General features: G+C 39.1%; 1 long non-coding RNA gene across 2 annotated transcripts; it reads left to right on the forward strand.

The window, feature by feature from the left end:
* The first annotated feature begins 21,831 nt into the window (after window positions 1-21,831).
* Window positions 21,832-37,352, forward strand: LOC131202928 (uncharacterized). 2 transcript variants are annotated; one of them, XR_009156252.1, is made up of 4 exons: window positions 21,832-21,945; window positions 33,135-33,182; window positions 33,510-33,618; window positions 37,212-37,352. It is a non-coding gene; the product is annotated as an uncharacterized LOC131202928 (long non-coding RNA). The 2 variants fall into 2 exon arrangements; XR_009156253.1 differs by having other exon boundaries at window positions 33,552-33,618.
* The last annotated feature ends 34,737 nt before the right edge of the window (window positions 37,353-72,089 follow it).

Raw genomic sequence — 72,089 nt, forward strand, 5'->3', positions numbered from 1 at the left:
ATTTGAGCTGGTGAGCTGCATAACTGTTGTTTGGCTTTGTGGTCGTGCTACATCTTCATAGTGGGTGTCAGTCTGCTGCATGTATGGATTGGAGGGGTTTGAAGTGGCTAATGTTGCAGCTGCAGTCTGGCTTCTGGTCCTTGGTCGTGCTTCATGATCAGTGTGGGTTTGGGTCTGCTTTCTGGGTGGATGTGGTGGTGACATCCTGTGTGGACCTCGTGAGTGTGGGTCTGGTGTCATTCCTCGTGTTAGGGACACGTTTGTCAATAAGGGCAGGTTTCCAAATGGCTGGTAGGCGGAGGTATCATCTCGTTTGTTCATGCTGTGTGGGCGTTTTCTATCTCAATGGCTTCTCTGATTATTCTGTTGTTAAAGTGTTCAGTTTTGGCGATAGTTCTGGTCTTTTAAAGTCAATATCATGTCCTGTGACTTTAAAGTGTTGGACCAGGGAAGAAGTTGGTTCCTCTTTTGAATGAGTTCTTGTGTTCTTCAATGCGTGCACTTATTCTTCTGTTGGTTTGTCCAATGTATGTGGTGGGGCAGGCGGTGCATGGGATTTCATATACTCCTTGATTTTCTAACTCAATTTTGTCTTTGGGGTTTCTTAGGATGGTGGATATTTTTGGTTTGTGCAGAATGCTGTCTTGATGTTATGTTTGTGGAGGATCTTGCTGATTCTGTCTGTGGTGCCTTTTATATATGGGAGGAGGGCTGTGCCATTTTCTTGCTCTCTGTCTTGGGTTTTAGTGGGGGTTCTTTTGGATTAGTTTGGTAATCTTATTTCTCTGGAATCCATTGGATGTTAGTACGTTTGTGAGAGTGTGTAGTTCGGTTTTAGGTGTTGTTCATCAGCTAAGCATTTTGTTCTAGAGATGAGTGTCTTGGCTACGGAGTTGATCTGTGCTGGGTGGTGGTGTGAGTGCATGCAGATAGCGGTTTGTGTGTGTTTTCTTCTGGTAGATGGTGTGTCCTAGGAGCCATTGGGTTTCTTGTAGACTAAGACATCTAGGAAGGAAGTTGGTTGTTAACTTCTGTTTCCATGGTGAACTGTATTTTGGGGTGTAGGCTATTGAGGTGTGTGAGGAAGTTTTCAAGTTTTTCTTTCCCGTGTGGCCAGATTATGAAGGTGTCGTCTACGTATCTGAGCCAGAGTTTGGGTTGTGATCAGATTTTCTAGTGCTTGGGTTTCAAAGTGTTCCATGTAGAGGTTGGCAATGACAGGTGAGAGGGTGATCCCATGGGTGCCTTCTATTTGTTTGTATTTTGTCCGTTATAGATGAAGTATGTGTTGGATAGGCAGTGGTTGGTCAGATCTAGTATGTGCTTGGGGTTATATTTGTTTTGGATAGCTGTCAAGGCTTCTTTGATTGGCACTTGGGTGAAGAGGATATGACATCAAAGCTCACGAGTAGGTCGCTGGGCTGTAAGTTTTGTTTCTTTATGATCTCTATGAACTGGAATGAGTTTTTACGTGTGAGGTGATGGATTCTGCATAGGGCTGTAGTTGTTTGGCGAGAAATTTGGCTAGGTTTTGTAGAGGTGAGCCTATGGAGCTGACTATGGGTCTGAGTGGGGGTTCCTTCTTTGTGTATCTTGGAGGCCATAGAGCTTAGGGCATCTGGATGATTTCTCTCTGGGAATGATTCTTTGTTGGATTTCTTCGCTGATGGGGAGGCTTTTATTTTGGATCTAGTGGTTTTTCTAGGTAGGTGGTGGGGTCTGTGTTTAGGGCTTGTATGCAGGGTCTTGGAGTAGGTTGGTTAATTTGGTTTGGTAGTCAGATGTGTTCATAACCACCGTATGCTGCTTTGTCTGCTGGTAGGATTATTATGCTGGTATCTTTTTCAGGTTAAGTAGTGCTGTCTGTTCCTCTTTGGGTAAGTTGCTTTTGGGTGGCTTGCTGCTGCAGAGGATGTTGGTGATTTCGAGTCTGATTTTGTTAGCGCCATGGGTTGATTTTGGTCACGCTGGTTTCAACTCCGCATATAATGGTCTCAGTGGGGATGTATTTGGCACTGACTGCAAAGTTGAATCCTTTGGAAAGGACATCGGTTTCAGCTTTGGTGAGGATCCTATCTGAGATGTTATGCACTGTTTGTTTCATGTGTTGCTGTGAGGGTGGAGGGGTTTGTTCATGCTCTTGTAGTCTTCGGAGTTTGTTGGTGTGCGTGTCTGTCTTGAGGGTGGTCTGTGTTTCGCCTCCAGACGGCAAGTTGTTTGGATTTGTCCCAAAGTGCAGGGTGTATCTTGTTGCTGAGTTTGAGGTGAAGTGTGAGGAGATCTTTGTTGATTTGATCTAGGAGGAATCTTTTGTGTGAAGTTCATTTCTGATTAAGGCCAATTCTGTTCTTTTTAGGATGCGTTTGGTGGCTGCAGAGTTGGAGTGGAATTTCAATTGGAAGCATTTGGGGATTAAATTTTGATCATGGCAGTTTCAGGGAATGCGAGGTCACATAAAATGGAAGCTCTTGACTTCTAGTTTTCATAGGTCCTGGTCAGATGGTGGATTTCCTCCCGTAGAGGTGCAATATTTGTTTTTAACTGCTAGTGGGGTTTGAATGTGCTCTGATTGGCTCTGATTGGCTGGGGTGTGTCCTGTGTCTGTGTTGCAGGGGAATTTGAGGTGGTGAGCTGCATAGCTGTTGTTTGGCTTTGTGGTCGTGCTACATCTTCATAGTGGGTGTCAGTCTGCTGCATGTATGGATTGGAGGGGTTTGAAATGGCTAATGTTGCAGCTGCAGTCTGGCTTCTGGTCCTTGGTCGTGCTTCATGATCAGTGTGGGTTTGGGTCTGCTTTCTGGGTGGATGCGGTGACATCCTGTGTGGACCTCGTGAGTGTGGGTCTGGTGTCATTCCTCGGTTACGTTTGTCAATAAGGGCGGGTTTCCAAATGGCTGGTAGGCGGGAGGTATCATCTCGTTTGTTCATGCTGTGTGGGTGTTTTTCTATCTCAATGGCTTCTCTGATTATTCTATTGTTAAAGTGTTCAGTTTTGGCGATAGTTCTGGTCTTTTTAAAGTCAATATCATGTCCTGTGACTTTAAAGTGTTGGACCAGGGAAGAAGTTGGTTCCTCTTTTTTGACTGAGTTTTTGTGTTCTTCAATGCGTCAAAGAACCATTCCCAGAGAGAAATCATCCAGATGCCCTAAGCTCTATGGTCTCCCGAAGATACACAAAGAAGGAACCCCACTTAGACCCATAGTCAGCTCCATAGGCTCACCTCTACAAAACCTAGCCAAATTTCTCGCCAAACAACTACAGCCCTATGCAGAATCCATCGCCTCACATGTAAAATCTCATTCCAGTTCATAGAGATCATAAAGAAACAAAACTTACAGCCCAGCGCCCTACTCGTGAGCTTTGATGTCATATCCCTCTTCACCCAAGTGCCAATCAAAGAAGCCTTGACAGCTATCCAAAACAAATATAACCCCCCCAAGCACATCCTAGATCTGACCAACCACTGCCTATCCAACACATACTTCATCTATAATGGACAAAAATACAAACAAGTAGAAGGCGCACCCATGGGTCACCCCTCTCACCTGTCATTGCCAACCTCTACATGGAACACTTTGAAACCCAAGCACTAGAAAAATCTGATCACAAACCCAAACTCTGGCTCAGATACGTAGACGACACCTTCATAATCTGGCCACACGGAAAGAAAACTTGAAAACTTCCTCACACACCTCAATAGCCTACACCCCAAAATACAGTTCACCATGGAAACAGAAGTTAACAACCAACTTCCTTCCTAGATGTCTTAGTCTACAAGAAACCCAATGGCCCCTAGGACACACCATCTACCAGAAGAAAACACACACAAACCGCTATCTGCATGCACTCACACCACCACCCAGCACAGATCAACTCCGTAGCCAAGACACTCATCTCTAGAACAAAATGCTTAGCTGATGAACAACACCTAAAACCGAACTACACACTCTCACAAACGTACTAACATCCAATGGATTCCAGAGAAATAAGATTACCAAACTAATCCAAAAGAACCCCCACTAAAACCCAAGACAGAGAGCAAGAAAATGGCACAGCCCTCCTCCCATATATAAAAGGCACCACAGACAGAATCAGCAAGATCCTCCACAAACATAACATCAAGACAGCATTCTGCACAAACCAAAAATATCCACCATCCTAAGAAACCCCAAAGACAAAATTGAGTTAGAAAATCAAGGAGTATATGAAATCCCATGCACCGCCTGCCCCACCACATACATTGGACAAACCAACAGAAGAATAAGTGCACGATTGAAGAACACAAGAACTCATTCAAAAAGAGGAACTAACTTCTTCCCTGGTCCAACACTTTAAAGTCACAGGACACGATATTGACTTTAAAAAGACCAGAACTATCGCCAAAACTGAACACTTTAACAACAGAATAATCAGAGAAGCCATCGAGATAGAAAAACGCCCACACAGCATGAACAAACGAGATGGTACCTCCCGCCTACCAGCCATTTGGAAACCTGCCCTTATTGACAAACGTGTCCCTAACACGAGGAATGACACCAGACCCACACTCACGAGGTCCACACAGGATGTCACCACCACACATCCACCCAGAAAGCACACCCAAACCCACACTGATCAGGAAGCACGACCAAGGACCAGAAGCCAGACCGCAGCTGCAACATTAGCCATTTCAAACCCTCCAATCCATTCATGCAGCAGACTGACGCCCAATACGAAGATGTAGCACGACCACGAAGCCAAACAGCAGCAGTGAAGCAGACCAGCTCAAATCCCCCTGCAACACAGACTAAATTGAGCACAACCAAGCCCCCACCCAAACAGGACACACTCCCAGCCAATCAGAGCACAAAAAAAACCCCATCCAATCAGAGCACAGCCAAGCTCCCACCCAATCAGTTCAAACCCCCACTAGCAGTTAAAAGGAAGAAACAGCTGCGATCACGCATTGCTCCCAGAAGCACGAAGCTGAAGCCTGAAGATGACGAATGAGACTTCGTCGAAACGTCGCCAAGACACTTCCAATTTTACACGGGAGAAAACCCGAACAACCAAAGACCTACATATATATATATCACATTTTTATTAAATTTTCAACGTTAATAAAACAAAACACAAATTTTCACTTCTTAAAGCATTTCCATATCATTGTCAATATCCTCCATAACATTGAAATTTACATAAGTTCTATTTCTATGGTTCATTATCCTATATTATACAATCATTTGAATTGTAGTATGTAAATACAATGCAATCCTATTATCATCAATATTATTTAGCTCTTATACAATAGTTTTACTCCTGTTCTCTAACCATATATACCATCTACTCCAAACTTGGTAGTACTCCAAGTCTTTATTTTTAGATATTTTAACTATATGGGTATATACCAAGGTAAAAAAAAATATGATGAAATAATTTTTGAAATTTTCTTAAGCACTAGGTCCTTAGTAGATGTTGCCTCCATGGGCACCTTGATAGGCCTTTCCCACTCAGTCTGTCAGATCCCCTTGTGAGGAGAAGAGCTGGTGGCTTTTCGGCTCATGGACCCATCTGTCGGGGGCTCAGCAAGGGTCTTCTCCTGTTCATCATCCAGGACCCTCAAGACACATCACAACTGTGTTTGGCTTCCCATAAGAGTTTGCTGTTCTTAGAGAATGGACTGGCTTTTAGTGCAACAACCAGGAAACAATGTATTTGACTGTCAGGAATGCAAAATTGGCCCTCTGCAAGGCCTTAGACCCTCTCTCCCCCACTCACCCTCCACCCCACTCACCCCCCACTCGCTCTCCATTCTCCCACCCCACAGGAGTTTCCCTCTCTTTCCTCTCGAGTATGCTGACGGTGCTAATAGGCTTTGAAAGAAGGATGCATAGATTGAGCCCTGTCTATCCGTTTCATTATTGTATAGTTTGTTTCTGGAGCTGAGATTACTGCAATATATGTATCACCAGTGGTGAAATCTAAATTTCTTTCCTACCGGTTCTGTGGGTGTGGCTTGGTGGGCATGGCTTGGTGGGGGTCATGTGACTGAGTGGGCGTGGCTATGTGACTGGGGGATCAAAAGACAGAAAGTCACTAACAATGTCCTGCTGGAGCAGGGTTGGACTAGATGACCTCCAGGTCCCTTCCAGCCTTGGATTATCCTCTGAAGCTGCATCTAGTGCCAGGTTTGTGGTCCTTCCTTCCTGTCCTTTTTCCTCCCTCCCTCCCTCCCTCCCTCCCTCTTTCTTTCTTTCTTTCTTTCTTTCTTTCTTTCTTTCTTTCTTTCTTTCTTTCTTTCTTTCTCTCTCTCTCTCTCTCTCTCTCTCAAATGAAACCCCCCCCCCATTTTTTGACTACACGCCCCCATTTTTTGACTAGCAGGCTTCAGCTTTTTTACCTTTTAAAAAATGCTTTTAAAAGTTAAAAAAAAAAAGCCTCTGACGATCAGGCACCTCAGCTGGGATTGTCAGAGCCTTGTTTTAACCCTTTAAAAGCATCTGCTGAAGAGGTTGTTAAAAAAAATGCTTTTAAAAGTAAAAAAAAATGCTCTGACGATCGCGTGGCTCAGCTGGGCATGGGGGCGGGAAAGGGATTTTTGCTACTGGTTCTCTGAACCACCCACCACCATTGCTACCGGATCAGCCGATCTGGTCCTAACCCGGAGCATTTCACCCCTGCATATCACTATCCCAATTGATGGAGGTTACAGCTGACAACTTCCAAAACAGCTTCATTTATTCCTTATCATCTCCAGATAGTCCTCAACTTACAACTTATGAAAATAATTTATGACCATTTTTTCTCAGTTACGACCATTGCAGTATCCCCATGGTCATATGATCGACAATTGGACACTTGGCAACTGGCCCGTATTTATGACAGTTGCAGCGTCCCGGGGTCATGTGATCCCCTTTTGGGATCTTCTGACGAGCAAAGTCAATGGGGAAGCCAGAGTCACTTAGCAACCATGTCACTAATTTAACAACTGCAGCACTTCACTTAACAACTGTGGCAAGGAAGGTTGTAAAACGGGACCAAACTCACTAGAAAACTGTTTTGCTTAAGAAGAGAAATTTTGAACTCAGTTGTGGTCGTAAGTTGAGGACTACCCATAACTCTTTTGAGCTCAACACACTATTCACCTAATTCATCAAAAAATGGTAAGGATGTTTATTTTGGTAAGATTCTATGGCCAGCAAGTTTTTCTCTTCCTCAGGCAGATGTTTACATTTTTACCCATCATTACCCAAAGGTGCACTTTCAAGAAGCAACTGGACTTTCTGGTTTTTCTTTGAAAGTCCAAGCTTCTTGGATGAGAAGTTTCACTTCTCATCCAAGAAGCTTCTTCAGCTCCTTCCATTATCTACCATCCAGTCAGAGCTGAAGAAGCTTCTTGGATGAGAAGCGAAACATCTTCAAAGAAAAACCAGAAAGTCCAGTTGCCTCTTGAAAAAGCACATTTGGGACGACCATGGCCTGGATGACTGAGACTCTCCGTAGACATTTACCCATTTCTGCCTTCCAGTTCCTACCTGCCTCTTTATTATTATCCAGAATGAACCTTCTAGATTCATCTTGGGAGCTGTACTTTTACACAGGACAGCTTCTTCCCAGTGTCTTTTTCCCTAGATAATTGGTTGAACCAAACGGATGTTTTTAATTAGGAGCTTTTAACCATCAAAGAAGCTTTTCAACACTGGAGCCATTTCCTTTGAAGAGACAGAACACTCTCTCTAAATCTGAAATGGCTAAAAGAACATAAAACATTTGAGGATTTCTCACAGCCCATCATACAGTGCCAGGATTGCAGTTTCCATTTTCGTCTTTCATTTCTACACCACTAGTTCGCAAAATAACCGGGCAGATGATTTACCCTGTAAGTTGGAGTAATTCTTTGGTTACAAGCCCTCTCCCACTTCCCTCCTCTGCCCAAAAAACTTTGCATCCACCTCTAATATACAGCATATATTTATGCATATGCATATATTTTATTTAAAAAATCCAGATTGCCATCATCTTAATACGTAGCTCTGGGCAGCTAATACAGGTAGTCCTCGACTTACAACAGTTCATTTAGTGACCATTTGAAGTTACACCAGCACTGAAAACAGTGATTTATGACCATTTTTCACACTTATGACCGTCTTATGGTCACATGATTTCCATTCGGATGCTTGACAATGGACTCATATTTATGACAGTTGCAGTATCCTGCGGTCACGTGATCCACTTTTTGCAACCTTCGGATAAGCAAAGTCAGTGGGGAAATCAGATTCACTTAGCAACCATGTTACTGATTTGACAGCTGCAGTGATTCACAATGTGGCAAGAATTCATAATTCACAAATGTTGCAAGAAAAGTCGTAAAATGGGGCAAAACTCACTTAACAAATGTCTTACTTAGCAACAAAAATTTTGGGTTCAATTATGGTCACACATTGAGGACTACCGGTAACAGTTTATAAGAAACAATGTGAATCCCAGCACCATGAACATATAAATATATGAAAAATAATCCAAAATAAAAGAAAGTCGAAGCACCAAAAAACAATGCAAACCCATGTGCATTTTGCTCTAACATCAAGACAATATTGGAGGAAAACTCACTTTGTCAGGTTCTGGAAGCCAGAAACGAAACTCTTTTTCTATGAGATTTTTCCCATCTACATAACCATGTAACAATCTGGATGCATTGCCAACTCTATTGGGCCCTTGTGGATTTTCTTTGATTTGCCCCATTGGCTTCTGCCCCATCACTCTACCCCATCTCAGTAGAGGGAAGAAAGAATTCAAGGTGGGGTATATTTTGTGCTCCAAATGGGGAATCTGGATCATCTAATTCCTTGAATAGCAGAATTATATTCCTGTTTTATATCTCTTGATATCCCTAACCTGGCTTCACTTCAACACTCTCAGTGTTGATTTGTATTTCTGAGTCTGACAGGGAGGAGGGACTGTGTAGATAGAAGGAAACAGGTAATCATATGATTGGGAGTGCAGAAAATGCCCACCAGTGAACCTGATGGGAGGAGTTCTAGATAAGGAGGAACTGCTGATGAAGATACAGTACTGAAGATAACAGGAATTTCCCCTGTTGCCAGGAAAGGTTTTCCAACTGCCACCAGAGAAGTTATGGACGTTTCCATCCTCTTGGGATATCTAAGGAGAATGAAAGAGGAGTAGAGACACCCAAAGAGGGAAATAGCTCAAGTCGGCAAACAGATGGAAACAAAAAGAGGAATCGAAGCCTTTTTCCTTCCAATTTTCCCATGGCTAGGGGAAGGAACTGTTGGGTTCTTATGATCTAAGGAGGAGAAGGACAAAGTAGAGATGGAGTTGATATGAAGGTTGAAGCTGGCATGGTAGGAAACAGAGAGTTGAGACCAGGTTGTTCTCCAGCTACAGTGCATTCAAGACTGAGAAATGGGTGGCAAGGAGTCTGTTGCTATTTAAGAGCAGGTGGAAGATCTGCAAGATGTAAAGTCTGGAGCTCTTAGAAGTCTTGGTTGCTGGATTCTAACAGTTAATGTTCGTCATGGTGGCTTTGTGTATCTGCACTTAATTATCCAAGCTTTGTCTTCATTCTTCAAAAACTCCTGAGTGCTGGTTTCAATTCTTACAGAGATAAGTTTATGGTGGAGTCCTCTGACACCCATCTTTGATCTCAGAATTTCCACCTTAGCCAGCAGAAATACAGCACTGTAATACCTGACTGGATGTAGCCACAAATGCTAGCTCCTTTGCTTGAATCAAAAAACCTCCAAAGGACAATGCTGCTTAATGCCTAGAAGCATGGAAAATGCCTAGTAGAAATAGAAAGGGACAGGACTGGATCGGAAGTTGTGAATGTTCTGTTGAGGTGTGATTAATCATATATGCCGATGGGATATTTCTTGCAGGGTGTGTAACCTAGGTAGACTACAGGTCTCTCTACTGTCATTCATATATCTGTATTATGGTACTTGAGACAAGTATGGGTGCACTTTCTACAAAAAAGGTATTGAATGTTTCTGCTTTTGACTTGGCTGTCTAATCCTCAGGGACTCTATCAGATATCGCCTGTGACCCTCAAGCCACATGTCTTGTCTTTGCAACTTCTGCACGCATCGCGTGCGTCCATTAGCACATCGGAATGTTACCACTTCACTCATGCACAGCCCTCTGTCTAAAAAGCAATGGAGAGTTCTTTGTGTGCGCTGAATATTAATGCAGTTAATGTGGAGTGTCTTCAATCCAGTGCAAAGCATGTGCTGGTTTTTTTTTAAAAAAAAAACTTCATATATTCTCAGTATTAATATTATCATTTGGCAGTTTTCTTCATGCGTGTTTGAATGCATGAAACCTCACGCAAAGGGGGAGGGAGGGAACCCCACCTGTAATTTTGTGGAGGTGCTTGTGTGTCAGAAGCAGAGCAGAATGAGAGCTCTGCTCCCCAAAGTTTGAAATATAAGCCTTTTGGCTTAACAGTTTGCCAGCTTTCATATCCTGCAGTAGTTGCCGATTTTAATATATATGAAAATCAGTAGTCTTGTATCTGTGCATATGTGCCTTTTGTAATATAATTTTGACAGATGGCAAGCTGGATAAATCTAGCTCGTCACTATATAAAATCTTGGCTTGGCTCACACTTCACCAAAACTTGTTTAAAAGGGTCTTTTCTCTCCCCGCTCCCTCTCCCTATCTCTTTTTTGGAAGGCTGTTTTTGTTAGAGGGAGAGGGTTACATTCTTGTTTTGTTTTTTGGCTCAATATGTTTTGGTCCCCGGTGCATTCTGTTGAACAAAAAATAAAAAATTTTAAAAAAAGGGAAAGAGGACTCTTCCCTTTGCATAAAACCACGGACTATGCTATTCTACATCTCCTCTTATTAAAAATAAATACATTGAGATGGAGCCTGTTTGCTCCATCTAAAATTCTGAGAACAATATCTGGCTGGAAGGGGAGGGGAAGCCCAGGAAGCAGTTCCCTCTTTCTTCCCCGCTCCAGACAGGCTGCTCATTGAAAATGTAATACACTGCTGCCATGTCACAGGTCAGCTGGCAAATGGCAATCTGAATTTTAAAAGGAATATGAATAAAATTCTGTTTTATTTTGAAAATGAACTTTGTGCCCTCCATCATGAATCCAATATATGTCTTAATCTTCTATGCTCTTGAAGCCTGCGGCACCTGGCTGAGTCCTTTGACTCCTGAACCTAATAAGGAAATAGGTTGTTTTCTCATCCTAGTCTCATTTTTAGAAGGGCTGAAACAAACAGTCCCTATTTCAAATGTAATTGACAAAGCATAAAAACATGTGTGTTATATAATTTTGGGGTTCACAACGGAGCTCAGGGCCGGGGTATTTTATTTTAAAATTTGATTAAGATGTTATACTCTGGAAATAACACTGTCAGGATTCAGAATCCAAATTTACCAACTGTTCAGTCTCATGTTTACCTTGGAAGCATACAAGCCAAGCTGATAAGAAGATGAAACAGATAATAGTACACTCCATTTGGGACCAGTTTCATTTAACCTGAATATTTTTCGCAGCAGGATATTGACAGCTTTGTCACTGTGGCGATGAAAGAGAGTATTCAATACGTTCTATATTATTGGTAAATTATAAATACCACAGGCTTCAATTCTGTAATGATTATATATATATATATATATATATCTGTTCTGTGGACAATTAGGTTGGTATGGTTAGGCAATTCTTCAGTTTAATGAGGTATTTTAGGTTTTATTTTAACAGCCGATTGCTGTTTGGGCAAAAGCTTATATTCTTCCTAAACCACTATTTGCTATAAGTAGTCCCATTGTCATATTACAAATAGCAATGTGGGATGCCAGTATTTCTACTGTTTTTATTCTCATCTTGAGGAAAATATATATCATTTTTATATAAAGTAAATTTGATGGCATTCATGTGACCTGAGATATTAATGAGCACGTATTTGCTTAATTTTAATTTGCTTTTTAAAATTTATTATCTGATGAGTTTTTACTTGCTTTTTATTTAGTGATTTTATTTTTTTAATTTTGCAATCAGTTGAGTAACTAGTATTTACCAAGGCACAATCCAGCCCTTTGAAGCCGTATTGATTTCCTGCCCTATTTAGGCACTTCCCAGAGGCATCTCACTGCCCAGCATGGAGAACAGATGGCTGGGTTCAATGGATTTTTGATCTGATCTAGTAGAGCAATTCATTCTCTCTCTCTCTCTCTCTCTCTCTCTCTCTCTCTCTCCCTCCCTCCCTCCCTCCTTCCCTCCCTCTCTTCCTCTTGCCATATGAACAGCCTTGGCTTTGGTTATGGACATGGGAACAATCGCTCTGATACTTACACTTTCTCATTTGGAGGTTTGCAAAGTGTATTATTTCTTTAAGGAATCTTTTATTTGTGATTTATGTCTAAAAGTGCATCCTGGAGGAATTTACTAGCCGAATGCATTTTCAAGTAAGGCTTGCCACCCTTCCTCAGAGACAATTCCTTTCTAGCTGAGTTTGATGAAATAGATGTTTCTGGAGTCATGATAAGTAGGGAGCAATCTTTTTCTATTTCTTCCATCCTCTGGTAGCCAACTAGTGTGCCCTATTTCTTTGGAGTGGATTTTTACATGGGAGAGGAAAAATGTTTACCTCAGTGTAATGTAGAAAGGTTTTGGATTAGAGATCAGAAACCCTAGAAACATTCAAGAATAACTTTGCATTTGAATTCCTCCAATTCCTATTGTTCAGACAGAGGCATGCTGCTTTTTATAGTGCAAGCAGTACCCAGTCATCATCCCTTCTACTATAAATGATCTTGGCCTTCTTGATTGTCTTCATTCCTTACTAAAACCATTTAACTTGATTACCATTATTAGGACTTGTGTTAACAAAGCTGTGGGGATCCTAATGGTGGTTTCCCCCCCAAAAAGGCAACTGGACTTAATTTGTCCCTCAAAGACGTTTCACTTCTCATCCAAGAAGCTTCTTCGGTTCTAACTGAATGGTGGAGGCTGGAAGGATTTATATTCCTTGCAGTCATCTGGTTGTTAATGCTCTCTCTGAGAGTTGTGGAGGCCACAGATTGATCTGTGCCCTTATGGTCATCTGAATGGTGCAAATGGATGTGGAGCCTTCTTGGAACTGCTGAAAGGACTGTGTTGTAAAAGTAAGCTGTGTTGTAAACTCCTGCTTACAGTACAGTCCTTTCAGCAGTTCCAAGAAGGCTCCACACCCATTTGCACCATTCAGGTGCAACTCAGTGCAAATATCAGAATCCCACATTCTTTTCTTGGTTACCCATTGCCTGTTCAAATTCAACGTGGTCAATATATGTGGTCAAGCTAAGATATTTGTACTGAAATAGATGGCTATATAAATCAATTTAATAAATGAATAGATAAACAAATAAATAAATAAGCAATGTTGACCTTTCTTCAACAAGGCCAGATGTTCTATAATGCATTGGACAATTTTAATGATGGTTTGTAACTAATTAATTCCAGATAGATGCTAAACTACATAGCATGTACTCTCCTGGATCTTCACTTTTCATTCTAATAGATGTTCATTTCATACCTTTTTGTTCCAGAATCTGATATTAACATGTTATTTTTTATTAGATTAGACAATTCATATTTACATTTTAAAGCACTTTTGTAGGCAATATATCTAATATTTTTTTGGGATTTGTCAGTTATCTCTGTTGTAAAATGTTGACATTTTTAGTCTATGCTTATTGCAATGAAAATTGGCATAAGAAATCCATTCACCTCTGCAACCTCCACTCTTTTAGTTTAAATGTGCCTCTTTCACTCTAAGTACCCTCTCCATATATCTCTCCATTACTAACTTCCTCTTCTTCTTCCTGAAGAACACTCAACATTCTAAGGCAAGTCACAATATGCCCTCACTTTTCAGGAATTTAATTATGGATGTGATTTTGCTTTTTACTCTACAAGCAACCAACAATATATTTATTTATTTTATGCAATTATATGGCAGGAGCCATCTTGTCCATGATATTCAGCAGTTAAATGTCTTGCTCCATCTCAGGTTAGCAAAGTCTACAAATAGAATATGTCAAACTTTACCAACATGGAATTGAATATTAGCATTTGATTGTTACCATAAGCTTGCCTATTTGGTGGTCTATTCCAGCAAAGCTGGCTGAGGAATTCTGGGAGCTGAAGTGCACAAGTCTTAAAGTTCCCAAGGTTGTAGACCCCTGGTCTATTTGGTGATAGAAAATACAAGTAGTCTTTGACTTATAAGAATTTACTTAGTGACCATTCAAAGTTGCAACAGCACTGAAAAATGCTATTTATGGCTGTTTTTAACACTTACGACCATTACAACATCCTGATAGTCATCATCAAATTTCAGACATTTGGCAACTGATTCAAATTTATGACATTTGCAGTGTCCCAGGCTCATATGATCACCTTCTGACAAGCAAAGTCAATGGGGGAGCCAAATTTACTTAACAACTGTGCTACTAACTGAACAACTACAGCAATTCACTTAGCAACTGCGGCAAGAAAAGTCATTAAATGGGGCAAAACTCACCTTAAAAATGTCTCACTTAGCCACAGAAATTTTGGGCTCCACTGTGATCGTAAGTCGAGGACTACCTATATGGTAATCTCTAAAAGTAACTATGATTATGCAGGAAATATACAAAGCATTATGAGCCAGATTGGGAAAGGCTGGGGTAAACAACTGACCTGTATGCCAGTTCTTATGAGACAGCTTCTCCATTGCACATGAGGACAGCAAAGTAATTTCATGAACACTTAGCATCTAAGTGAGCATCTAACAATAAAAAGGTGACCCTGAGGACACAAACAAACCTCCAAATGGTCTCAATGACTCTCTAAAAGAACAAGCGGTCTGCAAGGAATATAATCACTGTCTCCACCATCCATCCATCCATCCATCCATCCAATCAGAATGAAGAAGCTTCTTGGATGAAAAGCGAAACGTCTTCTAAGAAAAAACAAGAAAGTCCAGGGGCCTCTTGAAAAAAGCACCTTTGGGACAACCACGACCCGGATGACTGAGAATCTCCATAGATATCTAGCAATAAAAAGTAAAGATTTTTTTTATTTTTTTTATTTGTCACAACAGTATATGTAAGCATAATTATGAAATAACTATACGATATATAAGCATATATATAAGCATAAGCATGTGATAACTATATGAATTGGATACAACCAAAGGGAACATTAGGACAGGAACAGTAGGACAGGAACGATAGGACGCTTGTGCTCTTATGCACGCCCCTTACAGACCTCTTAGGAATGGGGTGAGGTCAATGGTAGATAGTTTTTGGTTGAAGCTTTGGGATTTTGGGAAGAGACCACAGAGTCTGGTAGTGCATTCCAGGCATTAACAACTCTGTTGCTGAAGTCATATTTTCTGCAATCAAAATTGGAGCGGTTCACATTAAGCTTAAATCTATTGTGTGCTCGTGTATTGTTGCGATTGAAGCTGAAGTAGTCTTCAACAGGAAGGACATTGTAATAGATGATTCTATGAGTTAAACTCAGGTCATGTCGAAGGCGGCGGAGTTCTAAGTTTTCTAAACCCAGGATTTCAAGTCTGGTGGCATAAGGTATTTTGTTGTATTCAGAGGAGTGGAGAACTCTTCTTGTAAAATATTTCTGGACACGCTCAATTGTATTAATGTTCGAAATGAGGTATGGGTTCCAGACTGGCGAGCTGTATTCAAGAATTGGTCTAGCAAATGTTTCATATGCTCTGGTTAGTAGTATATTGTTTCTGGAGAAGAAGCTACACAAGATTAAGTTTACAACTCTTAAAGCCTTTTTTGCGATGTAGTTACAGTGGGCTTTGGCACTTAGATCATTTGTTATGAAGACTCCAAGGTCTTTAACGGGGTGGGGGTCATCTACAAGGTAATGTCCATCGAGCTTGTATTTAGTGTTCAGATTCTTTTTTCCAATGTGTAAGATAAAGGTTTCCCCTGTCCAGTCGTGTCTGACTTTAGGGGGAAGTGCTCATCTCCGTTTCTTATCCAAGAGTGCCAGCATTGTTGAAAGATGCTTCTGTGGTCATGGGGCCAGCTTGATTCTACACTGGGGTGCATGGAATAATGCTGTCATCTTCCCACCAAGTGATACATATTTACTACTCACATTTGCAAGTATTCGAACTGCAAGGTGGTTGCTGAGGTTGTCAGCTGGAAGCTGACAACGGGTTCAAGACCTGAGTGCCATGTGACGAGGTGAGCTCCCGTTACTTGCCCCATACCTGCCCATCTAGCAGGTCTAATAATAAACCTTGATGCATTATCTTTATCTACTGTTATTAAAGCCAGGCTCACAATAATGATTCTGACATTGTTGTTCTTTTTAAAATAAAATTATCTTGGAAAAATCATAGCTCTCCACCAGTTGGTGATCAACAATTCAAAATGGTCACTTCAGTGAATTTGGTAGCAGGCGGAAACAAAACATGGTCTCCAGTGTTTATTCATCAGCACTGATGATAATGCATCTGATTTCCACTATGTGATACAAATGTATGACCCTGAGGAGGAAGCTGACTTGAACACCAGCACTACCAGCAACTCAGACTAAGTATTTAAAATAAAGAATCTGTTAAGGCAAAGATGGAAGCAAAAGAGTCCCCTGCTTTACTAAGAAAACATTGTCCATGGATCGCAGGGATGACCACATTCCAATGTGAAATTGGAATGTGAAATTGGAATGAAATTGAAACCACTGCCCCGCTGAGACCGCTGCCGCCCCACCGCCGCTGGCAACTGGATCTCCTAGCCACAAAAAGCTGGTGATCGTCAGGACCGGAATTTCTAGGACCGGGATCTCCAGAATCGGGTGAGTTCCTAGGAAAGGCATCACCCCCACCCTCCAGCCCTTTGCCCACCTCCATCCTCCCATCACTGCCACTGAGGGAGAGAGAGAGAGAGAAACTCTGCTCGGCTCCATCAGGGGAAACCCCATAGAGGACTCAAACAAAGGATCCTAAAAATCTCCAAAAAAAATCCAAAATATTTCCAAAAAAAAAAATCTTAAAAAGAAAATCTCCAAAAAAAATCCAAAATATTTCCAAAAAAAAAAATCTTAAAAAGAAAATCTCCAAAAAAAGAGAACAAAAGGAGAACAAAACCTTACCATTTATTAATATTAGTCAAATTAATTGTAAAACACAAAACAGAACATTAATCATCCCAAGTAGAAACTCCAACAAAAATGCCAAACGTCTTCAAACAAAAGATGACACTACAAATAATGCCCAAATTGAATCAATAATATGCTATAAATGTGATGGTTTAATAAAAGAAAACGAAGAAATCAAGAAATGCAAACTATGCATAAACTATGTCCATCTCTCCTGCCTGAAAATAAACAAAACATTAGATAACATACTTCAATCTGAAACTCAACTTATCCATCTTTGTTCATCTTGTCTTCCTAAATTAGGCAACCTAAATTGCATATCTGATAGAACACAAACCATGGATACAACTATAAAATCACAACAAAATATCATTGACTCCACTCAAACAAACTTAGAAAAAACTATCATTGACACCATTCAAACAAACTTAGAAAAAAGTATACTAGCATGTTTAGTACCACGTATCGCAAATCTTGAAAATAAAATTACAGCACAAAAAAATAGAAATGCAGCTGATCAAAATTTATTCCCAATACAACAAACATTGCCTTTTACACAAACTAAACCACAAATATCTGCCAATCTTCCAAACAATGTAGCTATATTAGTAAAAGATACCATTGAGAGAAAACAAAAACGCCAAAATGCTACATTATTTGGACTAGAAAATACAAATGAACCAGATATTGACAAAATACATAACATCATTTTAAATTACAATTCATCCTCCACCTTCAACCCTAATGAAATAAATGAAGTCTTCAGAGATGGACCTGAATTAAAAAACAGCGATGGCTCAGTGGCACCTAAATTCTGTAGAGTCATCTGCATAAATGAGACCAGCAAACGTAATTTCATTCATATTATAAACACAATTGCCAGAACCAACCTCAGCCTCAACAAACTTAGAGCAAGACCTGACCTATCATTTATGCAACGAATTCGATCCCGTGAACTTCGCACAGAACTCAAAAGACGGCAAGAAGAAGGTGAGACCAACCTTTACATTGACTACCGTGCTGACTGCATAAAAAGAAAAACCTATAATCATTTAGCCAGCATCCAACCCCACTTCAAAGCATCCAAACATCCGTCAATCAAAACATCCAAACATCCTTCTCACAAAACTTCAAAACATCCGTTGTACAGAACCCTCAACCAAACAACGTTCAACCATCCAACCTTCAAACACCTGTCTTACAGATTCACCAACCATCCACTGTGCAACCAACCTCTGTTCAACCAACCAATGTTCAACCAACCTTTGTTCAACCAAACTTTGCTCAACCAACAGATGTTCAATCAACCATCCTCCAACCACCTATGCAAAACCTCCAACTATCCAAAGCTCAACCATCCATTGCTCAACCAAATGTTCAACCAACCTTTGTTCAACCAATCTTTGCTCAACCAACCAACCTCCAACCACCTATGCAAAATCTCCAATCATCCAAAGCTCAACCATCCATTGCTCAACCAAATGTTGAACAACCATCCAATCTCCAAACACCCCACCCGTCATACATAACCCTCAACCAACTATCATTCAAAACTAGGTACGCACGCCCCTTATTTCTTCTACACCAAACATGCAGATCTTAAATGCAAATTGATAAATGCAAGAAGCATTGTAAATAAATTGCCTGAATTTATCCTCTTGTTAAACATTGGTACATTTCATATTATATTTGTTTGCAAAACATGGCTGAACTCATCCCTCCCTGACTCCATTATTTCAAACAAAGAGTTTCATGTTTTTCGGTCAGATCGCGAAACTCCTGACTACGACATTGCTCATGCAAACAAGTTAATCACACTAGTAACATGGGCTACCTCTTGCCCATATCCTCTCATCTTCCTGGGTGACCTTAATCTACCTGCTATTAACTGGATAACAAATGAATGCACAACTGAATCCATCCATACTACCCTATACAACGCTGTTACAAACCTTGGTCTAGAACAACTAGTAACTAACAATACAAGACTAAACAACTGCCTTGACCTCATCTTCTGCAACAACACAAACTCAATTTAGGGACTACAAATAAAAGAACCCTTTTCCAACAGCGACCACAGCATGATAGACTTTTGTCTCAATATATGCCCTTACATAAATCGCCATAATAATGGTATGCCAAACTACAATTTCAAAAAAGCCAACTATGACCTTATAAACTATGACTTCTCATTTCTTGACTGGCAAAATCTATTCTCAACCTGCATCACTGCAGAAGACCACTATAAAGTTTTCCTATTTGAAGTCAATAGAGTCATTAATCTTTACATACCACAAACCACCACCAAAACCAGAAAAAACAAATTACCCATATCAATAAAAAAGCTTCAATCCAAAAAAAAATCCCTCTGGAGAAGAAACAAAAAGGGCTATGTAGCAAATTTCAAAAACCGCTACAGAAATATATGCAATCAAATAAAAACTGAATGCACCAATTACCACACCAAGCAAGAAGAAGACCTCTTGCACACAAATTCCAATCGTGCTTTTTATAATTTTGTGAACAACAAACTTAAAGACTCGAGATCCATCCCACCACTAAAAGATTCTAATGACAAAGAATATAATGATGAAACAATTAAAGTAAACCTCTTCAACACATTCTTTGGCACAGTCTTTGTTAATAGTAATGACTTATACCCGACATTCCCTAATCGTACCAACAATGAGTGCAACGACCTAACACACATAGATTTCACAGAAGATAATGTTGAAAAAGCTCTTCGCAAACTGAAACCATCCCTATCTATTGGACCAGATGGAGTATGTGCATACTTCTTAAAAAAGATTTCCACTAATATATCAGAACCCCTAAGCATAATTTTTGAAAAAGCTTTCACGACCAGTTCCCTTCCCAAACTTCCCATCCCTATCTTCAAAAAAGGAGACCCCAGCCTAGTTGAAAATTACAGACCTATCTCTTTTTGTTGTGTCACCTGCAAAGTAATGGAATCTATCATCAACCAATCCATTACCCTCCATCTAGAAACAAACAACCTAGTCTCTAATAAACAATTTGGTTTCAGAAAAAAATTATCATGTAATTTACAACTTTTTCACTGCAAAAACATATGGACTACAAATCTTGATCAGGGCAAAGCAATAGATATAATCTACATAGACTTCTGTAAAGCCTTCAACTCAGTAGTACATGATAAACTTCTCCTAAAACTAAAATCCTACAGCATCTCAAGACCCCTCCACAATTGGATAACAGCTTTTCTATCAAACAGACAACAAGTGGTCAAAATTGGCAATGCTCTATCAAACCCTGTTCCTGTTAAAAGTGGCGTTCCCCAAGGCAGCGTTCTTGGACCAACACTCTTCATATTATACATTAATGATCTCTGTGACCATATTACAAGTAATTGTGTTCTCTTTGCTGACGATGTGAAACTATTTAACACCACCAACAATACAGCTATCCTCCAAAAAGACCTGGACTTCTTATCTGAATGGTCTAAAACTTGGCAATTCCAAATCTCAACCAGCAAATGCTCAGTCTTACATATTGGAAAAAAGAACACTAAGTACAAGCTTGATGGACATTACCTTACTGATGACCCCCACCCTGTTAAAGACCTTGGAGTTTTCATATCAAATGGTCTAAGTGCCAAAGCCCACTGTAACTACATCGCAAAAAAGGCTTTAAAAGTTGTAAACCTAATCTTGTGTAGCTTCTTCTCCAAAAACACTACATTACTAACCAGAGCATATAAAACATTTGCTAGACCAATTCTTGAATATAGCTTGACTGTTTGGAACCCATACCACATTTCTGACATCAATACAATTGAACGTGTCCAGAAATATTTTACAAGAAGAGTACTCCACTCCTCCGTATACAACAAAATATCTTATGCCACCAGACTTGAAATCCTGGGTTTAGAAAATTTAGAACTACACCGCCTTCGACATGACCTGAGTTTAACTCATAGAATCATCTATTACAATGTCCTTCCTGTCAAAGACTACTTCAGCTTCAACTGCAATAATACACGAGCACACAATAGATTTAAGCTTAATATTAACTGCTCCAATCTTGATTGCAGAAAATATGACTTCAGTAACAGAGTTGTTAATGCTTGGAATACACTACCTGACTCTGTGGTCCCTTCCCCAAATCCCAAAAGCTTCAACCAAAAACTATCTACCATTGACCTCACCCCATTCCTAAGAGGTCTGTAAGGGACGTGCATAAGAGCACCAGGGTGCCTACCATTCCTGTCCTATTGTTTTCCTTCGTTATATCCAATTATATAGTTATTACATACTCATACTCATATATATGCTTATATATTGTATAATTATTTCATGCTTATGCTTATATATACTGTGTGACAAAAATAAATAAATAAATAAAAATAAACAATTCTTCTGAAGGAAATCTCCTGTGACAAAAGCACAATATATTTCAGTGGCAGCCTCTGCTTCTTTGTTCTCTTTCAGATTGTTCATCGTCTTTGCTGAATATTATGGGGAAATAGTTGGTGAATTGCAAAGAGCCGAGCACCCCTCCCTTCCCCGACAAATCTTAGTTTGCTGTTCTCTTGGACTAAGATTGCTCCTTTTGGGCCAGTTAATTAGAAACACAGAGGACTCTGAGAAACACAACAGCTTTCGCTCTCAGCCTGTACCCTCTGTGACAAATACACAACAGCTGTGGGGCAGTGTTGCCAATTGCAATGTGGCTCCCTGAGGAATGGACCAGGAAAGAGAAAGAGCAACAGAGCAATGGCCAGACCAACAGCAGGAACGTTCTAGGTCCTGAGGTCTCTGCACCCCATTTCCTACTGACTTTGTGAGTATTAGTATCTTGCTTAGCTTCCGTCTAACAACTAAACAGCTATTATGTATTTTGAAACTGGTATTCACTCCAGAGAATGGTTATCTTTTCCCATCCACCAAATGAGCTTGAACTGAATTCAAAATCTTTGTTTACCAATATGGAATATGTTCCTTCTCTCCCTTCCTCCAAGTATATATTCATTATTATTATTTTTAATCAGAATGGTTTTCTTGAACTTGAGCCTTGTACCAGAGTTTGCTATACTCTTTCTCACAGCTTCCTTTGGCTAATGAAATGTCTGCAAGAAAACAATCAAGCTCAGAGGGCACCAAGGACCCCTTGTTTCAACCCTGAGCTGCAAATATTCTCCTTTATCGGAATCCTGTCTCTTGGTTTGAAAATATTGTAGCTTATGTGTAACACGAAGCCTTTTGGGGGGAAACTACAGGTGTAAAGAGAAGGCACCAAGCCTAGCTGACTTGTTAGCATTGCAATTTCCATATTTTTCTCTTGCTGAGTGTGCTGTGAGACACACACCAGTGGATCTGACATCTGTATTCTATGGGTCAGCGCATCCTGGAATGGACACTGTGGTCATCTGGTGCTGTTCAGTTAGAAAAAGTACCTAACACAATCATGTTTTAGCACTTGGAGCGGGAGGAAGGGAGAAAAATAGCTTAGGTGTCTCTGAGAGAACTACTTTTATTTGTCTTTCTGCTTATGCTGAAGGAAATAATTAACATTTTGCTTTTTATGATATTGCTTACCTACGTAAAACAGCAGGAGCAGGAGAAAAGTTTGAAGGGTGTTCTAAAGTTGCAGTTGTGCCTAGCACACTAGCATGTCATGGATATTAGTAACTGAGTAACAGCGCATTATATTTTTTTATGTCCTGTTGATATTTTTGTTGCAATTTGTATTTTTTTTAAAAAAAAATTCTGCACCCATAGTTTAGAAACAAGAGGGATATTTTTCTTTTGCATTTCAGAATCAAATGTCTCAGCATGTTATGATCATATCAAGTGCACCCAGGTTTATGCTACTGCAGTTTTGCAACTGTAAAAAAGAAGCACGCTTATCGCTTATGCAATATAATGGCTTGTTTACTCCTCTGATAGGAAAAGAGAAACCCATGTATTGAATGTGTTTCTGTATGCAAACGGCATGCAAATCAACTCATGTGTAGTTAATCTCTTACTGTCCAGAATTGATGTCGAATTTTGCAAAGCCAAATTTGGTGGTTTAGAAATATATATGAATGAATGAATGAATGAATTAATTAATTAATTAATTAATGAAAATCTTGATTTAGTAGATCTTGATAAAATGGATGGAATTATAGATGTGTTTACAATATTTAGGTCATTTGCATAATGATTTCATCATATGCTCCACCACATAATGTCCTCCACTACAATGGACAATTGGTAATAATAGATGCCCCATCTCTCAACTTGGTCCATTAATTTGAGACTTCATTGTAATGATAAAAAGAATACTCTGTGGAGAACTACTGTAGATAAGAAGATTGACCATGTATCCTTTTTTTTTATAGGCAAGAGTTTTCTATTCAAAGACATTCTTTATTTGAAATTAAGGGACAATAGCAGAAGCCTTGAACCCATTTATTCCCAGTTAATCCTGGACTGCAAAACTGAAATGGAACCCTATTTTTACCCCCAATTGTAGTGTATTTAAAATTAAATTATGGCAACTATTTCTACATTTGCATCTCTGCATATAAAATAGTATTTTTATGCCAATCTGTTTTCCAATTTATTTTTTTAAGGGGTCGTACATCTCTTTTATGCATAAACAGCCATCCTATTGGGAAGTGTGTGTAATCTTTTACTGTCTTCTTTGAGTTGTTTAGTTATCTGTTCAATTAAAAATCTGCTAATAAGAAAGTAAATAAGGACTAAGGCTGTTACTATCTCATTGTTCGGCAGAGTTTGGTAGCTTTGTGTGATTGTGACAGAAAAAACACAGGAAAGGAAAGAACTGATACATCTTCAATAATGCAAAACAACAACAATAACAATATCTACCCTTTGTTATATTGTTAAAGTACATGCTACTGTCAATACTCTGCCTATTGGAAGTTTCTTAGAATCTGGTGACAAAGCAGTACTTTTCATCAATTAATGGTGGAGTTTCTTGGCAATTGCAAAATAAACTTCTACAGAGTTCCATCAAGCTTATGTATTAGTTTTATGAGCTTTTGTAAGCACAAAGAGACTTTCATGAAGTAATAGAGGCAGTTGTTAAAAGTCATAGAGTCAGTTGTTCATGCAACCAATAGAAATTAAATACCATTTTTGCTACTGAGGAATAATTGGTCTTCCCCAAAACAGAAATGGCCTTATCAGTGTTCAGATATGTAGCATCGATGTTTTGTGATGTTTGATCTGTCAGTCAGTTTCTTTCCTCCCTGCCGGCTAACTAAAGGAAGTTGGAATGCAAAATATTTTCTTCCTGTTAATAGAATATCCCACACTAAGTTTGGTAATATAGAAGTCTGAATGAACTTTTGTATTATTAAAAGGATTTTTTAAAAAAATCACCTTTGCAGCTACCTCTGTTTGACATACATACCATCCTTTTTGATGAACTCAGTAAATAGAGTGATTAAAACCCACTTGTGTTTTAAAAAGGACAAAAAAGTGGTGGTAACAACAGCAAAGATCTTAACTCCGTATAACGTTAAAGTTTCACCAAGACCAAACAAATTGAAAGGGCAGTTTGTATTACACGTAACCTATAGCAATGCATGACAGATGTAATTTATATCCTGATAATTACCTCTACCTTTAGGATTGATGGAAATTTCGTGGAAGAGTGATAAATAGTTTTTACATTGTTACTCCTGTATATTTATATATAACATATATATTGTAAATGGCGGGGGGGATGATGTTGAATATTCTGGTGAAGCAAAGCCTTTGAAAGGGCATTTATTCTGAGGATAACCTTGCATAGGCTGTGGCTATAGACAGTGAATAGCCAAGTTGCTCTAGTCTGTTGCTTATATAGCTTCATAACCAGGGATGGGCTGCTGGGGGTTCGCAGAGGTTCAGGAGAACCTCTAGCTAAGATTCTGTGCAGTTTGGAGAACCCCCAAATGCCACTCCTGGTTGGCCCCACCCACCCCACCTCGCCCCTCCCAGGAGTCCCCACACAGCCTGTTTTGGATACAGGTAAGTGCAGGGCGTGCACGGAGGCTCGGGGAGGGCAACAAACGGGCCTACCAGAAGTTCACAAAGGCCTGAAATGGGGGAGGCTGTTTTCACCCTACCGGAGGCTCGTGGAAAATTTCTAGAGCCTGGGGAGGGCAAAAAAGCCCCCCCCCCGTGGTGCAGGAGGTCAACTAGGCCACACCCATCATGGTCACATCCACCCAGCAACCAGGCAGAGAACCCCTTGCTAAAAATTTTGAAGTCCACCCATGTTCATAAACATTTAAATATGGCACCAGTCAGGTTGTGATCTCAGAATTATTTATATCCTAGTTTTCAGAGCTGGTTCTTCAAGCAAACATTCTATTCATCCATTAAACTAAGAGAAACACTCCACATATACAAACTAATTGTTGCTACAGATGAAGCCTAAGTACAGGTAGTCAGGTCCTTGACTTATGACGTACAATTGAGCCCCCAAATTTCTGTTGCCAAAGGAAACATTTGTTAAGTGAATTTTGTCCCATTTTACGACATTTCTTGCCACAGTTGTTAAGTGAATGACTGCAGTCATTAAGTTAGTAACACGGTTGTTACGTGAATCTGGTTTCTTCATTGATTTTGCTTGTCAGAAGATTGTAGAAGCTGATCACGTAACCTCAAAGCAATGCAACCCAGGGGTGGAATGCTACCGGTTCAGCCGAACCGGTAGTGATGGCGGGATGTGGTTCAGAGAACCGGTAGCGGTGGCAGCGCGAGGCTCCACCCACCCACCCAGACGTCATTACTTCCTGGTTTCAACCACAAAGTAACCTGTTTCTGACCTTCTTGACATGCAATTCTGAACTGGTAGGGAAGGTAAGTAGATCTCACCCCTGCTGCAACTGTAATAAATATCAGTCAGTTGCCAAGTATCTGAATTTTGATCATGTGACCATGGGGATGCTGCAATGGTTGTAAGTATGAAAAATGGTCATAACTCACAGTTTTCAGTGCTGTTGCAACTTTGAATAGTCACTAAATGAACTGCTGTAAGTCAAGGAACTACCTGTACTGTGTCCTAGAAAAGAATAATGTATTCTAAGCACTTTCTTTACCTATGGAGAGGATAGTACAACTAGACAGAACAACTAGACACAAGAACAGTTTTTTCCCGAAGGCCATCACTCTGCTTAACAAATAATTCCCTCAACACTGTCAGACTATTTACTGAATCTGCACTACTATTAATCGTTTCATAGTTCCCATCACCAATCTCTTTCCACTTATGACTGTATGCCTGTAACTTTGTTGCTGGCAATCCTTATGATTTATATTGATATATTGACCATCAATTGTGTTGTAAATGTTGTACCTTGATGAACGTATCTTTTCTTTTATGTACACTGAGAGCATATGCACCAAGACAAATTCCTTGTGTGTCCAATCACACTTGGCCAATAAAAAAAAATTCTATTCTATAGTATGCCATTGTTTTGGCATGTAGAGGTTGATAATCTTTTTCTCCTTCTCTCCTAAATATACTATTTTGCCTATTTTTTTCCCCTCAGTTGTTTTTAGTTGATAAACGACCAGTTCAAAATACATGGCAGAAATTTACTTGATTTTTCATGTGAGAGTCTTCTTCTCTTACAGAATTCTTGAATTCACATCACTTATATGATGGTGAAACGTTCAGGCTACCTTTTCTGTTGTTACTTTGCAAATATTCATTTTAACATCAGCAGAAAAGGCTTATCAATGTGCACATGTTTTTCAGAAGCCATTTATCCAACAAAAGATCCGAGCCATGAAGAACCTTGTAAATTTTATTTGTACAGCCAACTTGTAAACCAAGCAAGCAGTGAGCTAAAAGGGGTAACCTCTGCAGATGTAATTGAATGAGAAAATATATTAAGTTCACTCAAAGCCAAAGGTACTGGGGACTGAACCAGCGTCATGAGTATATGCACGAGATGCTTCTAAGCAAGAATTCAAAGTTATCCCAAATTCCTTTAATATGAGCTACATATTGATTTCTCTACTGTATAAACATAGTTTAGAAAATAATAACATTTATCTACTTGGTGGAAAGCTCCTTCCCATAATCATTCTGGACCCGGTTTAAAAGCAGTATTAAAAGAAAACAAAGATAACATGCTATTGATCATATGTTTCTCTAAGTTAATGGAGGTTTGCCTGTGTTTTAGGCTGTTTTCATTCAAACTGTGTACCTTGATTTAATATAATGTCCATGAGCCTTGGGTGATCCATACCATGACCTCCCTCCTTCAGTTCATGTAGGACATTGGAAATATTTGTTTCCATTTTTAGGGTTTGCTATGGGGTGAAGCCAGACAAGCTTATTAGGGGATAATGAGGCTTGTTTGGAAAGATGTACATCAGTAGTGGGTTTCAATTTAGTTTGCTACCAGTTTGCTAATGCACGCATGCATGCTCATTCATGCACGTGATGCTTCTGCACATGCACAGAAGCCTCTGAGCAGGTGGGCGGAGCCTCCTGCCACCGCTGCTATAGGTACGCTCAGTCCGGGGCAAACTGGTAGCAACCCACCACTGATGTCCGCCTTTTTTTTATGGTCTGTCTGAGGGTCTCAGGGACCATGACAACTTGACACTGCCATTGTTGTGTCCCACTCCTCCTCTGACGGCCGGGTCGGGGAAGTCCGTATCAAGCGTGGCCGCAAAGCCTCTGCAGCTTTGCCAAAGTTCTGTCAGAGTTCTCAGGGCAGGCAGGAGACCAGGATGTGACTTCAGCAATCCAAGTTAGACTTTGCCTGACTCAAAGAATGCCAGAAAGCAGATCCTTTATATAGGCCATGGGGTGGTGGCTCCATGACTCAACACTTATCCAGGCCTGCCCCTCCCTTCCTTTTGCTGATGTCCCCAGCTGCCGGTAATTCCAGCTCGTGGCTGGCTTCAGGTGCACATGCTATCGGGGGGAGGTTTGTTTGCTCGGTTTGTCCAGGCATGGTGCCAGGGCTGGGGGCTGGAGGCATGCCAGGACATTCTTCTGCACTATCAGTCTCTGGCTGAGATAGCAGGAGATGAGAGGGGCCCGGCTGCGGAGAGGGGGGCGAGCGAGGCACAACAGCCATAGTAGCTGGGCATTTTGGTATTTTGGTCCCTAAAACACCCATAATTTTTTTTCAAATCCCCCTAAAATTGAAAAGAATAGTCCCTATAATCAACATCCTAAACATCCGTTAAAAAGGGGGATAGTAAAGTGAACTTTGCCATCACTTACATGGTTTTAGCAGCTGGAAATCCCAGGCTAGATGGCCACCCGTTGCACAGGAGATGCTGTTTAGAAAAAGAAACCAACTATAAATGTAGATTAATTATTCTAGCTGGTTTTACAACACTGTCATTAATACATTATGCTCTATTATGTCATTAACAATCTGTTTTATTTCTGTTTTTATAGTTTTTAATGCTTTAAAAATTATTAGTACATATTGATTTTAGATAATGACTAGTTTACATTTCTACTCTTTTATTGAATTGCTATATGCCACCCAAAGTTGCTTTCTGTAAAATGGGCAGCCATATAAATTCAATAAATAAATAAACAACAGCTACTTTCCCCTGTTCAGTCACAGTGCAAATTATGTACATCGATGTGAATGTTTCTGACCGCTTCAGCCATGTTGCCTCTCGGAAAAAACAGATCATTCCAAACTTATATTCGGAAAAAGAAATGTTTCTCTGTTCAGCTTAGCATCATCTACTGTATTTATCTGAAAGTGAAGGTAATATGCTAGGAGAATGTCCTAGTCAAACATAACCAATTTTCCCTTTGATTTTGATAATTGGTTTAATTTTTGCTTGTTTGTTTAATTTATATGCCACCCATCCTACAATCCAAAGCAACAATGTTTTCAGAATAGACATGGGTTAGTATAATTGAGTTTATTGGTCATGTGATGGGCTACAAAGATTAATGCAACTTTTCACTTTTGGGCAGCCTCTTCCCCTAACAGACTGAAAAAAAGTTTTTTTTTTAAAGCTGCCAAAATTGTACTTCAAAAAACAAAACCAAGTCTCAATCCACCTCTGTTGGCCTCCAGTATTTATCTAAGAGTATTTTCTTCACACATATAAGCATTCGGTTGTGCCTATGTCGCTATTCCCAGCTTTCAATAGAGTCCTGCCTTCATGGCAGCAGGAAGCAGGCAAAAGCCACATTTCACAATTCTACTATTTATCTTCTTAAACCACTCCCCCCACCCGCATTCATCCCTGCGCTAAAGTTTGAATGACACTAATTTCCTGAACAAGATACCCTAGAAACCGCAGTTTATCTCATAAAATCATAACAGACAGGGTTTGTGATGTCCCCACTGCCAGGTTCTTTATTCTGTCAGTTTATAGCATTTGAAATGACGGAAGGAGATGTGTTCCTTTCATATGCCAGCCAGGAGAACAAGCCCTGTCACCAACAGTGTAATGTGCTGTGTATTATCACTCTGACTGATCCAGAGGCCCAGAGACTGTCATCTTTTTAGACTGTACAAGTCAACACAAATAAAACTGAGGAGGCAATTGATAATGTCTGAGATAGATCCAGGCTCATTTTGGCCATTACTTTTTATTCAAACCTTAGAGATGACATGATGTGAAAAATGAGCCTGTGTCTAGTTCACTGCCCATTAGTGTGTGAGCACATAATCTCCCACTTTTCACACAGAATCTCTCTGCACACACTCTGGCAGTTACAGTCAGGCCCAACCCCCCACCCCAACCCCGTCACTGTTAGAGGAGATTTCACACCTCCCCCCTCCTCTTGGAACATAGCAAATATTGTCCCTAAAGTGATAGATATAGTTTAAGGAAGTGAAGTTAATAGCAATTTCATGCCAACTTTTCTGATTTTCTTTCCCCACCCACCCCTCTCTTTTCAAAATCACCATAAATGATTGAAATGTTTACTTACCATATGCTGGGTATCCACTCCAAACAAGTCCTCGACTTATGACCATATTTGAGCCCAACATCCCCATTGTTAAGCAAGGCAGTTGTTAAGTGAGTTTTGTTCCATTTTACAACCATTTTGCCAGTTGTGAAGCGAATCACTGAAGTTGTTAAAGTGAGTCATGCGGTCATTAAGTGAGTCATGCGGTCATTAAGTGAATCTGGCTGCTCCCGCCCTCCTTTGTCTTTGCTTGTTGGAAGCTAGTTGGGAAGGTTCCAAATGGAGATCACATGACACTGGGATGGTGCAACAGTCATAAATATGTCAGTTGCCAAGCACCCAAATTTTGATCATGTGACCATGGGGATGCTGCTATGGTCGTAAGTGTGAAAACTGGTTATAAGTCACTTATAAGTCTAGTGCTGTGGTAATTTTGAATGGTCACTAAACAAACGATTTTAAATCCAGGACTATCTGTACCAGAAAATCAAAACTGACTGACCAAACACTGAGGCATCCAGGTATTTGGAGAACTCAGTCCATTTCATTATTGGAAATTAAGAATTAAACCTAAAGGTATTATAGAGTAAGCTTGACTTCCACCCAAAGCTTTATTTTCTATAATTGGATGATTAAGGGAAAACTTGGACCATGGTTCTAATGCCAGCATCAGATAGCAGGGCCACTGCCTTCATAGATCCCTAAAACGAATATTTTTGTTGTATCTTGATGCAAAGAAATCCATTAATTTCTGGTACTGTTCCTTCAGGGTTGCATTGTTTTGACTTGGAGTAGCAGACTGTGCTGTGAAAAGGTCTTTCTTACAATTCTGCTGAGTAGACATGACAGGCCTCTGAACATAACAGAAGGCAGGCATGTGTGGAACCTGAATCGGTTTCCTGGAGAGATTTTGCATAGTTGCTAACACCACCCCATGCACAAGGACTATTCCTATTACTCTCCAGCATAACCTTTAATTACCCCCTCCATCCCCAAAATATCCCTCAATTACCTTGCAGGCAGAATTATATGCATATTTCAAAAGTTCTCCCAGGGCTTCAGTGATAAGCATTAGGTTCTTATGGTTCACTGGTTTAAATTATAGGCTACTTAATTAAAACAATATAGAAAGCTGTCAGAATTCCATCTCATTTGTAGGACTTTGATTAGTTTTGGAAAGGGGGGTTAAAATAATGTTACAGCATATTTAGTTTTATTTAGGATATGCTGTCTTTAATGGTGGATGATATGTCCTTTCTCAGCTTGGTTAGTGGAAATTCCACTAAAGATAATGTGAAAAAGAATGGTTTTATGATCCTATATGTCAGGAACAGAAGTTTAAAATACAGTTTAGAATAGAATAGAATAGAATTTTTTATTGGCCAAGTGTGATTGGACACACAAGGAATTTGTCTTGGTGCATATGCACCAAGACATATGTTTTGGCCCAAGTTTTAAGTTAAGGCTTATAAATGTGAACGTTTAAAGCAGGTATTAAAGTTTAGGGTATTACACAAAGATGTGGGAAAGATTATGAATCATTCTTTATTTCTAAAATTATAAATAGAAGAATTGGTGGGAGGCTTCTCTCTTAGTAGAATTGTATTCCATGATCCCTACTAATTAATTCATAATGTATGGTTTATAATATGAAGATGTCTATAATTTTATCCCTCATAGAAAACTGAAATTGCAGGTCAAGATCAACTTCCAAGTGGATTACTTTGATTTAGTCAACAATTATTTATTTATTTATTTATTAAAAAAACAATGCTGTTTTATTGATGTTTATCCCTTTGGAATGTTATTGTATGCTTTTTTCTTTTTTTATTTATAATAAACCACCAAAAATCAATTCTTGACTATGGATATAGAATATAGAAATATCATCATCATTATCAACAACAACAGCAACAACAAAATCATTTATCCATTTTCCTTTTCAGTCTTATTTATCTTTTGGATACATGACACAAATACTGATAATTGTTCCATAAAGAAAATGTGAGAGGCATGTCTTGATGTTATATAAAGACAGTGACCCAAGGAAAAAATCATTTATTTTACAAACTTACAAATTTACATGTCTTTACCAATATATTTTTCAAACCTCCTCCACAGCAACCCTATGAGGTGGGTTGAGCTAAGAGAGAGTGACTGGCCAAAGTCACCCAGTCAGCTTTCCTGCCTAAGGTTGGACTTGAACTCACAGTCTCCTGGTTTCTAGGTCAGCACCTTAACTCTTATACAGCAGTGAAATCCATTTACCTTCGCTACCGGTTTGGGCGCTCTCCCACGCAGGAGCGTGCATGCACCAGTGGTGGGTTTCAACTGGTGTTACCACCGGTTCACTTCGCGCATGCGCATTGAATTTCAGAACAGCTGAGGCACGACAATCTGCTCTGCCACACCTATCAGCTGGGCTAAAAATGAATGAATATAGGTAGGTATAGCGCGTGGGCGGGAGGACCCAACTGACGGTCGGAACGAACCGGTTCGCTCTCACCTCACCATCTCTGCTACCGGCTCGCCCGCACCAGGGAGAACTGGTAGCAACCCCTGCCTCTTCTGTACATGTGCAGATGGTTAAAAAATGGGATGTAATGACATCCCAGCGGGTGGGCGGAGCCTTATGCTGCAAATGCTACTGGTTCGGTGAGCCGGATAGAACCAGGGGGATTTCACCACTGCTCTTGTACCAAACTGGCTCTTATACAACAAAACTGTATGAAAAGGACTCTACCATGTTTCTGGCAATCCATTTATGTTGGCAGTCAATCTGTCTGTCTATCTACCTGTATGTATATTTTCTCACACAAAAATACAAGCAAAGGGTCTCTTCTCATCTCCCTCTGTATTATGAGCTGAAAGTATCATGATCCAAAAACAGCAATTCTATATTTTTGACCACTGGGATGATAGCAGTAATAGAGAATTTTGTACGCTTAAACAAATGACCAAGCCTAAAAAATGGATTATCTTTGATATAAAAATATTTCCTGGGCAATACCATTCTTTGAAGCTGTTCATTTTGACCAGTGTTGCAAATCATTCATAATCATTCAAGCTTATTTTATTCATGAATTAACATATTTTTTTTTCTTTTGAAGATTACTTTGCTACTATTGAAGTTTCTTGATGAAAACCCTGGAAACAAGGTGAGAAAGTGTTTCCCCTTTTCTGTCTCTTTGCACTCCACTCTGAAGTATACAGTAACATCTACCACAGATGCTCTAGTGAATCTTAATTAGGCATATGCAGATAGTTCAAAATCTATTCAAGATGGATTATCTGAATGAATGCTACTAAATTATCTTTTTATTATCCTTTTGATGTCTGCTGGGGAGATTCAGTAGAGAACCAGCAGCCATATGATAATTTCTCTACTCTAGAGAAAAACAGAAAAACAGCAAGATGATAAACAATTGGAATGTGCAAATATATTCCCCCAAAGTATAGTTTTGAATTATATTTTTCCCAATAAGATCATCTCTGATCCCATTCACAAAACTACTTGATTCACCCAGGAAATGGATCATTGGGCTCCTAAGATATCTACCCAAGTGAAATGAACCCCTTTCTATCTTTGGCAGGGTAAGTAAAAGAAAAAATATATTTTTATCATTTTATTTCAAATGCTAGAGTACAGCAATAGCAATGGCACTTAGACTTATATACTGCTTTATAGTGCTTTTACAGCCCTCTTAAGCGGTTTACAAAGTTAGGGTATTGCCCCCAACAATCTGAGTCCTCATTTTATCGACCTCGGAAGGATGGAAGGCTGAGTCAACATTGAGCTGATCAGGATCAAACTCCAAACTGTGGATAGAGTTTGCCTGTAATACTGCATTCTAACCACTGCACCACCATTGCTAATATCATGTTATTGAGCATTGTTGTCCATATTTGGCATACACACAGAGGGAATCCACATAATTTGAGGCATAATGGGAGCCATTGTTGCAAATGCATAGGTAGAATTGCAAATTTCTACTCACGTGCCTGCATGTGTAAGAGAAGTTGGGATTGGAAAGAGAGTGAGAAAGGGAAAGAAGATCAAAAGATGGAGGGAATAATCTGCATTTGCTTTGGTTCTTGGAATTATATAAAAATGTATTATGTCCTCTTCCAATAGTGTCTTTGATCCTAATTCCATTGACATTTAGACACCACACTAAGTCCCATATGCTTCATTAGACCTTCATGAATGGCTCATGGCCACTGCAACAACTGTCCCAAGATCTGTGGCTTGTGAATTTACTGATTTTATTCATAATTGAGTTCTAATGCTGTTAATTTTTTAATCTGAATATTACATCCTTGGGTATTCTCCTGAAGGTATTCAAAATGCCTACATGCTTTCATTTATACACACAGGCATCCTTAAAAATAAGTTTATAGTTGCTTACAATAACTGTTTAAATAGAGACGGCACAACTGTCCTGGCTTATGTCTTATGTACCGAAGGGCTTGCCATGCACTCTGAGATTTGGGCATTTGGCTCTTGGTTTTGTTTTGTTGCTAGTATAACTTGGGCTGAGTCAGCATCACAAAGTCCTCCATCTCCTCTTTTCCAATTTGCTTAGTCCTGTGGACTTGGCATTCTAGTTAGTGTAACTACTGGAACTCAGCTATATAATGTCCAGTCCTAGAGAAGCAGTAAACATTCCAGGGCTGAGTCTCCAGATTGTTAATTCCATGCACAGATGGCTCTGCATAAGACACTGTGGGAGAAGAGTGTCTTCTTAAAGCCAATTAAATAGAATCCTTGTCCAAGAAGGATTTTCAGAATGCCTATGCATGCAAATTCATGACGTGCCTCACGACATCTTTAAGCAGTGCTACTTCTCTCTTCTACCTTTATCAAGAGTAAGAGACAGTTTGATTTCCTGCTTTGTGGGACAGGTTGAAGAATGTACAGCTCGCTAGTCTTTGTAGAAATTACAAGAGTGAAAAGAGAAAAATAAACAAAGCAGCACATTGCTTAATGAATTCAAAAGAAGCAGAGGAAATCTGCTCCTTTCCTTTTAAAAACCACAGTTTAACAGAGTTGGATTCAGTATTTGCATGCTAGTTATTTCTTGCTTGCAATTACACTGGACAATTTTTGCTGTCTTTCATTATTCAGCATTAGAGTAATTTTTTTTAATACTGAGAAATATTTTAAATGTAACATTAAAATTGCACTGCTTCAGAGACAGAATTAGTTTTTATGATTTCTAAAGACAAAAGTTCCCTTGACTTGAATCTGACCTCTGATGACTAGATGGACACACATCCGTGTAGTTGCCTTGACCAAAATATGAGAATGCTTTGCCTTTTCTCACCTTCCTGGACTAACCTACTATTCTGGGATTTTCTGATCTCCCGTTTTTCAAGTTCATTGAAGTCAGTTAGTGTTGCCCATTTAGAAGATTAACAAGGATTCTGATTCTGGTGATCAGTCTTTGAAGAGGTTAAATAAAGAAGACATGATTAACATCCTGCACTAAATGACTGTGCATGTAATTGGGGAATATAACCCAAGTAACTATTGTTAGTGCTTTCAATATAGAAATCAGTCCAATTGCAGATTTTTTCCTATATAATAATTGTAAGAGAAGTCATGCAATCCAAACTTAATATTGTCAATGAGTAAACCTGATAGGCCTCATGGGATTTAGATATATATAGGAGTGTGCAGCCAATCAATCATGAATAAACAGAAGAGGAAAAATTTGCAGGCAGGGGAGGTTCTCTTCAAGAACTTATAATTTTAGTCGTTTGGTGTTTACACACTGTGCTCTGAAAAACTTTCTGAGCTAAAAATGCATTCCTGATCAATTGAAATTAATGGAATGTTTGCCAATGCCTTAAGTGGGAAAGGAATTGCAGCCCAAATCTCCATGGAAGTCCAAACTGAAGCAATGATTTGCAGAATGAATCTAGAAAAGTCAACACCGTTGTAATTCAGAATTCCCTTGCAGCCTTGCCATGGTCATTACAAAGTTTGGTAACATCTTATCTTCGCGTGCATGCAGTACACGTTCATTTACCGATGCAAAGGAAAAGAGAGCAAAATACAATGAGCCTTTGGGGAAAGGCAAAGCATATAACAATTACCCCCAAAAAGAAAAGAAAAGTACCCTTGGGAATTAAGCAAACATTGAATGTAAGAGATAGGAATGAGACAAATATTGAATTAAGGCAAGCACTGCCTGAGATGGCAATCACAAATTTATAAAGGGTGGTGGAAACTGAAGTTGCTGGTTGAAGGCAAAGGCAGGAGTTACAGATAAGGTCTCTTAACTTCCATGCTACAATATTAAGTCATGCTTCAAATTCCTGGGACAAAATAAACACAATCTGCATTTGATACTTATCACAGAGTCCTTTTATAAGATATAATTCTGATATCACAACTGTGCAATTTTGGCCTGTGGCCTAGAAATCAAAGTGTGTTTAAACCTGACACATAGCTTCCTAACTCATGGCATCACAAAAATATCCTTAATTCACAGTGATTGCCGTCACAGTTAGCCTAATGTGCATTTAATTGCATCTATGGGCTTTTGTTGTGAAAAATAAATTGTACACTGATTTTAATGAAATCATTTTTTTTCTTAATTAATGTGTTGCAAATGTTGGCTGCTTATAGTACAGGATCACTGTTTAGCAGACGTTAATTATCATTTACAGTTTGGAATGGATAATATGGATAATACACAATAGGATTTTAGATATGTACATATTATGTTGCAATCAGGGGTGAAAGCTAAAAATTTTCCCTACCGGTTCTGTGGGCGTGGCTTAATTGGTGGGCGTGGCTTGGTGGTCAGATGACTGGGTGGGCGTGGTCAATAACAATAAATAATAAAAATAATTAACAAAGTATACAAAACAATAAGAGGTACCAAAAACCAACTTCACACTTTACACACACACAACACAACACAACACAACTGACTCACACACAATGTAAAAGCAGCTGCACTTCACCCAAAATGGCCCCTGCAACAAGCAGGAACCTCACACTTTCACACTTTACACACACACAACACAACTGACTCGCACACACACAAAATGCCACGTAAAGCTTTGTGAGATTTTGTGTGTTTGTGTAGTTAGAGTGAAACACTACAGAAACACACCAAATCTCAGAAAGCTGCACAAATATTTTATTTTATTATTTTTATTTATTTTTTTAGATCAGGGGGTCTCCAACTTTAGTAGCTTTAGGTTTGTAGACTTCAACTCCCGGAGTTCCTCATTCAGCAAAGCAGGAAGTCAAAGCAGGCTGTAATCAGTAGCTGAAGTAAGCATAGCGTTGCCAGCCCGAAAGGAGCAGTAATTATAGGTAAGTGAGGAGTGGGCATTGGGTGGGCATGGGTGGGGGCTCTTGTAAGTGGGGGCTGTTAAAAAGTGATTTTAAAAGCCTGCTAGGATCAGGAAACTTCTCTGGGATCGCCAGAGGGAAAAAAGTTTTAAAGTCAGCTCCTCTGAGGATCTCCCTGAAGTTCCCTCATAGCAGCCCAGAACCTCTTAAAATAATTGTTTTAACATGTAGAAAACATGTTTTTTAAGGTTCTGGTGATGAGGAACTCAGCTGGGATGGCCAGAGGAGCCTTTTAAAGGCCCCCCCCCCTTTCCTTTTTTCCTCCTTCGGCTGAAGAGGTTTTTTTTAAAAAAACTTTTAAAGCGTTCTGATGATCCCTGCTCAGCCCCGCGATCATCAGAGGTTTTTTTTTTTACTTTTAAAGGCATGTTTTTGGCTGAAGAAAAAAAGTAAAAAAGTAAAAAAAAACCTCTGCTGATGGTGCGGCTCAGCAGGGGCAGGGGGTGCAGGGCCAGGGATTTTTGCTACCGGTCCTTCGAACCAGCACTGCCATCACTACCTAATCGGGGGAGCCGGTGCAAACCGGCAGCATTTCACCCCTGGTTGTAATACTATGCATGCTGACTGGGAAATCCCTTTGCGATATTGCAGTTAGTAACTGAGATGTTACATATTAGGTACAGTATATAATATTGTTAATAATTTTTCATGAATAGTCATAGGAAAACTAAATAATTGAACATTCTTAAAAATAGTTACTGATTCATCAAAAATTCTTGTCATGTGATGGTTCCTTGGTCAGTATCTCGTGGCCTGTCTATTCAGGAGCACCAGCTCAGCCCATCTGGAATCATCCTGATTGTTTATTAGAAAGGAAGGAACTGAAGATTTAGCCATCTACTTCCAACAAAGCCCCATCCAATTCTCCTCAACTGAATGGATGGATGAGATCACATTACATCTGCGTTCTGGATGAATGAGTTTACATTTTGGAAAAATTGGTGAGCTCCTTGGTTGCTGTCATTCTTACGAAAATTATTTCTTGTGGAAAAGAAAAAAATACCACTGATCTAATATTCATATGTTTTATGTACTGAAGTGTTTGAAACAAAGGATGGATATGCATATTTGGGTTATCCTTGAGTGACTGATAAGAGTCATAATAAACACTTGTGATTTAGAATAAAATATAAAAATTTGCTACGTCCCTTGTTCCTCCTAATTGGTAATGTTATCTTCTTCCTCTTAAATCACCAAGATTTTTTTTAAACCACCATATTCACATATTCTTTAATAGAATTATTAAGCAGTCAACTGTTTCTATTTGGGTTTTTTTGAACATTAAAGATTTTCTTCTGATTTTTTACATATATATAATCAACTGAATTATTTGATGAATCCATACTCTACATATAAATTTCCCTCATTTGGAAAGACATTAATTCATTTCACATCAAGTTGGATACCTAGTGGTGGGATTCAGCCAGTTCGCACCACTTTGGGAGAACCGGTTGTTAATATTCTGAGCAGTTTGGTGAACTGGTTGTTGGAAGAAATCATTACGGCAGAGAACCGGTTGTTAAATTATTTGAATCCCACCACTGTGGATACCCATAAAATTCATATTAAATTAGATGTTTCTTTTTCTATTCTCAGATACACCCATTAGATTTTAAAACTGTGAAGATGATAGATGTTTGCTTTTGAGTCCTAGCTCCTATTTGACTTTATATTACATCTTTAGTCTTGGCTACTAAACGGTCTCTGATGTTCTGATTCGTGGACTCTAGCTTATCACATTGCTGCTTATGGTCTACTAACATCATTAGTTGAAATATGCCCTTGTCATTTTTGAATCTCTGACTCTAAAACTCAAAACAGTCTTTGGATAATGCAGAAAAGACATATAAAATGAGTTTTAACAGATTAACAGAGTTGGAAGGGAACTAATAGGTCATCTAGTCCAACCCCCCTGCTCAAGCAGGAGACCCTATACCATTTTTGACAAATGGCAGTCCAATCTTTTCTTGAAAGTCTCAAGTAACGAACTTCCGAAGGCAAGCTGTTCCATAGGTTGATTTTTATCACTGTCAGAAAATTTCTCCTTATTTCTAGGTTGAATCTCTCCTTGATCAGTTTCCATCCATTATTCCTTGTCTAGCCTTCAGGTGCTTTGGAAATAGCTTGGCCCCCTCCTCTCTGTGGCAGCCCCTCAAATATTGGAAGACTGCTATCATGGCTCCCCTGGTCCTTCTCTTCACTACACTAGCCATGTCCAGTTCATGTAACCGTTCTTCATAAGTTTTATTCTCCAGTCCCCTAATCATCCTGGTTGCTCTCCTCTGCACTTTGTTCTAAGTATAAACAATAAAGAGGGAAGCCTATACAAAATAGTGAACCTGAATAAGAAATTGATGTCTTATTTATTGATTAGCAATCACTGTCCTAATCTGTAAGAAGATAATAATAGGTTTTTCTTTCAAGGTCTTAGGATTTAAGAAGGATGTTGCACTTGGCATGCTGATTACTGATAACCATGTTAACATTCTAAACATTTAATAATTAAGAACCCTAAAGCAATACTAAAAACAGGAAGAGTGGAAGTGGAAAATTACGGAGAGCATTAGGGATGCTTCATCTCAGTAACTCTGCCTCATTATACTATCAGAAGAAAAGAGTAAAATATATAGATTAGCTACATCTGTTTTTCTTTGGAAGCTTGGTGATATATTTGAATAATGAAAAATGTAGGAATGCTTTTATCGTATGGTGCAGACAGCAATGGATAACACTGACAATCCATTTTGTCATTCACTCATAGACAATTGTGTTATTCTGTATGGAGTAGTTGGAATAATAACATACATAACAGCTTTGCTTAAGGTCTTTACTGAAGTAATTGATAAAATTCATGGTGTATTTCTAAATTATATTTTTGATTACAAGTGTAGGCTGCACAATATGGTCCTTCCATTGGGTTTCTGCATTTCAAGTATTATTACAGCACTGTGGAAAACAATCATATCACCCAACTGATATAATACCCAGTTTCCTCTTTACAAATCATTCTGGGCTGCAAGAGGAATAGAACTAGCACTTAGAAATATACTGCTTCATAATGCTTTATAGCCTCTCTAAGTGGTTTACAGAGTCAGCATATTGCCCCCAACAATCTGGGTCCTCATTTTAGTGACCTTGGAAGGATGGAAGGCTGAATCAACCTTGAGCCGGTCAGATTGAACTCCTGGCACTGGGCAGAGTTAACCTGTAATACTGCATTCTAACCACTGAGCCACTATGGCTCTTATAAAAAGGGATCAAACTCAAATTAGGGCAAATTAAGGATCCTTTTCCTGTATAACTTCCATCTATGGCAGGGGTGTCAAATTCAATTTCATTGAGGGCTGCATCAGGGTTGTGTTTGACCTCTGGAGGGCTGGGGAGGGCATAGCCGGGGGGAATGGTCAGCTCGACATCATTCGTGTCAGGGGTGCCTGTGGTGGCCCAGGTGCTCAGACAGCAAAAACAGGGTCCCAAAATCCATTTTCGCCTGTGACAGCATCCTGCAACCCTCTGCCAGCAAAAATCGAGCCAGAGCCAGACCGTGGACCTTGAGTTTGACAGCCCTGATCTATAGGGAGAAGAAATTTGGTTTGAAGACAAGGCATTAAAATTCTCAGCCCTCATGCTAGATCTTGATCAATATCTCCTGGTCTTATAATAGAGTAAACAGAGAAAGAGTAAGCTAAGTGAATGGTACTTGATGAAAATATGAGTCTCATCATGACTTGCTATGAAAGAACAAGTCTTTAATCACTCACTAACCTCCCACTTCCGCATATTTTTTCTGTATCACGGGATATCAACACTAACAGAAGATAGAAAGTGGTCTGGAAGGAGATTGGAGAAATGAAATTTGTAAATTCAAATATTTTTATACAATCAAAGATTAAACTAGCATTAAACTAAACAACAAAATAGAAAAACAAAAATCTCTATTGGGTGCCTGCCAATGTTTACTGGCCAGAAGCTGATATTTTTCCCCCGTAGGTGGACATGCTATAAAATAAACCCATGTATTGTGAGCATTATACTTGTCCAGGTAATTTCAGAAGAAATCAGAAGGAAATCAAAAGCAAATGAAACGTATATGAGTTTCAATGATGAGACTAGCAAAATGTGTCAGAAAGGTTTATACAGTTGCTTGATTTTGAATTAGAGATGCTATCTTTGTAGACAATTCATCAGTTTTTGGATGGATTTTATCCTGACTACTTTGTGATGTTCAGAGTGACTGTACATGGCAGGACATCTAACTATGCCAGGGGGGATAACTTCAATCACTTCTATTGCTTTCTGAAGAGCAGAGTGGAGCTCCAGACTCAAAGTTATAAGAAAAGTTGGAACAATGCTCAATCTAACCTTTTACTAAGGTTACAGTCAATTCAGACTATATCTGCCATATATAGAAAAGGACGAATGGGAAATATTGGGTGGAAAAAATATAGATGATTAGAAGTTGATCTGTCACACATTTTGAAAACTGTGATACAGCTTTTGGACAAAAAAATACAATAAAGAGTGGAGTAAACTTTTAATAGTGTTAGTCCAAATGCCAAATTTTTCAAAGTAGGAAATTTTAGCATTGCATGTTGCAAGAACATTTTCCACTGCGATGGAGTGTAGTTGCTAAAAATACATGAATTTTATAAAAATGGAAATGAACATAAGGTTTTACTTATCCCAAATTAGTACAACAGATTGAACAATCTAATCTGGCCTGGAAGACTCTGTATTTCAATTACTACCAAAAATATATATAATAATAATCCTCAGAATGTATTCCTAGAAGTATAGAGCTTATTTATAGACATTCGCATGTCATCTCGATACGTACTAAAAAGAGTTTCTATTTTTAGCCACAGAACTCTTACTATATTTCCTCCTGATACAAGCCAGAGTTATATTCACAAAGGAACTTGATTCATGAAGAAAAATCTAGTGATAAAAATGGCTCTCCCATTTTAAAAGCGGTAGTGAATCATTGCATGCTGTCCCAGGCTCTGAATTCCAGTTGCTACTCCATTGTCAAGAGGAGTGTTTATGGCAAGGAAGCCCAGTATCCTAAATTAATGTCTTTCATTTCTGTTCAAAAATGGATGGCAAGAGTGGAAAGTACCTGAAAGGGATATATGGTGGTTCTGATATACATTTTCTATATCTTTGTTACCTGATATAACAAAGTAGAGTCACCTTGCAGGGCAGATGGGCAGCATAGAAATTTAATTAATAAATAAACTGTGGGAAACCAAAATATCTCTGGGATAATGTATGGTGTCCCATTCCTACTTTAAAAGGAAGAATTGTTTTGGCCTGTCGGCTGCCAGCAGAGCTAATTGCAGAGTCAGACGAGGAGGAGGTGGAGGAAGAGCCTGGGCCAACTTCGGATCCTTTGGAAGGATCTGATAAGGAAACAGCTTCAGAGACAGAGGTGGAGCTGGGGCTTTCTGTCCTCCCCCAGGTGGAGAGCCAGCTATCTTTGGGGCCTGAGCTGAGTGAAAGGGAGGAACAAAATGGGGCCTATCACAGATGCACATATGTTTAGAGAGGAAAAGAGAGGAGAGCAAAGGAAAACAGTAAGCCGGCTCTCAGGGAGAGGCAGATGCAGATGGCTGGGAAATAAATAGGAGGGGCTTGGGCATGGCTGGTTATCACAGACAACCGTTCGTTTCTAGCATACAGAAAGAAATTTAGATTTATTGTTCATTTATTTGTCAAGTACTTATTAGATAATATATATAAATATAAGCATGAATTGAATACATGAATTGAACATTAGGACAGGGACTGTAGACACGCTAGTGCTCTTATGCATGCCCCTTACTGGTTAAACTCAGGTTTGTTGGGACTAATTATATTTGATTTTTTTGTTTATCTATGTGAATAAAAGATTGTTACTGCCCTGTAATAAAAAGGGGTTGTTTTACTCACAAGTCTTATCACTACTTGCGAAGGATGGGTCGGAACAAGAATCTCTGAGAGGTCCTTGGTGTTCTCTGAGCTTGGTTGTTTTCTGGCAGATGTTTCATTACCAAACTAGGTGACATCATCAATGCTGTAAAATAACCGAGCTCTGAGAGCATTTGAAGTCTAAACTACAAATATTTTCCTCTATTGAAATGCATCTTTACCTCTGTTCAAGGAGAATGTTTATATCTGTAGCTGAAGTTCCAATAAGAGGCACATGACTAGAAAACTGTATGATGCTAGTCTTCATATTATTTTTCTATATTTTTTAATAAATTAAACGTAACAGCAAAACCATTGCCTTCCAATGTTGGAGACCCTATAAACATTTGGATGACCATTAGATGACAACAAAGAAAACAAAAAAAACAGTGATTGTCCAAAGTTTTGCAGCCCAAATCTAGTAGCTTTAACTAAGATACCGAAACAACAGTAGTATAGATGTCCATGTGGCAGTAATCTAGAGGTTCCATGATTTGTGCTACTGCAGTGACTTGATCCTACAAACAATACATCCAACACAATAATTTTCATATCAGGCTTTGAAAATAGGAAATGAAATCCAGGAGATATTGTTTGAGGTATGTTAGGCTTTATATCAGAAGTCTGTTCTTTCAGGCTTTCAAGAAGATACAGCACTTGGGAAATATGAAAAAACTGAAAGAATAAAAAAAATTTTTTACTTCACTCTAAGACTTTATTGGATAATATTGTTTATATGCTTCATTTTTGTGATGCTGCATTGTTTCTGCCGAACTTCTTTAAAAATCCACACAGCACAGAAGAACACTGGTTATAAATACTAGGAAAACTTTTCACTCTCAATTTTGTGCCATGGGGTATATAGCTGGGTATGTTTTATGATTTACAAGGAAAGCCACTTAATGTGGATTATATAAGGAGAGTCATGTTAATTTATTGTAGTAAAAAATGGGAAGGAATCTGGTTGCACTTTTTCAGATTAACGTATTTTATGAAAATAATAATTCATGACAGATTGTGCTTTTTAATAAAATGTTACTCTGATGAGGAACTACCATACTTCTTCTGATGATTGACCTCTGAAAACACATCTGATGGTGGGAACAAACTAGATCAGCTCCAGTTCACAATTGTCTGTTTGCAACACCTTCTGTTTACTACTTGCTCTTGATCTATTTTAGCTTCTGTTTCTTCTCAGTGTAACAAGATCACCCAGCAATTCTGACACTATTTATTATGGTAAATAATTATTGCTGTTTTTTCTCCTCCCACAGGCCACTCATTTCAGCAACTGGCAAAGTATCCATAGATTTTGGAGGAGATTTTAAAATATCCGTGGCCCATTGGAAAACTCCAATAAAGGCTGCAATAGAAAAAGAATATATCTGATATTTGCATAACTCTGACAAAATGAATTTTAAGAACTTCTCTGGTATTGTGGCATGTAAATTTGATGATAAGGTCAAGAACAGCAATGCCATTTGAACCCTCTAAAAGACAGACTGCCTTAGAAAGGTTTCTCAACTGTGCAATAATAAATTAGATTACAATACATTTTCAAGGGTTCCACTAAGACATTACAAACAAACTCACGAGAGAAAAGTGTTTTATCATGTCTATTTTTCAGCAAATACAACAATATGTTTCTACCACTGCTTTATATTTAAAAACTCCAATGGTCTTTTCCATTATTTGGCAAGATTAAACAGAAATTTATATATGGCTTATGTCGTCCCCTCTCTGGCAGGTCCTATATTATAATTTCACTGATGCCTTGGGCTTTTCTTTGTTTTCAATTCTTCTAACACTAGAGCACTTAATCAAACAATCTGTGTGTGTGTGTATGTGTGCTGTTAAAAGGGGTTTGGTGGAAACATTTCCTTCAGTTGTGGGTTGCATGCTTAAGATCTTATGATAAAGATGGGAATAATGTTGGATGGGTCGAAAAGTTGAATTCAATGACACTTGGAATTCTGGTCTCAAAAGTGACTGCCATAGTGGGGTATACCCACACCACACATTCATATTAGACTGGAGACTGGCTTCATCCATAAATTTTATTTTGGCCTATTTATTAATATTTTCCCAATGTCAGTTGATTCGGTGACTTGTGGCATTTGGTCACGGCATAGGTAAAGAACACATATTTCAGAATGAAAACATATGGGGCAGCTTCTGCCATCCCACGAAGTTACCATGATGTTTCTGATCACCTCAATTTTGTTTGTCTTTCGTGCTGGGCAAGTGGGCACACTTCCAGACAGAGAAATGGGCATTTTTATTTTCCAAAAGGTTCTCCACTATGATCTGATTACCCCACGAACAAGGCAGTGCTAGGTTTTTTTTTGAGGGTAGAAAAAAGTTACGTCAGCCTTCGCTCAACTCCTTTCCATTGAAAGTTCGACATCTAGGAGCGTTTTCCTATTGTGGCTTGAAGGCAGAGCTTTCCTGTTATGCTTTCTGCAAGAGCTCTTTGGACTGGAGCCTTTTATTTCATCGGCTACTTTGCAGAAAAAAATGACATTCCTTCCACTTCTCTGCAAAGACTTCCATTAAGTCAAGTTCCTTTTGGATATCTCACCCCCAGCTATTTGCTCTAGCTATTGCAATTATATCAGCTAGGCAATGGCCAGGGGTGGGCTGCTGGATGTTCGCAGGGGTTCGGGAGAACCTCTAGCTAAGATTCTGTGCAGTTTGGAGAACTCCTAGCTGAGCCCGCCTACCCTGCCCCACCCCTCCCAGGAGTCTTCACGCGGCCCATTTTGGATGCAGGTAAGTGCAGGGCATGCGTGGAGCAAAAAACAGGCCTACTGGAAGTTTGGGAAGGCTGGAAACAGGCCCAGAGGGCCTCCAGAGCCTGGGGAGGCCGTTTTTGCCCTCCCAGAGGCTCAAGAAAAGCCTCCAGAGCCCGGAGAGAGCAAAAATGCCCCCTCCCATCATGGTGTAGGAGGCCGTCTAGGCCACACCCACCATGTCCATGCCCACCTAGCAACCAGGCAGAGAATCCCTTGTTAAAATTTTTGAAGCCCACCGCTGGCATTGGCATAAAAATACCGTTTGTTGGCATAGCCTCCAAGACTTAAGTTTTAAAGCATAATATTTCTTCAAGTCTTTGCACATTCCTTGTGATAAAATTGCACCCTCAGGTGTCCCTGGACCATAGGTTGAGAACCACTGGCATAAGCAATATAACTCTTGCCTTGTAGATCAAAGAATGATGGTTCAAAACAGGATTTTTTTTCTTCTCCTTGCCCTTTTGGGGCAAGGGAATGGGTCGTGTTCCACTGTTTCACAATTTTTCCTCTCTCCAGAGTCAAGTTTCCAATCACCTAAAGGTTTTCACACTTCCCCAGGGTGATTGGAAAAACAATGAAACAATGACAGTCCAACCCTTATACCTTGCGAATTGTTACCAAGGGGTCTTGGTCTGGACAGGAATTTTTAAGCCATTTAGAGGCAAGTCAACATGAGCATAGAAGGTAGGAACAACTTAAAACCTTAATATATGGTGAAAAAGAACACAATATGTGAGTTAGCAAAGGTGTTAGGGCAGGAGGACCTATTTAGATGTTTAGTGGTAAAGCTTCCACTGGTTACATTATAAGTAGAAAGAGACTATTCCTAAAGTTTTCTGGATATATTATAATTTATGATATTATATATTCACTGTCTTTTAATATAATCATTTAATATACTCATTAATGTAAAAATTTCCAGTGTGATTATTGTCAACTGATTCAGAATTTATTTTGTTGACATATGTTGAAAAGTCTAGCATTTTTACCATTAAAGGACCCCTGAAACTCAAAAAAGAAGGAGGAGGAGGAGGAGAAGGAGGAGGAGGAGGAAGGAACAGCTTAAATGGTAAGCACAGTTCTGCCTTAGGAATGAATATCAGGCTTTCAGGGGCTCAGTGACACTTTTATCAATAAAGATGAAACTATAAGCTTGTACTGTGCTTGGGAATATCCCAATTTTCCATTCCTTTTTAATAAAAATAAGAATAACATCAACAACAGAAAATCAGATGGAACAGAGCACTTAGTGAATACCATGCCAGATATTTGCAGACATGGATGACACACTGGTTGCACATTAGTTTTGCATGACTTTACCTATTTTTCCTCATTAAGTGCATTTGAAATAGCTTATTGTGGAAAGTGATTACACAATATTTGCCTATCAAGAAAGCTGCATAAAAACACACATGAATTTAAAAATGTAAACCATTTAAGATCACATGCAATGTTAGTGCCACTTTATAATGCCTTGGTAAGGCCACACTTGGAATACTGCATTCAGTTTTGGTCGCCACAATGTAAAAAAGATGCTGAGACTCTAGAAAGAGTGCAGAGAAGAGCAACAAAGATGATTAGGGGACTGGAGGCTAAAACATATGAAGAACGGTTGCAGGAACTGGGTATGTCTAGTTTAATGAAAAGAAGGACTAGGGGAGACATGATAGCAGTGTTCCAATATCTCAGGGGTTGCCACAAAGAAGAGGGAGTCGGGCTGTTCTCCAAAACACCTGAGGGTAGAACAAGAAGCAATGGGTGGAAACTGATCAAGGAAAGAAGCAACTTAGAACTAAGGAGAAATTTCCTGACAGTTAGAACAATTAATCAGTGGAACAACTTGCCTGCAGAAGTTGTGAATGCTCCAACACTGGAAATTTTTAAGAAAATGTTGGATAACCATCTGTCTGAGATGGTGTAGGGTTTCCTGCCTGGGAAGGGGGTTGGACTAGAAGGCCTCCAAGGTCCCTTCCAACTCTGTTGTTATATTATATTATTATATATACATGTACAGGGTGCGTTCCTGGCCCAAATGCTATGCTTTGTAAATATTAAAACGTGCCTTTTTTGTCTCGTGAAAAAAAAAGTAAATTGTTTTAAAAATTAATATAGACATGGGGTGGACTAAACGTAAGGTTTTTATTATAAAAAAAGAGGACTTTTAAAAAAGTTCATCCATCTCTACTTGGTGTATCTCCCTCCTCCCTGCAAGCTCGCTCATTATAGGCCTTGGCACTGGGAAGAGTTATGAATATTCTTCATTTCTAATAAATTGGTTTTTCATGGCACTGCTAGAAGAAAACACAGTATGGCAAATCTTTGTAAATACTGAATAATTGAAAGGAGAATTGTATGGGATGTAGCATGACTGTAGCTTGGTGTGGGAATGTGTGTAGCCAGGATTTGACTTCTTGTTTATTCATAAAATTTGCTGGTTGATGTAGACATAATCACTAAATGCATCTAGCAGGATTTTGGAGTCAGGAAGTGGGAATGCAGTAACTGCTGTTTTGACTTCCTTGGGGAAGAGACGGAAGGCAAAGATGATAAATGTACTTTTATTTCTTTGGATTCCCATACTATAGAAATCATATAGCTTAATCACAAAGCTGAAATAAGGTTTCCAGAACAAAATCTTACATATTTCAGAGTAGAGTTTGGTGGTGGTGGTGGTGGGAATCCCATCACACACAGTGCATTCTCCCTATTTGTTTTTCAACACTTCTTGATCATTTTAGCCTTTAAGAATTCTAAAAAAAAAACACGTCAAGAGCTTTCTTCCAATCATGGATTTATAATAATTATTGCAGCCTAATCATAATTTGAGAAATGGATTAATTTGCTTAATTGATTAGACAACCTGATTGGGGCCTGAAAGAGTATGTAGGCTGCCCATGGGATTGCTCCATTTACAACCAAGACACTCAACATTAGGCAGATAATGGTAATGCTTTTAATTTATAAAAAAATAAAAGTATGAAAGACCAACGTGGAAGTCAGGGGGAAAAAAAAACCCACAGTAGGTGGTTAAAAGAATAAAAATGCCAGAATAGTATTAGTGGCTTTGAATAAATCTTTCCGTTTCCATGGCAATACTTCATAAGAAATGAGAGTAGAATTTGACCCTCCCTGGGTAGAGTTATGCTAGATTTGGAGAGAAATTCTCTCTGAAATTTCAAATTTATTTGCGCTGCCAAGGACTGCAATGACTGGGGGGAGACAGAAAGAAACAAACATTGAAAATATAGAATTCAAATGGGTGAAGAAATCCAAAGTGTGTATATTGAGATGGCTAGAATTTATGCTTCTCAACCTTCCCCAGTTTGTTCGGGCGCAAGTATGCTTGTTGCCAATCAGATCACCAACAAGAAGCCTGCTGATTTAAAAGAAAATGAACTTTCAACTTTACCAAACACACCTTTCAAAAATGCATTGTAAGAACAGAAATACTGAGGAAATTCTTCAGCAGCACACCCTCACGCTAATAAATTAGGAAATTGTAACCTAAAGAAATAATGTGGAGTTTTTCTTGACCTTGAAAACTGCAATGAAATGCAATAATTCAATATTCAATACAAATGCCCTTTACAAAATATTATGAGGATGCTGTTTTTCCATGGAAGACCACTATGGACCTCTACTTCCTCTTCTTTCAAATTAATTATGCAATTGTTGTCCATATGATATCATTTGCAGCCTAAGTAATTGGTATTGTACAAAACATGCATCTGAGTGGAGATAAGGCCACTTCCAATCAGTGCTTCAACAGTGACCTATTACTGCTCTGTTTGGCTTGGGGATTGGCTAGTTAAGGAATTCACTTTCCTCATCATATTCTCTTCTGGACATTTGCAATATCTTCTTGCAGTATTTTTCCCTGTTGATATAGCCTCTTAGAAAGTAGAGAAGCAAGAAAAGCAAAACCGTTTCCCATCAGCTGACATGTTCCCACATCCTTCCAATCCTAAGGAAGATGTCATACCTGCATATGTATATGTATGTGTGTGTGTGTGTGTGTGTGTGTGTGTGTGTGTGTGTGTGTGTGTATAACTTGGCATTTTTGGATCTTTTCCCGTGTAAGGTTGAGAGTGTCTTGGTGACGTTTCGACAAGGTCTCACTCATCATCTTCAGGCTGGTGTCTTCCAGGCTGGTGAGACCTCGTCGAAACGTCGCCAAGATATTCTCAACCTTACACAGGAAAACACCCGAAAAAGCCAAGACCTACATACCTATACCCGTGAAAACCTATAAAAACCTATATATACATATACATATACTATATGTATATAACTGCTAGCAGTTAAAAAGGAAGAAACAGCTGCAATCACACATTGCTCCCAGAAGCACGAAGCTGAAGCCTGAAGATGACGAATGAGACTTCGTCAAAACGTCGCCAAGACACTCTCAACCTTACACAGGAAAACACCGAAAAAGCCAAGACCTACACACACACATACACACACACACACACACATATATATATACACATACATACATACATACATACATACATACATACATATTTGTTTTCTGAGGTTTTCACGGGTGTTTGTATGTAGGTCTTTGGTTGTTCGGGTTTTCTCCCGTGTAAAATTGGAAGTGTCTTGGCGACGTTTCGACCCAGAACTATCGCCAAAACTGAACACTTTAACAACAGAATAATCAGAGAAGCCATTGAGATAGAAAAACACCCACACAGCATGAACAAATAAGATGATACCTCCCGCCTACCAGCCATTTGGAAACCTGCCCTTATTGACAAACGAGTCCCTAACACGAGGAATGACACCAGACCCACACTCACAAGGTCCACACAGGATGTCACCACCACACATCCACCCAGAAAGCAGACCCAAACCCACACTGATCATGAAGCATGACCAAGGACCAGAAGCCAGACCACAGCTGCAACATTAGCCATTTCAAACTCCTCCAATCCATACATGCAGCAGACTGACACCCACTATGAAGATGTAGCACGACCATGAAGCCAAACAACAGCAATGCAGCTCACCAGCTCAAATCCCCCTGCAACACAGACTAAACTGAGCACAACCAAGCCCCCACCCAAACAGGACACACCCACAGCCAATCAGAGCACAAAAAAACCCATCCAATCAGAGCACAGCCAAGCTCCCACCCAATCAGTTCAAACCCCCACTAGCAGTTAAAAGGAAGAAACAGCTGCGATCACACATTGCTCCCAGAAGCACGAAGCTGAAGCCTGAAGATGACGAATGAGACTTCGTCGAAACATCGCCAAGACACTTCCAATTTTATACGGGAGAAAACCTGAACAACCAAAGAACTACATATATATGTGTGTGTGTGTGTGTGTGTGTGTGTGTGTGTGTATGTGTGTGTTTAATTTGTTTATATACCACCTTTATTATTTTTATAAATAATATTTACAAATAATTCAATGTGGCGGACTTATCCAACACATCTTTTTTTTTCTTATTTTCCCCACAACAGCAAACCTGTGAGAGAGAGTGATTGGCCCAAGTCACTCAGCTGGCTTTCATGGCTAAAGTGAAACTTGAATTCATGGTGTCTTGCTTTCTAGCTTGGTGCTTTAACCACAAGACCAAACTGCCTATTTGCAACAAGGCAAGCCTTCTGTACTTCCCCCAAAGAGTTGCGCCCAGACCTCTTCTGGTAGTTTCATGGCAACATTTCACCTGTGCCTGAGTGGTTTGATCCACAAAGTGAATAACAAACAAATAATAAGGAGCTTTGAAACAATTTTTGGGGGGGAGAGAGGGAGGGGTACCAAGTTAGGAAAATTAAATTCACTCTGTCCCACTGAGACGCCAGTGGGAACTATTGACAAGGAAGTTGACATGTTAGCATGACAGTTGCACTATAGGTGGAACTGCATGTGAAGCTCTCAGCTGCATAGCTTACCTGGACTAAAATAAGCATCTTGAGAGCAATGCTGGTGTTCCTAAATCAAGGATACGCAGCATAAAGCCTACTGTATAATATGCAGCTTCCAGTGCCTTTTTGTTATCTCTCCAGAATGCCCCTCCCAATGGCACTGCTCCAAACTGTCCAATAATATTGTTTCTGACCCAAAGCATCTGGAGTTTCTGGTAGCCCTAACACAATTAAGCATCTTAGAAGTTGTTTAATAGGTGAAATTCAAGGATTATCCAGTGGAGGATTTGTATTACTACTGCAGATCTTATGGAAATGATTGATGTAGCTGAAGCCTCTGGCAGCAGCAGCAGCAGGAGGAGGAGGAGGAGGAGGAGGAGGAGGAGGAGGAGGAGGAGGAGGAGGAGGAGGAGGAGGAAGAGGAGATGATAGTGAAGATGGTGGTGATTTGGAGCAATAAGCAGTCTCTCCATCTCTTTTATGGTATCTGAAGCATTTTTTTGTGTGCAGGTGTATTAACAGCAGGAATCTAATCTGTGTAAACTGTAGCGAAGCAGGTTTCCTAAATATTATGGAAATATATTATAAAGATAGACAAAGCCCAGGACCAAGTGAGGAATCCCAGCCAGAGGAAAGCAAGTACTCTATGGGGGTGACCCTGGGAAGAGAGGCAGAAGGAAGTGACATTAGGTTAGCAAATGGTAAAACAAAAAGCAAGCAGAGTGACTGATGAAAACGGACAACTAACTGAATAAGTCTTAATTCTCTACATCCTAGTGGCCCCTGTAGCCTCTAGGTCCCAAGCTGCTGAAAATTTAGTGCAAATGAACTTGCATCTCCAAAACTATATTTATTTAGGAGCTAAAAGTAGTTCTTTCTATTGTAATCCTACAGTCATTCTGTGGTACAAATTGGGCTGCACAAGAGTTGGACTAATCTTACAAGAGAGAAATTGTGCCGAGCACCCTAAACCACTAACTAGCATGTTACCTTGGGAATGATGGATGTTCTAATACGATATTTCTGGAGAGTACCAGGATGAAGGAGGTAGGAAGTAACATAATAACATAATAACAGAGTTGGAAGGGACCTTGGAGGTCTTCTAGTCCAACCCCCTGCCCAGGCAGGAAACCCTACACCATTTCAGACAAATGGCTATCCAACATTTTCTTAAAAATTTCCAGTGTTGGAGCATTCACAACTTCTGCAGGCAAGTTGTTCCACTTATTGATTGTTCTAACTGTCAAGAAATTTCTCCTTAGTTCTAGGTTGCTTCTCTCCTTGATTAGTTTCCACCCATTGCTTCTTATCCTGCCTTCAGGTGCTTTAGAGAATAGCTTGACTCCCTCTTCTTTGTGGCAGCCCCTGAGATATTTTGAACACTGCTATCATGTCTCCCCTAGTCCTTCTTTTCATTAAACTAGACATACTCAGTTCCTGCAATCGTTCTTCATATGTTTTAGTCTCCAGTCCCCTAATCATCTTTGTTGCTCTTCTCTGCACCCTTTCTAGAGTCTCAATATCTTTTTTACATCGTGGCGACCAAAACTGAATGCAATATTTTAAGTGTGGCCTTACCAAGGTATTATAAAGTGGTATTTACACTTCACGTGATCTTGACTCTAGAAAGCCACTGAAGTCTGTGGCTTTCTAGATTTTTCTGAACTAGGCGATTTCTCTCTCGTAGAAATTTTTTTGTTGGAGCTGATAGAACTGAAATTCAGAAATTATTCAGAATTTCACAGATTTTAAGGATGGAAATTTCTGTTTACATGGGTGGAATGGTATCTTAAGCCAAATAATTTCTGTGAAAAGAATATAAGTAGGTATGGTGAGCGATGTCATGCTGTTCTATCTGCTACATTCTGCTATATTGTGTCTTAACCAAGAGCAGGTTGGCAATATCAAACATAAAAGGAATATGCAGAGTAGAAACAAAACTTCCTGTCTAATTCTCCTTGTTATCAGCTTTATGATGCTGTCCTTTTAAATGTAACATGTCGAAGCTGCCGCCAAGCAGGGCCTCCTTGTGAAAAGCTGTCAAGTTTAATTAGGTGATATTATATTTTTATATAAAAATGTGAACGTTCTTTAAAGGAACTTAACTTTAATAGGTACAATTCAACCCTAAGTTAAGTCCTTTTGAGCAACTTAATTTCGATGGGAGTTACACACCTGAGGGTTGGAATCGACGAGACTTAAAAACAATTGTTGGTGAGCTGGATCGGGTTTCAAGCCCATTAAACAAGATCAGCCTATCGAACTGGAAAGAACAGCCTTTCCATTTCATGGGTTGAAATAAATGTGTTCATCTCTGTGAGCTCCAGATTAAACAGGATTTTAAAATATATTTATTACCATATGGCAGTCAGGCTGATGAATTGTTTTAGCCTTGCTAGCAAATAATAACCAAGTAATCAGACCACAGTGGTCTTGTTTGGCCTTCCAACTTATCAAACTCTAGGTCACAGAGGGAGCTCCCTGCTATATGAATTACCCATGGAACCATGTCCATTCAGTAGCTCAAATCATGGTCTTTTTTAAAATATATATTTGCCAGGTGGACCTATCTGCCATGCATATCTTGAAGTAAGCCCCACATCCCGACTATAAACATCTGGATGACCCCTGACTTCTTTGTTCTCTTTGCTGCCAACTACAGGCCAACTGGGCTTTTGTAGCTTTGATCTTATTAGCTTAGCTTTAGGCCTTCTAAAGCTGTTATCTACAGTTACGGGCACAGAAGGTTGCTAAGTTTCTGTACCAAATTCATATATCTGGTATGTACAATACAGTGACTAACCAATTGCAAATTGTTTTTCAGACACAAATGAAGATGCCACCGTTGACCTTTAAAGCCCTTCAGTTCAGACTATTTGCAGGATTGCTTCTCCCGTTAAAAACCCGTCCAAGATTACAATCTAAAGGAAAGACCTTTCTTTCTTTCTTTCTTTCTTTCTTTCTTTCTTTCTTTCTTTCTTTCTTTCTTTCTTATTTATTTATTTAATCAAATTTTTATACCGCCCTATCTCCCGAAGGACTCAGGGCAGTTTACAGCCCGATAAAAATACAAATATAATACAAGATAAAACACTAAATTAAAAAACTTATTTAAATAGGCCAAAATTTAAAATTACAATTAAAATGATAAAACCCCCATTAAAATTAAAATTAAAATTAAAATTCTAGTCCAGTCCTGCACAGATAAATAGATGTGTTTTAAGCTCACGGCGGAAGGTTCAAAGGTCAGAAAGTTGACGGAGTCCTGGGGGAAGTTCATTCCAGAGGGTGGGAGCCCCCACAGAGAAGGCTCTTCCCCTGGGTGTCACCAGTCGGCACTGCCAGGCGGACGGCACCCTAAGAAGTCCCTCCCTGTGAGAGCGCATGGGTCAGTGGGAGGCAATCGGTGGCAGTAGACGGTCCCGTAAATAGCCCGGCCCTAAGCCATGGAGCGCTTTGAAGATGGTTACCAAAACCTTGAAGCGCACCTGGAAGGCCACAGGCAGCCAGTGCAGTCTGCGCAGGAGTGGTGTCACATGGGAGCCACGAGGGGCTCCCTCTATCACCCGCGCAGCTGCATTCTGGACTAACTGGAGCCTCCAGGTGCTGCTCAAGGGCAGCCCCATGTAGAGAGCATTGCAGTAATCCAGGCGAGATGTCACGAGAGCATGAGTGACCGTGCATAGGGCATCCCAGTCCAGGAAGGGGCGCAACTGGCGAACCAGGAGAACCTGGTAAAAGGGTCTCCTGGAGACGGCCATCAAATGGTCTTCAAAAGACAGCCGTCCATCCAGGAGAACACCCAAGTTGCGCACCCTTTCCATTGGGGCCAATGACTTGCCCCCAACAGTCAGCCGCAATTGCAGCTGACTGTACCGGGGTGCCGGCATCCACAGCCACTCCGTCTTGGAGGGATTGAGCTTGAGCCTGTTTCTCCCCATCCAGACCTGTACAGCCTCCAGGCACCGGGACAGCATTTCGACAGCTTCGTTGGGGTGACCCGGTGTGGAAAAGTACAGCTGAGTATCATCAGCGTACAGTTGGTAACTCACACCGAAACCACTGATGATCTCACCCAGCGGCTTCATATAGATGTTGAACAGGAGGGGCGAGAGAATCGACCCCTGTGGCACCCCGCAAGTGAGGTGCTTCAGGGTCGACCTCTGCCCTCCCGTCAACACCGTCTGTGACCGGTCAGAGATATAGGAGGAGAACCACCGATAAACGGTGCCTCCCACTCCCAATCCCTCCAACCGGTGCAGCAGGATACCATGGTCGATGGTATAAAAAGCCGCTGAGAGGTCTAATAGGACCAAGGCAGAGGAACAGCCCCTATCCCTTGCCCTCCAGAGATCATCAACCAACGCGACCAAAGCCGTCTCCGTGCTGTATCCGGGCCGAAAGCTGGACTGGAACGGGTCTAGATAGACAGTTTTATCCAGGTACTGGGGTAATTGACGTGCCACCACACTCTCTATAACCTTCGCCACAAAGCGAAGGTTGGAGACCGGACGATAATTACCTAAAACAGCTGGGTCCAGGGAAGGCTTCTTGAGGAGAGGTCTCACCACCGCCTCTTTCAAGGTGGCAGGGAAGTCCCCCTCCAGCAAAGAAGCATTCGTAATCCCCTGGAGCCAGCCTTGTGTCACCTCCTGTGTGGCCAGCACCAACCAGGAGGGGCACGGGTCCAGTAAACATGTGGTGGCATTCAACCTCCCCAATCAGGCACATGGATGATGTTCTTTCCCCCTACTAATTTTAGGTGATCTCTTTGACACTATGGCATGTACTCCCTACAGGTTGAATTTTACCTTCATCCAAATTGCTTGGATGGAGTAAATGAACTAAATATTCATTTTTGCCAAAGGCAGATTTATTTTTATTAGCTTTCTTTTATTCAGATAGATATAGATAGATGATAGACAGAGAGAGATGGGGAGAGAGAGAAATAGATAGATAGAGAGAGAGAGAGAGAGAGAATTTGTTGCTTGGTCTATGCAGTTTCATCTAAAATACAATAGTGCATTTTGTCTTGTGACAATTACATAGACAATTTCATGCAGTTTTCTTGGCAAGAGTTTTCATTGTCGTTTGTCATTGTCTCCTTCCGTAAACTGAAAGAGAGTGACTGGCTCAAGATCATCCAATTGGCTTCATGCTTCAGTCAGGACTAGAACTTAGATTTCCCTAAATCCAATACCTGAGGCACCAATTCAAGCTATCTAAACATTTTGTATAATAATACTCATAATAATCAATGTCACTTTTGAAGGAGCCAGAATAGCAAATATAGTGCTAATAAGTTCAGAGTGCCAACAATGCTTTCTAGGAAAGGAGGAAGTGTGTAAAATGTTCCACAATCAGTACAATAGGTAGAAATATTACTCTGATAATCTTGGGACTAATTCAAAAATTATGACTTTTCTCCAGTGTGCAAATCCAGAAATACATTAATGTTTGTTTAAAAAATGTACAGGTATAATCCAATCTCATACTTCTCTGGATGCACCAGCGGTCTTTTTTTTAAAAATGAAATTAGTTACAATTACAGTTTTTGGGCAAATGTTAAGATTTAAGAATTTTTAAGCAAATTAAAATGTATCATAAGGATTAAATAAGAAGAGAAAAGGAGATATGGTTGTTTTGAGGCGTTAAGACCTTTTCTCATTCCCCAAGGTATTTTCACATAGAAGAATATAAGATCTGCACTTTCTTAATGCACTGCAAAACTAGCCCTTTATGGGTAAAGTTCTAAAAAACAAAAATAAAAGGGTGGGAGCAATGGTACCATTTTATTTTTGATCTTGACTAAAAAGCAGAGCCAGAATGTGAGCAAGACTACAGTGTAATGCAGTGTACTGTATTATTATTTTTTCTCTTTCAACTTTAACAATTTATTCAATAAAATGTTGTACTTTCTGTAATCCAACCTTTCTTCGACATGACGTGAGTATCAATTTCCTTTGGGAAAAGTTGGTAAACTCCTGCATCATTCCTTTCAAAAATATAATTTATATAATTTTCAGAACACAGCAGCCCTGCAGCAATGCCTTCTATGAATTATTTGAAAGTGCTGAGAATTGCTTTATACATGTAAAGAGCTAAATAAGGACTGTATAATTCGAGTTATTAACATATAAATGCAAAGGGGAAAGTGTTCACATATAGGTATTTTAGAGAGAATAATTGTTTCCTCACTTTAACAAGGTCAAATAAAATAGAAAGGAATAAACTTTGGATCCACTTCAGTTCACGCTGTTATGCATTTGTCGATATTCTTGTAAATAAACCCATAATAAATGGCTAAGGGGGATAGGAAGCAGAAAACAATAGCTAGTGAAAATGAATTCTGAGGAAGAAGGAAAGCAATTAACAATCACATCAGCACCCATGGAACACGAAGACCTACCCTGACAGCAAGCATCTGAAGGAACAGGAGTACATCAATGTGCCTTGTGCATATTTAGTATGTCCAGACAAGATACTTTTTAAGGTATAATGGTTATTGAAAAGGTGAAAGTCTGCAGATTTCTGGACAACAATGCAGAAGACTTCAGAGAACGATACCTGTAAAATGTTTTTCAGGCATGTGATTTAAAAAGAAATCAGATTTAAAAAGAAAGGAGCTGTCCAGTAAAATAGCAGTATCACAGGATGTGGGGATGGGGAGAGAAATGACTTTTCTGTTGCTTTTACGGAGGGCGCAAATGAAATATCCTATGTGCCATACCTCCCAAAAGGCACAAAACCAGGTTAAAAATATTAATTAAGAAAGTAAAAAGGCCAAAAAAAAATGCTCCCTCAACAATAAGTCTTCTGTCAAGCTACGAGAACAAATCTGACTGAATTGAAAGGAATGTGTAGATATGTATTTGCAATGTTAAGAAAACATTATACATAGAATACATTTTATATTCTCCAAAGCACCTGAGGGTAGAACAAGAAGCAATGGGTGGAAACTAATCAAGGAGAGAAGCAACCTAGAACTAAGGAGAAATTTCCTGACAGTTAGAACAATTAATCAGTGGAACAACTTGGCTGCAGAAGTTGTAAATGCTCCAACACTGGAAATTTTTAAGAAAATGTTGGATAGCCATTTGTCTGAAATGGTGTAGGGTTTCCTGCCTGGGCAGGGGGTTGGACTAGAAGACCTCCAAGGTCCCTTCCAACTCTGATATTATTATTATTATATCTAAGGAGTTTTTCTCCATGGCCCTGGTTTTGAAGATGTAGTATAGTAAATAGCACTATTACAAATACTACAAACATAGTAGCAATAAAATATAAGGGATATGTAACCAAACATTTTTGGCCCATTGAACAATGAGCTATTAATGACCTTTGGGTCAATGCAATTAATGCTAATATTATTGTGGTTGCTTCTTAACTTATGTCCTACTTATTTGCAGAGCTACTGGTTTCCCACTTAGCTCATCTAGTTCTGATAGCCAAGCTGTCAATGCATTCAGTGTTATTGCCATTAATGCTATTTTTCCCAAATGAAAGAGTTAGGTTAGAGTTAATTAAAGAAACTGGACCAATATAAGCAAATAACAGGTCTTGCTGATTTATTGCTTTTAAAAAAATGAAATCCCATATTCAAACAATTCTCCCAACAAGTTCTGTTTAAAAGAGAAAGCCAGCAGCATATAATTGCACATTGCAGATTTTCCATTGAGTCGAGACAATAATTAAGTATATGGGATATATTGATATTGAAAGCGCTTCATAATTTTTTTAAATTTTTTTTATTTCTTTTTGTCACAACAGTATACACAAACAATTGTCATAGATAAAACAACATATCTTGAAGTAAATATATATATATATAAGTAAAAAAAATATGCATCAACTATATTAATTTGATACAATGAAGGGAACAATAGGACAGGAACGGTAGGCACTATTGTGCTCTTATGCATGCCCCTTATAATCCTTTTAGGAATGGGGTGAGGTCAATAGTAGACAGTTTTTGGTTGAAGATTTTGGGATTTTGAGTAGAGACTATGGAGTCAGGTAATGAGTTCCAAGCATTAACAACTCTGTTGCAGAAGTCATATTTTCTGCAATCAAGTTTGAAGCAGTTGACATTTAGCTTGAATCTATTTTTTGCTCTTGTAATATTGTGATTGAAGCTGAAGTAGTCATTTACAGGAAGGATATTGCAATAGATGATTTTGTGTGTTAAACACAGGTCATGTCGAAGTCGACGGAGTTGTAAGTTTTCTAATCCCAGGATTTCAAGTCTGTTGGTATAAGGTATTTTGCTGTTTTTGGAGGAGTGAAGAACTTCTAGTGAAATATTTCTGGACTCGTTCTATTGTATTTATGTCAGAGATGTGGTATGGGTTCCAGACGGATGAGCTGTATTCAAGAATAGGTCTGGCAAATGTTTTGTATGCTCTAGTTAGTAGTGTAGAGTTTTTAGAAAAGAAGCTGCGTAAAATTAGGTTTACAACTCTTAGGGCCTTTTTTGCTCTGCAGTTGCAGTGGGCTTTGGCATTAAGGTCATTTGATATGAGAACGCCAAGATCTTTGACAGGGTGGGGGTCATCAGTTAGGTAATGTCCATTAAGTTTGTACTTGATGTTAGGGTTCTTTTTTCCAATATGTAAGACTGAGCATTTGCTGGTTGAGATTTGGAGTTGCCAAGTTTTAGACCAATCGGAAATTAAGTCGAGGTCTTCTTGAAGGGTAGAAGTATTATTAGTGGTATTAAATAGTTTGACATCATCAGCAAAGAGAACACAATAACTTGAGATGAGGTCACAGAGATCATTTATGTATAGTATGAAGAGTGTTGGTCCAAGAACGCTACCTTGGGGAACGTCACTTTTGACAGGAATTTCTCCTTGGCTAATATATAAGAGGAGAACAAGATTTAGAATAAGAAAGGTTTATAAATAAAACAATTATAAAATCACCAGAAGAGTCTTCCAAATGCAACCATCCACAATATTTCAAATGGCCATGGCTTTACCACTTAGGCAACAGTTAGATATTGCAGATATTTTCTAAATTTTGTTTCTAAAACTGATAAAATGGATGAACTGTGGCCCCTCTCCCATTCCCACTACCTACCCCCCACATTTCTGCCCAAAATCGCTTAGAAAACCATCAATGGCCAATTGATGATAACAAGATTTTTATTTATTTATTATTTGCCTTTAGAAACCCCATCACTGTTACCTCAGAAACAGAATAATTACTGCTGACTAAGTGGCCACACCCATCACATTTTCCAAGCGATAGTATCAAAACACCTTTGTTTTCTCCTGTAACTTTTTTCTTTTACTTTCCAGACTGACCAGCCCTGGAATAATCTAGTGGTCTTCTTTTAAGCAAGGATAATGGAGGTGCTTTTTTTTTTTAAAGCAAGCTACATTTCTAAGCAAACCAATGCATAAAATTTACATAAAATATTTTATGGATTGTATAAGGTTTTTCTTTTTCCTTTTGGTTTTCATATTTTTATCATGGTTTACAATGCAGTTCTTGCCTCAGGAGTGCATTTACTAGGAAAGAAAGAAACACTGAGGAAAATTGAGTACAAGGATGTGTTAAAATTATGGGTTATGTGAACAATCGAAGCCAATTGTTTGCATATTTAAAATGAGAAAACAAGAAACAGGAATGGAGAACAAAATGACACACACCCCTTTCCTGCTTTTCCTGGGAACAGCTTTCTGATATAAGTGGACTTTTACTATGTCTTCTTAAATAGAATGAATAAGCAGCTTTGTATTTTATTATTATTGCTACTGTCAGTACTATTGGTTTGCTACTACTACTGTTTAAAGTCCCTTGTTTTATTTTTATCTTACACTTGATGCTAAGGGCATATATACACTAGATGCTAAGGGCAGTATAGTTACTGAGTAATTTAGAAAGGTAACCAATCTATTAAACTATGTCAGGCTTGATAATATCAGAAAAATAAGAAACAAGAAAAGCATAGAAATATAGCTGTCTAATAATAATAAAAATAGAATCATCCATTTATTTCCTAAAACAGCTGAGGTAGGATTAGCAATATGGTAAGCAAAATAAGATTAGCAATATGGTCTCCCAATAAGTCCCATGATCCCTTGCTCTTGGCCATGGTGACTAAGGCTTGCAGGAATTAATCTCCAAAACAGCTGGAAGCCACCCAGATGCCGGGTCCTTCTCTAAAGAATATTGCTTATTTATTTTTTCTTTGATGTTATCAATGTCTAAGCGATCCATTTGGTGAGAGAAGCAAAACATAGAAATTTTTTCTGAAGTATAAGCTTTGCAAGCATCGATCAGATGTGGATCATCAGGATATGGTTCTAATTTTGTTCTAATTTAAACAAAATTCTCCATATATGTAAAGTGTTAACCTGTGAGTAAGAATTAACTATCATTCCCTTGAAATGGAGCATGGCTGGCTGGTAACAGGGATACAGTCTGTTTCAAAGTAGTTATGAAGTCAAAGACATAATCAAGAGAGGTTGGGTTTTTAAAAATGCATAAGAATATATTCGTTAGAGTGTCAATAGTTATATCTGGCTCTCAAGCATTCAAAGACAAATGGCCATATGATAAAATGTGAAATATCTCCCTTTCCTTCAACTAGTTCATAAGTCTTTGAATTTTCTGTGTGCAGAAAATCAAAGGCCAGAACAAACACTGTTTTGATATGGCTTTGAAGATGTTAACAGCTTCTATTAGAGAAAAGTGAGGCTGGGAGGCTGCAAGGAAGCCATAATTGACATGAGCCGCAACCCAAGGAAAGTTTACCTTTTAAACGAGTAAGCAGTCAGAACTGCCAGGAGGGTATTTCTTACAGTGATGAAATAAAGCACTCTTGAGAATACGACACCCATTCTTTGAATTAATGACATCCATCCAACAAAAAGGAACATGCTTCAGCATTTCAAAATCCTTATGGAAGAAGGGAGGAGGGTTGCCCAGCTTTCCTTTTTGGAGAGCCGTTTTGAGTAGGTTTTCTTTATGTATTACAACTCCCGGAACTGGTATTACATCCGTAGCAATGGAGGTGCAGTAACAATGCAGTAAGAATATCCAAGGAATGCCTAGTCTTCTTTATTCATGAATTAAAGTTGAACACATAAAAACAAAACTTAGCATATGACACCCAAACACTAATAAAGTTGAGGTGACTTGTTTTCTCCCCCCCCCACTTTGGATGAACCTCTGTTGTGTTGTATTATGTTGAATTTTATTTTGTATAGCTTACTTAATACAGTTAAACACACCAGCAGATTTGTAGAGCTCTGCAGTATTTTTCATGATCTTCTACTTATATTCTTATAGTTTTGAGTAACTATTACTCAGAAGATTGAGCCACTGATTGTCTCTTTCTTATTTCACGAGTCACCTGATTTTGGAGAATTTTTTTCGTTTATTATTAAATACATCTCTGTTCAACTTCTTGGCAATGTCCAACTGGTTGGTAGATACATTTCCCAGCACCGTGGTCAAGGTTTCCAGCAGGTGTGGCAAAACTGATATCTCACATTAACAGGGCTACTTAGTACTATCCTCAAAAATGGCATCATTTTGGATCTGTCTTCCTGCCTTTTAGGATATCTAGAAATGGTGCCATTGATTCGGCATTTTGGTGCCATTTGGTACCACAGCATAGTACCTTAATTGACCATCATAAATTCACCCTAGGCAGTTTGGTCAAGAAGGTTAATGAAGACTAACATGTCCTTAGTAATAAATATTAATTTGAGAAACAAGTTTGCCTTCCATTCACCATCCTGTTGAAGAATCTGCGCCTCTTGAATTTTGTTCTTTGCAAGTAGTGTTAAATATAACAAGGAATAGTTTATTTTACAGATATTTACTCTAACATGTTTTTTAAAAAACTTCAGGCAACGAATATCTTTCTAGCAGATAGATATACACTGGATTCCATGGAATGTACTGGATCGCAAGATACAACTGATTTTCTACCTTCATAGCTTCCCAGGACATTTACTAGAAAGTGAATTTGTAATTATGAATTGGGCAGGAGCTTTGTATTATAAATCTCTTCTCTTCTCTCTCTCTCTCTCTCTCTCTCTGTGTGTGTGTGTTTGTGTGAGACGAGAGAGAGAGACAGAGACAGAGAGACAGAGAGAGAGACAGAGAGAGAGACAGAGGGAAAGAGAGAGATTTTTTGGTACAACTTCCGGAAGTGCTTTGGTCTTTTCTGCTTCTTAAGGCCAAGTGAGAGTGACTGGCTCAAGATCCTTCAACAGGCTTCATGCCTAAGGCAGGATTAGAACTCAAGATCTCCTGGGTTCTTGATTGATGTTTGAACCACAAATCAAACTGGCTCACCTTGTGATTTAATTGTGATTTAACAGGTGATTTAATCTCCATTTCTTATTTGTTGTTTATCTTATTGAGATGAAAGACTAGACAAGACAAATGCACCACACCCCTCATTACATATTACAAAACAAAGTTTGTGTTTGTACATGAATGTGTGTACATACAGGTAGAAGACATCCGAGTTAAAAAGGCATAAAAAGCAACATTTTTATACACATGCCAAAATAATTATTTGTATCATTATTTAGGCTCCTATAGTCTTTGTGGAAATCTCTGAAATGTAATTCTAATTGGTATATGGACGATTAGGATGTAGCCAGGTATTTACTGACATTATTTTGTGTTTTGTTTCTGAAGCAGTAAGTGGCAAACAATCTTATTTCTTCTAACTTATTTTTGACTTTCTTCCCAACTAAACCATTACCGGTAGATCAGTTAGAACAACCAGATGCTCCTTCCGCTAAGCCCCATATTATTTATTTACAAGTGAAAATTTTCAGTGACTTTACTAAATGGATCACCAACCTTCATACCACCAACATTTTTTCTCCTAAACTAGAACTCGTTTGTATTATAACTTCACAGACATTCCACTCCAGCAAATCAAGTCAGAACTTTGGTTGCTAACGTCTATGAAGGAAGTGCCTCTGGTGGCTCAGATTGGTAAGACAGTCTATTATTAACAGCAGCTGCTTGCAATTACTGCAGGTTCAAGTCCCACCAGGCCCAAGGTTGACTCAGCCTTCCATCCTTTATAAGGTAGGTAAAATGAGGACCCAGATTGTTGGGGGAAATAAGTTGACTTTGTATATAATATACAAATGGATGAAGACTATTGCTTGACATAGTGTAAGCCGCCCTGAGTCTTCGGAGAAGGGCGGGATATAAATGCAAATTTTAAAAAAAGTGTTTTGGGAGCGGCTTCCAAATCCATTTAACAGATTTCAGTCTGTGGGTGCCTGCATGCTTGCATCTATGGCAAGGGTGAAATGCTCCTGGTTCAGACCGGATTGGCCGATCCGGTAGCAATGGCAGCGGGTGGTTCAGAGGACTGGTAGCAAAAATCCCTGGGCCCCCCCACCCATGCCCACCCAATCGCTTGGTTGCCTGCTTGCCACTTCTTTCTGGCTTGCTCGCTTTTTCCGCCCGAATGGTAGGAATAGGTTGTAAAAAAATGCTTTTAAAAGGTAAAAAGAAAGGTTTTGACAATCACAGCTGAACTGTACAATCATCAGAGCCTCTTTTTTTTACTTTTAAAAGCATTTTTTACAACCTATTTGGCCGAATAGGTTGTAAAAAATGCTTTTAAAAGTAAAAAAAAAGATTGCGCACCACAGCTGATCACACATATTTCTGTGCACTGTTCTACTTACCCCATGCCTCCTTTTGGCATGCACTGCATGCGTGCGCACCCCTCGCATTTGGTCTGTAGTGTGCACTGTGCATGCATGTGCATAGCATGCGTTTGGCACGCAGCACGCATGCGCAGCCAGCGAATTGCTAGTAAACCGGTTCAGATTTCACCACTGATCTATGAGTTTACTGAACCTATATAAAGGGCTTGACAAGGGCTTTCATAAATCCAAAATCTGGACTGGCTTTTGGTATATGCTGCATTTAGGATACCAGTGTACGGAGGACACATAACAAAGTGGCATTCTCAGAAGATCATGGCATGTGTCTATGGAGATTTTCAGTCATCCAGGGTCATGGTTGGCCCAAAGGTGCTTTTTCAAGAGGCAGCTGGACTTTCTGGCTTTTTTTGAAGACGTTTCACTTCTAATCCAAGAAGCTTCTTCAGCTCTGAAGAAGCTTCACAGCGTGTGCAAACCCAAACTATAAAGCAGGATGCAACTTTTTTTTTATTAAACATATTTTATGAACAGAGTACTGACCAGGTCATATCTCATACATCTTATATATAATCCAAATCATCATTATAATAAACCTCAATCTTCCCATTTTTTCTATTATTTACCTCTTTCATACATCCTTTATCACAAATTTATCATTTTTTCTCCATCTCTCTACTTATTTCAACTTCTGCCATATTTTCTTTCCATTATTTTTTATCCTGTTCAATTTTATTTTTAAATAACATCATTTTACACCTTATGCTTCTTCTCTTTTAAAATCACTCCAGTTGTTTAGATTCTTCCTTCATTTCCAGAAATATCTCTCTAATTCCCTGCCCAATCATGAACAATAAAATATTCATCTTAGTTTACATTGTTATCAAAATTAATAATATTCTTATTTTCACTTTTCCATCTGCCATGGTTTGTCACAAACATGTTCTATTCTTTCTTTTTTGCATAGTCACTTCATGATTTCAGCCTTGTTTTTCTCTTTACAATTAACATTTTTGCATCGATATCAAAATTAATAATATTGTCAAATTACTTATTTTCACATTTCTGTCTATTGAGATTTAATGTAGACAAACTCTATTCATTCATCTTTAACATATATTCATTTATAATCCTTTCCCACCATAACTTATTTTTTCCACTGGTACCATATTTTTCTTACATATTTCTTTATCATTTCATTTCCAATGCTTTCATCTAGCTAATATCACAGTGTATCCTAAAATACTTCTCTTTTACCACTACTATAACAATTAAAATTCCATTCTGATTTTAAAAACTAATAAAATACTATTATTATTATTATTATTATTATTATTATATAATAATAATAATAATACTTTCCCCTTCCCATTTATTAATCTACCTCATTTATATTTGCCTATTTTTACCCCATCATTCTTCATCTTTAACCAACATCTCTAAATCTTTTTAGCATTCTCTTTTCTAATAATTTTTTGTATGACCATTTATCTTGCTTTAACTTCTCAATACTCTTTTTTATTTATATATATATATATATTACAATTCATCTTCTGACTTCCATTTCATGGCATTATAAAACTATTTTTAACCATTTGTACATTGCCCAGATTTGCTGGTATGTGGATAGCATATATATATATATGTTTCATTCGTTCTCGTGCAGCTGGGCATTGACTGAGGCGAGACTCTTGTTAACAGGTAACTTATTTATTAACTATGCTAACTTCCCAACAATGGTCACAACTACAACTCAGCAGCCGCGCCTGTTTGACAGCTCTTTTATACTCTGTCAAACGGCTTAGCCAATCAGCACCAAGGCAGGACTTTCTCGTTCTCCACTAGGGGAACGGACCCCGGAGAGAGCTTAGAACACGACAATATATTTAATAAATAATATCATATCATAAGGTAAAACCTACAGGTTGGAAACCTACACACATTCTTGCATGTACATCTTTGGCATTTTGATACTGAAAATATTTAAGCTGTCCTTTAATAATTTTGGAGAGAAATGCCCTTGGCATGCAAGCTCTCAGTGTCCCTTTTCTGTTTAAAGAAAAGAGCAAAACAGATGAATTCATTACATTCCCTTGCAGTCACAACAAATTAACATTCAGAAGTTTCCTTCCCACAGATAAAGCTGTAATTCTGAGTACCATTTGCTTTAGTTTCCCACTGACTAGAACTCCAATAATGGATATACAGCATCCAGGAGTCCTGTCGTGAGGTTAGATAGCCAATACATGGGGGGAGCGGGGGGAGATACTTTAGCAAGTTTACACAGCTTGGCAAAATCCTCAAACGAACGAAGGTAACGATATCAAGGGAGGAAACCAGAAATATGTCACATTGAGTCCTTTTATTTTATTGGGAGTAAGTAATCTGAGGTTTGCTTAAATGGCATTCAGAAACTCTTGCACTGTGAGTCAAAATGAATGATGACAGGCAAACATGCCTTGCTTACAATTGGATCTTAATTCATTTTGGAAAACAATCAATAGCTTAGAATACTGCTTGAAGTCACAATACAGGTTAACATTCCTCAGTATTATCTAAGATTTGTAGGGTCAAAACACTAGGCCCATGTTTTCTTTGCTATGTGTGGGTTAGTGTGACTAACAGCAAGGTGTTTTGCAACCAATGAAATATTTGCTTAGGATCTTATAACAGCATTTTATATATTCCATGGATGGTAGCAATTCCAACCAGCAACATCCATACATGTCCTCACTCTGTCAAGGACCTTGGAATACTCATGTGTAAAGATCTAAGTGCCAAAGCCCACTGTAACAACATTGCCAAAAAAGCACTAAGAGTTGTTAACCTAATCTTGCGTAGCTTCTTCTCTGGTAATATTGTACTACTAACTAGAGCATACAAAACATTTACTAGACCAATTCTTGAATACAGCTCATCTGTCTGGAACCTGCACTGGATATCGGACATAAATACAATTGAGAGAGTCCATAGATATTTCACAAGAAGAGTTCTCCACTACTCTGCTCTCAATAAAATACCTTATGCCACCAGACTCCAAATTTTGGGCTTAGACAATTTAGAACTACGCAGACTTCAATCTAACCTAAGCATAGTACATAAAATTATCTACCACAATGTCCTACCTGTCAATGACTACTTCAGCTTCAACCACAACAATACACGAGCAAATAATAGATACAGACTCAAAGTAAACTGCTCCAAACTTGATTGCAGAAAATATGACTTCAGTAACAGAATGGTCAATGCCTGGAACGCACTACCAGACTCTGTGGTTTCTTCCCCAAGCCCCCAAAACTTTAAGCTTAAACTGTCTACTGTTGACCTCATCCCATTCCTAAGAGGTCTGTAAGGGGCGTCCATAAGTGCGCCTGCATGCCTATAATCTGTCCTAATATTCCTTTTTACTTACTCTTTCCATGTATCCAAATTATGTTATACTTTTACCTGTTATCTTATATATGATTGACAAATAAATAAAAATAAAAAATAAAAAAATAAAAATCCGCTTGCATAGTTGACATCAAACACTGAGTTTGCTTGTCCTGATGATTGAGCTTCCTTTGCTTACACAGGCAATCCCTTCTAAATCCCACTGTAAGTTAACTTACCGGCAAGTCTTCACTGAAACTGTAAAATATATCATATAAATAGAATTGCTGCTCATGTCAAGTTTATTAAATGATGCTGTTCTGCAGAATACCCTTCCCATCAAAGATAATATTTGTACCCAAAGGAGATGGTTTTTTGTAATGCCCCTACTCCTCAATGAAAGGATTGGGCCTACATTGGGCCTACAAATCTTGTAGGTGTTCATCTTTTCAGGCCCATAATTCTAAACTCAGCCACAAAGCTCTCTGGATGATCTTGAACTCTCTCTTAAAATTATAAATTATATAAACAAATGTATTTGGGGCCGGGGGGAAGGGGAGAATAAGGCCACTTCACTGAATGGATAATAAGCAGCCTTGTTATATCTTGTGGATGCTGTTGATGTAATTGTCTTGTGACAATTACAAGTTGTGAAATCTAGAACTTTTGCTTACTATCTTTTAATAAGAACAATCCAGGAGAAAGCGTGATCTGAACGAAACAGAGCCACTCGGTATATATGCACATATCTTTGATTGTGTGTTTCTGAGAGAGAGAGAGAGAGAGAGAGTGTATGTGTGTATACAATGCTATCTGTGATGATTTGACGAAAAGAATAGGAGAAAAGACCCTGCATGAGAATGAATGTAGCAGCAAGGGAAAGCTAATTGTGAAATGGATTATGATCCATCTACACCATGCATTTCAATAATCAAAGCGTAATAAAGAGTTGTGCAAGCTTTAGGAATATCTCACCTCCTCCCTCATTAATCTTACACTCCAATTAGTTTGCCAGACATTCTACAGCTTGTTTTAAGGATTTTTCTTCCTTTCTGATGTAATTCCATGTATGAGATCCAGCCTCTCCCATTCTCAGTGCCTGCTTTTGCCCCTCACTGTCTGATCACTCTCAAGCCTGCTATGCTGCCATGGGAACGTGCAGGAGACCGTAGGCTTCCATTACATTTATTCCCTTTCATCCTTTCTGAAAGAGACATATATTTGTTCTGGGGAGGTTGGCATGAAAATGTGTCCAATTTACAAATTTTGCTCTGATATTAAGGCATGAGCCAAGGAATACTAGCCATGATGGTTGAATGCCAGAAAGAAAATATACACATTCTGAATTTCCACATCCATATATATACATATATAATATGCACAACTTTATGTTCCTATACTTTGTAGGAAAAGAAAAGAATTTGGAAGATAAGTCAACAGAACAGATTTAAACTGAAATTCTTTATACTGCAGTTACTCCAAGCATGTTTTCCTACGGTATGGAGTTAACCAAGACCATGCAAAATTTGATTGGCAAGTAATGATAATAATTAAGATAAAATTATTGGCACTTCAATTGCATATTTAGTTTATGAGGCTAAATTAGATTAGTCTCCTAGACCAATGAGCATTATATATGGAAAAGCAGTAAAATGATTGGATTTGTTTCAGGGCTGATTGAAAAACAAGGTGTGGTCTGTTTATCTGGAAATGGGTTTTTTAGACTTTTGCCAAATGGGTCCATTAGAGACAGAAGTCCTGGTATAGCTAAGATGTACAGGTAGTCCTCATTTAACAACCTGGTTCCAGACTTCTGACAGATGCATACACACTTGCATCCAGTTTTGGATGCCACAGTGTAAAAAAGATGTGAAGACTCTAGAACAGTGGTTCTCAACCTTTATAATGCTGCTACCCCTTTAATACAATTCCCCACGATGAGGTGACCCCTTTAATACAATTCCCCACGATGTGGCGACCCCAACCGTAAAATTATTTTCGTTTTGAATTTATCGTGCCTGAAGCCGTATTGGCTAGCGATCTGAACTGTTCAATTGCCTTGAGGACGGAGACATTAAAGCGGAGACTCCTCCCCTATTAAGTTTATCGCGCTTGAAGCCAGATTAGGCTAGCGATTGGGAGTGATTGCAGCTGGCTTGAGAGGGAGACATCAGAGCAAAGATTTCTCTCTCTTTTAATTCATCGCGCCTCAAGCCGAATTCGGCTAGCGATTTGAAGAGCCTGCAGCTGGCTTGTGGAGTCAACCATTGGAGCGCGATTCTTCGACTCGCAAGTATACTTCCCATATTTCTGATGGTCTTAGGTGACCCCTGGCAAATCGTCATTCGACCCCCAATGGGGTCCCGACCCACAGGTTGAGAACCGCTGCTCTAGAAGGAGTGCAGAGAAGAGCAATAAAGATGATTAGGGGACTGGAGGCTAAAACATATGAAGAACGGTTGCAGGAACTGGGTATGTCTAGTTTAATAAAAAAAAGGACTAGGGGTGACATGATAGCAATGTTCCAATATCTCAGGGGCTGCCACAAAGAAGAGGAAGTCAAGCTTTTCTCCAAAGCACCTGAAGGCTGGACAAGAAGCAATGGGTGGAAACTAATCAAAGAGAGAAGCAACTTAGAACTAAGAAGAAATTTCCTGACACTTAAAACAATTAATAAATGGAACAACTTGCCTCGTCCACAAGTTGCGAATGCTCCAACACTGGAAGTTTTTAAGAAGCGATTGGATAACCATTTGTCTGAAGTGGTGTAGGGTTTCCTGCCTAAGCAAGGAGTTGGACTAGAAGACCTCCAACTCTGTCATTCTGTTTTCTGAAGCAAGAAACAGACTCCTTGTCACACTCACGGTCATCTGTTTGCATTTCAGGAGCTTGGCAATCACCTCACCTTTACTGTTATTTGCAACATTTCTCAATTCTATGATCACAATTTACTTTTTTTTTTTTTTTGCTGCATTTGGGCCTTTTAGGCTGATTTCTGACCCAAAATAATGCCATAGGAATATAAGGCT

Source organism: Ahaetulla prasina, chromosome 1 (assembly GCF_028640845.1).
Source record: "Ahaetulla prasina isolate Xishuangbanna chromosome 1, ASM2864084v1, whole genome shotgun sequence".
Taxonomy (NCBI): Eukaryota; Metazoa; Chordata; class Lepidosauria; order Squamata; family Colubridae; genus Ahaetulla; species Ahaetulla prasina.